The sequence below is a fragment of the Magnolia sinica genome, chromosome 1, assembly GCF_029962835.1.
Source record: "Magnolia sinica isolate HGM2019 chromosome 1, MsV1, whole genome shotgun sequence".
NCBI lineage: Eukaryota > Viridiplantae > Streptophyta > Magnoliopsida > Magnoliales > Magnoliaceae > Magnolia > Magnolia sinica.
In genome coordinates, this window is record NC_080573.1 from 1347658 (window position 1) to 1400614 (window position 52957).

The window sequence follows — 52957 nt, forward strand, 5'->3', positions numbered from 1 at the left end:
TGGGTCCCACAACGTGGGAAGATTGGATTGGGACCAATTCACTACGAAAGTGAGTAGGGTTGTCGATGTGCTGAGCTTGGATGGGCTGAGTCTACCGAGCCCAAACTATTTATTTTTGGGGGCCCGGTCTATCACCAACGTACGATTACCAACTTAGTTTGGGCTTGGGCCTGGCATCAACGAAATTGGGATCCGACCCGTTTAATACGGTGCTTAGAAATCAGGCCCACGAACTACACTCAAGGAAGATGACACCTTAGCCCAGATGGTGATGGTTGGCCACTTGGCCTATGTCGACGGCCCAGATCAAATTGTTGGTAAATGGGCCCCACCTTCGCATCACCCAAATCATCCTTCATAGGACAAACTTGTGATGTTCGGATGATCACAACCGTTCAAACTGAATCTTGCCTATTAAATATGAACTGTTGATGATTTTGGCTGTCCATTAATTATTTTTTTTCTAATGGTAAGGATCATCTGAATGTGGTCATTCGGCCCATTTATCATTAATTGTTGGTGGGTCCCAGGTAGGAATCAGAACCATTTTAAGGTGTCTAATGAATAAAGAATGAAATAACTAACCAGTAACAATATGTTTATATTTAGCTAGCTTTGAAAGAATGCCATGAATTATTAACTTTGACACAGCTCTTAAATCGAAACATATACTAGGGAGTACTGTTAAAAAGAAAAAAAAAATCTAAGAAAATTTAGGAAAAATAATTATAAACTCCTGGGAGGTTTGGAAACGAGTATGCAACTTAAATACAACTTTTCTTTTGTTTCAATTTTATGACAGACGCTCTAAGTACAACTATTTTAAGCTTTTGATCCTCGTTGGAAGGGAAGAGGATTGGGTGGTGACCCCAACACCCATATAAGTGGGGGCCTTTGCGATGTATCATGATGCATATTGTTTATCCATCTGTTTTTCTAATATATTTTACGGTATGAACCAAAAAATCAAGCAGTTTAAAAGCTCAAGTTGACCACAACACAGGAAATAGTAGTAGTGATTGAATGCCCATCAATAAAAACTTCTTCAGGGCTACCAAAGTTTTGGATCAAGCTTATATTTGTGTTTTCTACATTCAAGTCTGCTTGTTGGATGTCTAAAAAAACATTGTAGTGGCTTAAGAAGATTTCAACCATGAATGTCATTATCCCCGTTGTTTCTTGTGGTGCAGCTCAGTTGAGCTTCATGTTTGCTTCATTTTTTGGATCATGCCTTGAAATGAGCTGGAAAAATAGATGGACAACATGGATAAATAACATACATTACGGTGGGCCCCACAACACCCAACACCACTTAGCTGCGGTGTTGGGTTACTACCCAATCTGCTTCACATTGGAAGGCTCATGAGAGAGGGAACCGAATTAGTTAGGTGGTGTGTTGATGTGTTAGTCATTGTGGGGTTTAATCGTGATGTATGTGATTTATATCCACATTATCCATCTATTTTTCTAATTCATTTTAGGGCATGAACCCCAAAACAAAGCAGATCCAAAGCTTAAGTGAACCACACCACAAGAAACAATGGAGATAATAATATCCATTGTTTGAACATTTTTAGGACCCACTATGATGTTTATTTTTCTTCCAACCTATTGATATCGCCATTCAAACTTGGATAAAAAGGAAAACACAAATATCAGCCTAATTCAAAACTTCTATGGCGCCGATAAGTTTTTAATAGTGAGCATTCAATCACTCTTGTTTCATGTAGTGTGGTCAACTTAAGTTTTATATTTGCTTAATTTTTGGTTCATACCCTAAAATGAGCAGACAAAACAAATAAACAATGTGGATATAAAATACATACATTATGTTGGGCCCCACAACACCCAACAGATCAACACTCCTCGCTGGGGGTGGTGTTAGAATCCACGGCTATGAGAGAGAGAGAGAGGGGGAGAGAGAGAGCTCTTTTCTAATATCATAATATTGCCCTGCTGACATTTGACAAATGGGTCCAACAACAAATCTTGAAATTCAAAGATCAAATGACTAAGTGGGGACTTTATTCTAAGACTTGTGTCCTTTTCATCTTGGGAATTCAAAGATCAAATGATGGATCTAGGCTTCATGATACGTTCACACGTATGCCCTGCACATTCATTTTAAGTAATTGTATAATGCATGCTCTAAAGTCTATGGAAATGACAACGCCACCCATTTTTAAGAAGCCTAATAAAGTAGGGCCCTACGCATTCACCTATAGTCATCTTATAATGCATGTTCTAAAGTCTCCATGGCCCTGGTATGGTTTGCTACATTTAAAAGAAAATTGAGAAAATAATCAATTTTTGACCTTCGTGGATGCTCAATTGCAGAGTATCCTAAGGGAATAAATTTCTGGAGCCATTTTACATGCCACTGGAGCTTTTCTTTTAACCGTCCATCAATCTTCCAATTTCCTTGTATCCAATGGTCATAATTATCTAACCAAATGTAATTGTTGGGCTATAAGGTCAGACAATACATATCACTTAGGGGTTGTTTGGGGTCATAATTATCTAACCAAATGTAATTGTTGGGCTATAAGGTCATACAATACATATCACTTAGGGGTTGTTTGGATACCTAAAAAGAGCTTATGGTGTAATCAGTTTACATGCTATTCCGTTTAGCTTTGCATGTATCACATGCACCTTGTATATTTTCAAGTACCACACATGTTAAGTTAGAAGTGTGCACATATGTAGTACGCAATGGTTGTCTATTCAATCAACAACAATCTAGTTTTTTGGATCAGCTAACACAATAGCTTTAATCTAGGCAAAACCCTTTTTTAAAATCTTCTTCTTTTTAGAGAATGCCATGGGCCTACTCTACATCAGGCCAGTTGAGCCGCATTAAGAGAGTGATACAGTCCAGCTGAGATTCCAAGCTAGGTGGGAGCAAGCCACTCAGAGCTTTGCTTGCTTGCAAACATACCAATGTTGTCTACGGGACAAAAGAAAAAAAAAAAATTTAAAGAGAGAGAGAGAGAGAGAGAGAGAGAGAGAGAGAGAGAGAGAGAGGAAAAGGCCAGATTTGAGCCATCGGATAATCCACTGGCATCAAATGATTTATGGACTGCTAAATGCAGACAATTATTTGGCTTTTGATTAAAAATTATGATAGTACAAACTGACGTATACTTGTCAAAGGAAGCCAAAAACAGGGCCCTCCCACTAATTACAATCAATATCATTCATGATTGATGTGGATTGTCTCAACCGAATACTCCTCTCACAGCCTTCAAATGTTTCAGTGAAAGAGCCTAATTTTGATTTTCACTCCCGAGCACCGCATTTCATTGGTTGTAGATATCTAGGTCCAGGAATACCGGTTACTGTTAAAGTCCCTTGATATTTATATACATTGTGCACCATCTTCCAATGGTTCGAGCTTTTTAAGGAGAGTAGTTGTTTATCTTAATATCAGAGCAAAAAGTCTCGTGTTCAAATTTCAGTAGCAGCTAATATGCTTTTATAATATATTCTCCTATGAAAGCCGTTTATGGTATAAGTTGTGAATGTCTCTCTATCTTTGCCCATGTGCATATACGTGTAAGTTGATGTTAGGATGATTGGATCATTGTTATATGCTTGCATCAACGTTCCACAATGGATCCAGAATTGAACAATCCACATTCACCGTACATGTTTGATCAGCTGATAGTTAAATGGGCCTGATCGTTGAACTAGGACACAGGATACAGTTTGGCTGGTGACCCCAACACCAGCCAGCTAGCTGGTGACAAAGCTCTATGGACCCACCATGATGTATGTGGTTTATCCACGTGCATGGTGCATCCATTTTTCCATATATGACTTTTGTTATCTTCTTCATCCAGGTCGGTCTGTCTGACCCTATGGACAGATTGGATGGAAAGTAAAGGTCATGCTGGGACCTACGAATGGTTTAACTGTGAGAATCATTGTTCCCCACTGCCATTTGTGGTGTGGTCTAGTTGATCTTTAGATATGACTCGCTCCCGCTCTAAAATGATCTCATCAAATGGATGAACTGCATGGATTTATATAAATACACATTGTGGGGCATGTAACTTTGATCTCATTTGAACCATTACTACAACTTGAGAGCTCGAGGAGTGTCGATGCTTGTCTTCACACTATACCTACCCACACCAGCCAAGTCGGTGGTATGTGCTACACCAACTAATCCGCTTCCTTTTTCCAATACGAAAATGCTCCTCTACCAGCCGTCAAGGAGTGCAGTAGTAGCCTTTTTTGGAAGTTGAGAGAGCCTTTTGAGAATAGGACAGTCATAAACCCACGGTAAGATCATTTCAAAAATAATAATAATAATAATAGAGCTTTTATGGCGCACAACTGCATGAGCATTGTGCACTAATTTTCAATTATTTTTACTAGTTTAGTCCACCCTTGACGAGATTTTCCCTCAAATTTCGATAAATGGCATGAAACAAAAATCCCTTTCATGTGGACGGCTTAGATATTCTCCAAGACGATTTAGTGAGCTCCACATATGGTCTCATGTGGGTTCAAAATGTAGAGCCGACCCTTATGTGGGAATACCTTTTGACATTTTCTTATTTCTTTTTCATTTTTTTCCACAATAGGGGACCACACGAAGAGTTGAAGCCTCTTCGACGCTTAATAGTTGTATGGACAAACACTTCACTCCCCGACAACAACAAAAAACTCCAGCCAACTTTCTTCGAAGCTTCGGCAAAGCACTTAGAGTAGAAAAGAAATTTTTTATTAAATTATTCAACCACAATCTCCAACATAGAAGCTATAAAGGCCAAATGTGGGTTCTTGTATGTGTTGTGCTTATTTTTGTTGGTAGGTATCAATGATGGGAGTTTGAGACATGGTGGAGTGTGTGATTGTTCCCTTTGCAGTTTTTTAAATTTTACTTGATTGGATATGAATGGTGAGAGTTTTTAAAAGGGATGAGGGTGTGAAAAAATGTTATAATAGATAAATTTTTGCAATTGAAGAATGTTGTAATAGATAACTTTTGTAATGGAAGAATGTTATAATGGATGAATCTGATGAATGTTAGGATAGATTAATATTATAATGAAAAATAGTGTCCAAATGAGATGATTTTAAAGTCATTTAAAAGTTCATCAAGTTATCTTTTCAACGTATACAAAATTATTCAAATTGGACATGTAACGAGGAAGTTATGATCATTTTCATCAGATCGACGATTCATAGTGCGTACCAGCAATCCACTATCCTTAATGTACTTTGGGAGGGCAATAAAACTATGTTCACAAGAAGTAATTCTAAAGCCATTTAAAATTTCATCAATTATCTTTCCAACGAATATAAGATTAGTCAAATCGAACATGTAACAAGGGAGTTGTGACCATTTTTTAGGACTGACGATTCATAGTGTGTACCAGCAATTTATAGTCCTTGATGAATTTTAGGCCGACTTTTAAGCAATTAAATGGTGTATAAATGAGGTGATTCCAAATCTATTTGAAAGCTCATCAAATTATTTTTCCAATGAATATAAGATCACCCAAAACAGACATGTAACGAGGGAGTTTTGACCGTTTTCGTTAGATCGATGCTCCATAATGAGTATTGGCAATCCATAGTGATTATTGGTGACCTATAGTAACTTTCAAGTTACTTTTAGACAAGCAAATAGTGCAAAAATGAGATGATTCGAAAGTCATTTAAAAAATTATTAAATTATCTTTCTAATGAGTATAAGATTACCTAAATTAAGTATGTAACAAGAGAGTTATATAACCATTTTCATGGGATCTGTGATCCATAGGGAGTTATAACAGTTATGACCGTTCATCCATTTCAATATTCTTCCACTATAATATATATCCATTACAACATTAATTGATTACAACATTCTTCTATTTTAAAAATCATTTATTACAATATTCTGACATTATAATTTCATCTTTTTCACAAACTCACATCATTCAAACTCATAAAAAAAATTAAAAAATAATTATAAAGGGAACTACCCCACCCTCCATTTCATAAACTCTCACCATTGATACCCACTAATAAAGACAAAAAAAAAACACACAAAAAGTTATTATTATCTTAACATAAACTTACTTTTGGTCGTCCTATCTTTTACATTGGAAAGTGTGTCTGAAAATCTAGAAAAAAAAAAAAAAAACACTTATATGCTCACATGAATAGAGGAAATGATGTCAGATATACATTAGAAGCTTGTTGGAGTGGATTCCGCGGAAGTGGCAACAGTCCTAACAGCTAAATAGTCTCCTCCTGTAGAAATAAAAATAATTTTTTTTTTAAAAAAAAAAAAGAGAGAGAAGGAAAATGCTAAATGGCCTTTTTCATGCAAAGGATCCATATACTGAACACATCCCATGTCTTACGTGGGACCCATTGGATCATGCTGGAGCAGATCTAAGCCGTTCAAATGAAATAGATTTTTATTTCATGCCATCTGCTGAAGTTTGAAAGAAAAACTCATCAAGATGGATCAAATTAGTGGAAATACCCGAAATTGGCACATAATGCTCATGTAGTTGTGGGCCATAGATAGCTTTAAGCTTTTTTTAAATAGCCCTATTATAGGTTCATGACTGCCTAATTTAAGTGAACAGTTCAGATCAACCATGGGATAACCCTAATAATTGATTTAGTGGAGCCCACGCTCACGGTACCGAGGGACTAAAATAATAATGACTTCGTATACTAACGTCATTACATTTACATGTTAAAATTTAAAGTTATTTTAGTCAATAACCAGTGTTAGATCAACCACCAAATCAAGTCGAGATATGAAACGATTAGGTCCGGGCAATATCTCACCTAAGATGAAGCGACCTTCCATAGTGTACGTATTCTTCCATCCGTTTTTCTGAATCATTTCAGGGAATGAACCTAGAAATGAACCAAATCCAATATTAAGGTGAATCATACACTAAGAAACGATAGTGATTAAACATTAATTGGCTACATAAGTTTTGGATAAGCTGATTATTTTTTTATCTAGGTTTAGGTGACCTTATCAACATATTGGATTGTAAATAAAAATTACAGAAACATTACCAGGTCCTAGTAAGTTTTTAACGATAGGGTGTTCAATCACCACTATTTCTTATAATGTGGTCCACCTAAGATTTGGATCCTAATTAATTTTTTTTGGCTCATTCCTTAAAACGATCTTGAAAAACGGATGGACGGCGTGGATATAGAATATATACATCAAAGTGGGCTCCACGGTAAGAGCCGCACCGTCCTGTGAGAGGTCGTGACCTCACCTAATCCGCTCCCGTCCACACATGCGTTCTCGGCCGGCCTGAGGAACAAATTGGCTCGCGTAGGCTTGCCAAATTGGCATGTGTGGGTTCTTCCCATGGGCGCCCGGTGAGTATAAAAATGTTTTCAGTTATGAGAAACAGGACCCACTGATCGGTTATCAACTCCGTTGATTATACGTGTCCTAGAGCTTATGGACCATGCCTTGAAAATATTCCAGATTGGAATATCGGAACGACCGATCTTGGGATTTACATGTGGGTGGTTAGTATACGTTTTTCTCAGCCATCTATTTTTAGTCCACAAATCGACACGAAGGAAATATCATGTCTATAATATACTTTTTATATACACCATCCAAAGCTTTTCGAAACATAAGAATGGTCTTGATCATCGATTAGTGGCCACACATGTCAGAATTGGAAACCCTAGTATAATGTGGAAAGACAGAGAGTCGTGTATCAGGAGACGGATTGGCTACTCCCCCGGACACCAGCCCCGTGGCTGATGGTCAGTGCTCTGTGGGCGCACCATGATGTATGTGTTTCATCTATTCCGTTCATTCATTTTTAAAGATCATTTTAGGGATTTATACAAAATTATAGGGATAAAATCTTACGTGGACCACACCACAGGAAAACAATAATGATTGGATATCCACCATTAAAATCCTCCTAAGGTCTACCGTACTGTTTATTTGATCCAAAACTCTGAGGACCCAAAAACGTTTTTAACGGTAAACATTCATTCAACACTGTTTCCTGTTACCTCAATTTTTTTTTTTCCATGGTATAAAATGATCTATAAAAATAGATGGACGGAATCAATGAAGCACATGGGTCATGGTGGAGCCCACTGACCACCGACCACTAGCCAATGGCTGGCGGCAGGGGGAGTAGCCAATCCGTTACCCGTGTATCATATAACTCCGCTGCTCCCGTTGGACGCGGATTTACTGTTCGCATGAAGTTCCTGCCTCGGTATCTAGGTGGGGCCTTCCGTAATGTTTGTGAGAAATCCACCCCGTTCATCCATTTTTCGAGTTCATTTTAAGATATTTGACCAAAAATGGGCTGGATCAAAGACTCAAGTGAGACACACGAGTGGGCCACTGTTGAAACATTTGCGTGGACATAAAAGCCTTTTATTAGGCCAAAGAATTTTTGGTTTTCAGTTCATCGCAGTAGGAATGACCTTATAAACCGTTTGGATGGCATATAAACATCAAGGTGGATCCTAGGAAGGTTTCAACGCTAGGCATTTCTTTCCACGGTTTTCCATCTCGCGTGTCCCACTTGGGATTTTAATACAGATATTTTTTGTTATAATTTCATAAAATAATCTCTAAAAATGTATGGACGGAGTGGATTTCTTTCAAACATCACGGTGGACCCCATCAAATTCCCAGAAACAATGTTGGAAGCAGTGCCAAACAGCGAAGCGACGGAAGAAATCGGTCGTGCTGACGTGTCATGCAGAAGTCCGCGGGAGATGACGTCACCCACGTGCAAAAGTGGCACGGCCACTCAGGTGGCGACAGTTGGTGTCCACTGAATCTCTACCTTCACCGCCACGGTAGTCCTTCGACCCGCTTAGCGTAGCATACTCGTGTTTTCTTTTCTGACAGGTGGGACCCACAGATCATTGATCCAGGCCATTGACCTGTCCAAGTTCATCGTTTATAGATTGTACGATAGAATTTTTTGGATTGGATGGTCAGAAAATTTCTATGATTGTACTCAAAATAAGAGTACAGAAATGGTTCAGATCCAACTGAAGAAAGGCCCACCAAGATTATCGCATAGGATGATATTTTCAGGTGAACTTGTGGAAAATAGGGGATGCAACATAGGAACGGTCAGGATTACTGAATCATGACCCTGAAATCCCAATTACAAGTATACCGTTCAGCCTCGTTTGCAAGATCCAACAACCCTCTGTGTCGTCCACTTGACTTGGTTGACTTAAGAAGATAAAAGCAATTGGCCGAAAATGCCCTTTGAACTGGCATGCATGTACGTGAATCCGGGGATCAGCGACGAGCATGAGTGGATGACAGTCCACACAATTCCTATCGTCGAAGGTATTGATGTATGGTGAGGATTGTTCATCTTCCGGCTATGATTCATCCGGATCAGGCCCACCATTTAGTAGTCGGCACATCCATGCATTCCATGAGCATTTTTCATAGCACTTGTTTGGATCGGAATCTCTACAACACCACTTTTACCTAGCACGTGAATCACCCAAGCTATATGGGTAGGTGTGCCGATTGAAATAAAAAGGCAAACATGCATTGCAGCTTTTAAAAATTGTAACTTCTTAATCAGTATTTGTTTGTGTATGATGATATTGGTAGAAATTAATTATGTATTGATGGAAAATTATTGATAAGCTATATGATCGACATTACTAAAGTTCAATAGCGTAAAATAGCTTTATAAAATTCAATTATTTTACATGTCAAAATAAAATTTTAAATTAAAAATATGCTACTTTTAATAAGTTTTTTTTTTTATTTAGACTTTAGAGAGTTTCATTATGGTCTAGAGTATTTGTCTTTCTTTATCCACTTTCCAATGGCCCCGAAGGGCATGTTTGGCCAGGTGGATTGGAAGGGATTGAATGGTATTAGGGTGGATGGCATGGATTTCAAAGTAATGATGGTGTTGTCAGTGGATTGTCTTAAGATCCATGGGATTGCTATATTCCGGGATTGTTATATTGTGTCTGTTTGGCACGTACGCCAGGCCAATCTCGGGATTAAACTTTCACATCCCTTCCAATCCTGGAACCAAACACGTCCTCCCAAGCAAATTTGAACGAATTAGGGTGGATTGGATGGGATTTAAAGGTAATGATGGTGTTGTCAGTGGATTGTCTTAAGATGCATGGGATCGCTATATCTCGGGATCATATCACCTAGTTTGTTTAGCATGCCCGGCCAATCCCAAATTTAACTTCCAATCCCTTCCAATCTGCCCGGCCAAACAGGCCCTACTGGATTTGAGCTCACCTAAGTGCAATATGCTTACACCCACTTAGGTTGCACACCCTGATCCATTGATCAAGTGGTAGACTGAGTGAAGATACTTCGTTTCAACACTGAGGTCTTGGTATCGATCCCTAGTGGGGGTGGCTAACAGTGAAGTGTGAATTGACAGTGGAATGTACTTAACAAGCTAACCAAAAAAACAGGTTTGATGGAAGAATGTTTCTATCATATCTTTCCATTTTTATTAGCATTTGCTTTTACACACATGGAAGTAGAATGCGTCCTACTCCACCTACATGATAATATGTCTAAGCAAGACTATGTGGGGCCATGTGATATATAGTTTTTATCTATGCCATTCATCCATTTTACCAAATCATCTTAGGATATGAACTCAAAAATGAGAAAGATCTGAAGCTAAAATAGACCGCAATATAGGAAGCAACATTGATAATGACACCCATTGTTGAAACCTTCGCATGAGCCACTGTGATGTTTATTTGTCATTCAAATTGCTCATAAGGTTATATAAACCTAATGAAGGGAAAACGCAAATATTCGCTTGATCTAAAACTTTGACAACTCCTGAAATTTTTTTAATGGTAGCCATTACTGGTCCTCTTGAGCCTTATATCTGCCTAACTCTTAGACTCCTACTTTAAAATGATCTGAAAAAATAAATGGATAGGATGGATAAAAACTCATACATCACACTTGGACATATCACCATCGGCAGTGAAGGGATGCAATCCACTTTCCACACAAACACCCACACCACATGAGCACTTGAATCCATCATCTCATAGTTGAAATGCAGGTATACGGTTGAGCCATGGAGCCATGAAATCAAAACCCATGTTTCAGCTATACCTAGTCACAAAAAAGGTTCATAAAAAGAAAATGAAAGAAATAAATGCTTGCTACTTGCAGATTGAGTGTAAATGCCTAATGATACGCAGCATCCGAGCAGAGCACTAAAAGTTGGCTGGACAGAATACAGACAACTGTAAGTTGCGGTGTCCAATGCACCACACCCTCTCTGCATAAAATCAGAGAAAAACTTTAGTACTCTGGTAGAGTACAAAGGTTGACACACAGGACCAAATGAATTTTAAACATTGAATAAAGTTAACTCAAATCAAGCCGTTCATACAGCGAACCTTGACTTAGATGGATCATAAACTGAGAAATACAATAAGTTAATTACTTACCGGCGGACATTATAAGTACAGTTGAAAATTGGAAGTGAAAAAAATGCATGAATCAGAACACAACTACATACACGGTCGCATGCAATCTATAGTTTTCATATTTGAAGTTAGGTTCTGAGGTCAAAAATCAGCTAGGGCCCACAGTTGAAACAGACCAAACCACTTACAATAACAGATATGGAATGCATGGAGTTAGAAAAGATACAAAAGTCAGTATGACACAAAACCCAGTGGGGCCACACGGCGCGACTAATGACCCTTTTGGTTGCAATTCCCTGATGGAGTTTCCACGAAACCAGTTTGTAGGGTTTTTCCCTCTTCGCTCAAAATCAAACAAGCCCTAGGGCTTGATATTTTAGGGAAGCGGATTGGTCCACCCCACACCAGCTGTATAGGTGTAGATAAGTGCCGTGCCAAGACGAGCGCCGACTCTCCCAAGCTCCGAGTTGTACCGACGGTCAAAGGAAATCAAAGTTATATGGCCCCACAATGATGTATTTATTATAACATCCATTTTTCGAAATCATTTTAGAGCATTATACCAAAATTGAAACATAGCCGACGCTCAAATGAAAGACACAAAAATAGAAGCGGGGTTAATGATTTTCACCTTTAAAAAATTTGTTGGGCCTATCAGAACGTTTATTTTTCATCCAATCTGTTGATAAGGTCAAAAATATATGTATGAAGAGGGGAAAAAAAATTTCATATTGATGGGAAGCTCCTGTGACCTCAAAATGGTTTCAGTGGTAGACGTTCACTCCCCCACTGCTTTTTGCGTCTTGGTCCACTTACTCATTATATCTATCTTATTTTTCAGCTCAGGGGTTTAGACGAGCTCAACAAATGCATGGACACTTTCGATATAACACATGCCTCATAATGGGATCCACAGAACGTGCTAGCGCCAATAAACTAGCTATATAGCTGGTGTGTGGTACAGCCCATCGGCTACCATATTTTAGCCGATTTGAATGCAATAGGGCCACACGGTATAGACATGTGGCACTGGTATTTAATTTTTTTTTGTCCAAATACAGGTAAGGATTCCAATTATACCCTGGTCTTGTTTGATTTCAAGGACGTTGGTAAATATCCAGGAAGGAGGTAATAACCATTTCCCCGTGCATTTATAACATTTCACCTGTACTTTATTTTAGTACCTACTTTTTTAACACGAGATCATTGTAAAATATTTGTGTCCTACTGTGATACATTTTGCTTATTCACACCGTTCATCCATTATGCCAGCTGAATTTATAGCATGAACTTAAAAATAAGACATATCGAAAGCTCTAGTGGACCACGCCACAGAAAAAAGTAAATCATACATTTATTGTTAAAAACTTCAAAGGGCTTCTATTTCTTTTGGTGTGGGCCACTTAGGTATTGGATTTGCATAATTTTTTGATTTATATCTCAAAATGTTGTGGTAAAATGGATGGACGGAACAGATACGTCATATTCATCACCATGAGTTCCAAAAATTTTAACTAGCATTTGAACCGGTTTCAAGGCAAGAATTTTCAAAAATTTTCAAAGGGATGAAAGTTCCATAATTAGCCATTTACGAAGTATTTGCACTTGCATTGGAAAATCAAACAGCCCCTAATTAAAGTTTAATGGTGAATAATATATATTCAATTTACCTTGAAAATGAAATGAGTTACTCAGATTTGCGGTACTAGGTAAACTCTGTTGGGCCCACCCTGAATGTGTTGTTTATCCGTGCCGTCAATCTGTTTTTCGAGCTTATTTTTAGGGTTTGAACATAAAATTGAAGTATATCCAAAGCAAAGTGACCACACCACAGGAAACAGTGGGAATAATGATTTCCATAGTTGGAACCTTCTTAGGGCGCACAATGATGTTTTTTTACCAGAAGGAAAAACACAAATATTAGCATGATAAGATTTTTTCAATGGTCGATATTAAATTCACACCGTGTCATGTGGTGTGGTCCACTTGGGATCCAGATATGCTTCATTTTTGGGCCCAAACCTTAAAGTTATTTCGCAAAATGTATGGATGGAGCGGATAAAATACATGAATCACAGAGGGCCTAAATTTTGAGTTGGTATTTTAGCACCCATTTCGTTGAGTGGGTGGATAGTGAAAGCCATTAGTGGTTTTGGGAGCAATTTTACATTGTTCTCATTGGTATGGCTCATGTGAGCTTTTAATTAGGCCTATATTTTTCATGTACGGTGTAGATAGTGGTTATCACCTCATGAACGGAGTGGATTTTGCACATTATATATATATATATATATATATATATATATATATATATATATATATATATATATATATATAACATAGTGGGCCCGACATTTCTTGGATGTTTTCCGCACAGGTGTTTGTAGGGTCTTCCTGTCCGAAACTGTTTCTCTTCTTCGTTTGTTACACGAAAGCCCTTCTTGATTGATAAATACACTCATTCTTTCTATTTTCAGTGATAAAACAAATACAAAATTGTACTACTCTACCAACAAAAAAGTAGAAACAAGGGGGTTTATTTATCATTGCGTGTATGGGTAGTAATCCTCTCGATGCACATGCATCGAGATTTGCTATTTTTAATGGGAAAAATCTCAACGCAGGTTTCGGCTATTTCTGCGGGGCGGCAGTGATGGACGGTGAAGATTGAATCACCTACTCAAACTATCTCTTAAAGCTTTTAGCATGGAATACAAAAATAACAAAATAAATATAGAGTGATAGCGACGTTATTGTGCGCGGCCATGTGCCTTCACCCCGCCATTTGGAGAAAGAGAAACCCGATGCTCTGCGCAGCGCGTGAGACTTTTAAGATGCGCCGTGCGCCGCATGTGCCTACGTTGGTACATGTGTGAAGGATATTGACCAGTCACCATGTGTGTGGTCTAAACGCCTCCGAGGATTCCAGCAGGAAAAGATACGTGAAGCCCACGGTAATGTTTTGTGTGACATCCCATCCGTCCATCACTTCCGCCAAATCAGGCTACACGTATGCCTGTTGAAAACTCAAGTGGGACACGCCAACGGGAAAAGTGGGGATGGGGATACGTCCATCGCCTCGCTGTTTCTGCCCCACTAGTTTTGATCCATACCGTTCATCAAGAAGGAACCATTGTAGACGGGCTACAGGGAAAAATCCCACCCATCAGAGACAGTCTCCTTTCCACGCGAAGGTGAGTTAGAAAAATGAACGGCCTGGATGATCACATGGTGGACCAGGAGAGGAGAGTAGTTTGGACGTGTGCGGGAGACCGGCTTCGATCAATGCCATTTGCAGCGGTAAAGAGATTGAGATGTTCATCAGGTGCGCCCCAAGGCGAATGGATCAAATCTAAAAGTTAGGCTGGCCCACTTATGTACATTTGATGTGGACCCTTTGTAGTCACTGTTTAACCGTCAATTTTCCATACCCATATGGCCATCTGATGAGTAGACAAGCCAGGTAATATAAACGATAATCTTGTGGCCCGCCCGATGAACGGTCTGGATATATCACACGTACGCCAGGTCATCATACCTGTGGCGCTTGGGTACGTGCGGCTGCAAGTATAGTATTCCTATTAACCCGATTACGGTCGACGTCAGACGGTCGTTGGATCATCCTTTCCTTCTGTCACGTTTGGAGGCGGTTCTCGGGGTCATACGCAGAGAGTGACGTTACGATTCCAACAGTCACGGGAACTGACACGTAACGGCGTTAACGTTATCTTAGGGTTCTAGCTTCGTTTGTGCTCTTTTCCAAGGCTGGCATCCTACGTACGAGGTAATTCTTGGGTGTGTGTTTGTTACCATCTATGAAATAGTAGCACTCTATGTAAAGTGCACGCGGCTTAAATATACATGAATCCACACCATCCAATTCGTGGACCACTTTGTGGATGGAGCATCACCTCATGATCTCACCTTGTGAATTGAACCGATAATTATTTTCTTTTGACCACACATTCACTGGTCACACCAATTGAACGGTGAGGATCATTTGAAAAGAGGCCCATGGTTTGGATGGTCTGTATTGATGTACATGCTGGCCATACGTGCTTATCGGGTTGCAGTTGCGTCCGTCGGATCTTTTGAGTTTGGTCCGATTTAGAACTAACCGAGAAGTGATCACATGCAACCACATCTTTCCAGCTAAAGATGCACTTGTGTAGGACGGAAACGGATTGGCTACGCCCCCTGCCACCAGCCATGTGGCTGGTGGTCGGTGCTCTGTGGGCCCCACCATGATGTATGTGTTTCATCCATTCTGTTCATCCATTTTTAAAGATCATTTTAGGCCTTTTTCCCAAAACTGAGATGGCTATAAATCTCAGGTGGACCACACAACAGGAAAACAATAATGATTGGATATCCACCATTTAAATCCTCCTAAGGCCCGGTGTACTGTTTATTTGAAATCCAATATGTTGATTAGGTCATACAGACCCAGATGAAGGGGAAAAACAAAGATGAGCTTGATCCAAAACTTTCATGGCCTCCAAAAAGCTTTTAATGGTCGACCTTCATTGAACACTGTTTCCTGTAATGTGGTCCACCTGAGCTTTTATATAACTCATTTTTGGTCTTATAATATAAAATTATCTACAAAAATAGATGGACGGTATGGATGAAAAAAATACATCTTTGTCGGGCCCACAGAGCACCGACCACCGGCCATTGGCCGGTGGCATGGGGAGTAGCCAATCCGTTTCCGTGTAAGACTTCCCCAACCTACAAACAGTGGGCCCTACCATGAATATTACCTGGAGCCAAAATCAGGCCGGTTCAGTCATCAGTCGGGTCTGACTCAGTGTGGCCCGCTTAATGGGTGAATTGGGTAATCAGCTATTTTTAACAAGATTGGCTAATCTATCAATCAATCTAAACCATCCAATTGACATTAGTACTTTTGGCATATAACCCAAATTAAAGTTTCAATAGACTGTCGATCACGACTAGATGAACATCCAAACAATAATCCAAGCGGCGGTGCACATACGATCAATAAAGCACAATATAGAATGGCCACATTCGCTATCAATCAACATTTCGAGTAATCAGGTTTCAGTCGTTGTATCCTCTTCCATTCATCTTATGTGAGTTTTAAGTTTTAAAAAGTTTTGAATGGTCCGTTAAAACATGTCTTTAATTTGTATGGACCGAGGTGCTCAACCAGTCGAGGGACTGACTCGACTAATCGAAGCCCATTCGATTCGAAGTCTAGTGACAATATATTTGGGATTCCCAGGACGCTCGACCAGTCGAGGGATAGGCCTGACCAATCGAGGGTTACTCAGATGGCGCACAATTTATGCGCGAACTGTGTAAATTTGAGGCAATTTTTAGGGAGGTGCGTAAGTGGAGTTTCCCCATCTATAAATAGGAGTCCCTAGGGTCATTCTTACGTATTCTGAGGCTTTTTAAAGGAGTTCCAAGGGTTCCTAAAAAGGTTTTAGAGTTTCTAAAGGGTGTAGTAAGGGTGAAATTCGAGGTTGTTCGAATCGGGTAAATCGTTTCTCTTTGTAATTTCTATTTTCATAGTGGAATTCCATCGCTTTGTATCGTGGTTTTTTCCGTAAGGGTTTTCCACATAAAATCGTTGTGTTTTCTTGTGTTCACCTGGTGCTATTGGATTGTTATCTTAGATCCATATCTGTGTGATTCCGCAGCCCAAATCCCAACATAGTCTTACCATAGTCTGCTTATAGCATTCAACTTGTCTGGCACGGTTACCCCACAAGTAGAATAGACCACGTCAAAACCAGGGCTAGTCCAATCTTCAGGTGGATGAAGGTTATAAGATATTTATTTATTTTTCCATATTGTGGTTGGATTCATTCTCCTAATTTTTATAGCGTCCCACTTTCATAATAACACAAGTTTACTAAACAGATAAGATAGTATATATTGCGAGGGTGTTGTTGCACCTAATATGGTGATATTTGATGATTAGTCAGCCTAACTTGTGCAAAATTTAATGAGATTTCAACAATAGCTAACTTTGAAAGTCGGAGGAGAGAGAAAGTGGCAATCATGCCATCCGCATGCAAGTATATAAGGGCTTGTTTGGCTGGGCGTATTGGATGGGATTGGAAGGGATTAGGGTGGATAGGTTTTTTGAATCCAACAGCATCCGTATTGAGGTATGTTTGGGCGGCGCAGGAGTGAAGAAGGATAGGATTGGAGGGTGGATTTGGATGGATTCCTTGCAGGATTTGGGATTTCCTTGTTGGATTTCTCGTGGGATTGGTGGTATTTCTCGTGGAGATGCGCACCAGTTTCCTGCCTGATGATATAAAACCCATGTGGAGCCCACTATGTATATGTATGTAAATCCACTCCGTTTATCAGGTGTAAACCCGTATTTAAATCATAAATACTAAACATAGATCTGATCAAAGATTCCTATTGGTCACACCAATGGCAACGATTCTGGTGTATCATATAGAATATGTTGCAATCCCATGCCCGTTCAAACACGACAGGGGCTGGAGAGGGCAAATCTCGTCCGCCCGTCCAAACATCCTAGCAGGTGACTCGTTGGATTTTGAATACCATGGGATTGCAAGCAATCCACTAACGCAATCAGTAATTTCTTGAAAATGGTGTAATCTACCGTAATACAATCCAATCTCATGGGATTTGCCTGTCCAAACACGCCCTAAAAGCATTATATATATATATATATATATATATATATATATATATATATATATATATATATAGGGAAAAGGTTCTATATGGTCAAGCTGATGGGAACTTTCCATGAGGTCGAGCTGTGTGGGCCCCACTGTGATGCGTGTTGAACATCCTACCCCATCAGTCAGATGCACCATTCCATGGTGGGCATAAGGCTCAAAAATCAAGTCAATGCGTGACTTTTGTGGGCCACACCACATGCAAAAATTGGGAGGGGTTACCCTCCATTAAAACATTCATAATCATTTGTTGGGCCCACCGAGATGTGGTTCACAAATCCAGGCCATCCATTATGTGTGTCCCACTTGGATGAGGGGTCAGACTAAGTTTCAGACGCATCCAAATTTCAGGTGGGCCCCACCAAGTGCTTTTATTTGTTTAGGCATGTCTTCACATGATTTTAGATGGTATGGCCCACCTGAGTTCCGTATATGGCTGATTTTTGGGATATCTCATAATTTAAAGGGCACCCATCAAATGCACAGTGTTGATGGTCGACACGCATCACAGTGTGGCCCACATAGGTCGACCTCATGGGAAGTTCCCATGAGCTCGATCGCATAGAACCTTTTCCTACATATATATATATATATATATATATATATATATATATATAACTCCATGAGCATTGTTGGTGTACGGTAGCTTTCACACTTATAATAATGCACTTGTCAGCCAATTTCAAATTTATGTTTACCTGTCAAATTATCAAACTTGATCCTCTGAATCTAATCACAGTCTAAAAAAACACAATAGCCACGTAATGAAAATGATCATGTTCAAGAAAAATGCAAACTAGATAGAACTACACGGCAGGTATACTTTTTGCTAGACTTTTCACAAACCAAGAGCCATGTGAGAGGAACTTTCAAGAATTTATTGGGCCCAAAATTCATGATAATTCAAAACCTAGGTGGACCACACCATAGAACTAGTTAGGATGGAACGCTCATGATTGTTTTTCCATAGGGTCCACCGGGTCCGGTATTCATATTTATGCATCACCCACGAAATTTATCTCTTTTTTAACTCTTCGTATTTGTTTATTTTACACATTTACATGCACACACACAAATAACGCGGGCACTTGAGCTCACGACCTAAGTGTTGAAACACATACCCTCTGTTTACCACTGAGCTTTGCAAACCGAGAGCCATGTGAGAGGAACTTTCAAGAATTCATTGAGCACAAAATTCAAAATGATCCAAAACATAGGCACGCCACACCATATAAAATAGTTAGGATGGAACATTCATGATTGTTTTCCCATGGGGTCCACATTTTCAAAAAAGTGCATGGAAACCTTCCCACGTACCTAGTAGTCTTTGGACATGGCCAACCCTTGTAATAGATCTCGACTGTTCATTTTCCTAGACCCATTTTTTATAGATGCCTTAAAAATTTTATTTTTTTTTTTTTAAAAAAAAAAACCCTATTTGTAGGCTATCAAAACCATAGCCAGTGTCATGCAAAAATTAATGGATAAGTTATGGTTCGCAATGGCCAAAGCCATGCAATTGCTGTGATTTTCAAAGGGTAGCAAAAGAAGAATGGACCAGACCTAAGGGAAGATCCAGATAAGCAATGTGGATATAAACGAACCCATGTGCAAGAACGATCATGCGAAGGTTTTCATACACCTAACTCACCAGATCATTTCTCTTTTCAAAATAGTGACCATTATCTTCATATGCTTAGCCCATTGGATATATAATTTCTCTTTTCAAAATAGTGACCAACATTTTCATATGCCTAGCCCACTAGATTATTTCTCTTTTCAAAGGAGTGACCATTATTTTCTTAATAACACCAGTTGCGAATGGCCTCCGTGCTTACGATGTGCTTAACCATACTAAACATTTAAAGTCTTGTTTGGTTTTCCATTTTCATATGAAATATGAAGTCATTGTTATCATTTCTCTGTGTTTGTTTAATTAGAAATCATGATTTGTAAATCAAAAGTCAAATGCACCAAGTATTTATTACATTTTCACATTATAGACTTACCATTTTTAATGAGATTTCTTGGTGAAACAAATAATATAATAGAATCTTCGTGACAGTCGAATGTAAGCAATGTCACCATATTTTTACAAGAGTAAACAATCATTACTCATTTGGCCAACCATTTACCATATATTAATTAGAAAACCAAACAGGCCTCTAATAGGGAGGGACTTGAGAAGGGTTTATAAGTTATTACACACCATTGCTGCGAAATATACTAATAGTAGTTGCGGACAATTTTTCCCAAACAATTAGTTTTCAATAGAGTTCTAAGCTTTAAGATTTACAAGGACATTAAAGGAATTTTAGTTCATGGGTACTCGGATCTTTTAAAATTTTGAAGCTTACAATGGAAGGCTTGGTGACTAACTCTCATCGGTGTCAATAGTTTGGATTTTGCATTTCAAAGAACACATTTTTGTCAAGTAATCCTTTGTAGGAGTGGCCCACTTCCATTTTACTCCTTGAATGCAGTGATAAAGGCCACATCCATTTAAAGAGCGATAAAGGCCCTGTAAGGCCTATCATGATGACTTTGTAAAATTTATTATAGATATTTATTGTACCATCTTATTTCAAGATAAGTTCGAAATGAAGCAAATATAAAATGCGAGTAGGCCACAACATTGTGAAGCATGGAGATAGGTTATTCCGTTGAAACCATTCTAACAGCCTTCTCTTTTTCTCCGTGTTTCATTGGTTAACTGCACCCTTTTCCTTTGTCACTCCCCTACTCTCTCTGTGCCATACCCTCTAGTTTTGATCATTTACAATGAAGCTGCTGTCATTTACACTTGTAAGAATCCAGTGGGCCAAGTGTATATGAACCTTCCCATACATTTAGTTGCATTTGATCATGAGAATAGACCATATCATCAATCTAAAGCAGCCATAGTCTCAACCCAATTTTTACAGCCTCGCTTGAAAAGGTCATACTAGCCCAATTAAGAAATTCATCCACTTAATGAATGTAATAAAATTGGATGAAGCTAATCTGGACAAGGTTAGAACAGTCTCGGATGTTAGAACCACTCAATTGCTGTACCTTATGCACGGTACCAATAGAATACTCCAATGAACCTACTAAACTGTCCAATAGACATGTAAATGCTAACCAGTGACATATAAATGTAGAAGTAGAGAGTACACATCGTTTTATAGTTCAGGTGGTAGACTGAGTGAAGATAAGGCATTGATTCACGGTAAAATTCAAAAAATCATGTAGTGCAGCCCTCCTTGTCTACACATGACCTTTGACAGCCATATGGTTGTGCGGTTGAAGGCATTAATGATGCTTTGGGGAAGTGACCTGAGAACAAGTCCATCCTGTCTGACTGAACCGTCTCAAAAGTCAATGAATGAAAAGATGTTTAACCGTTTCTATCATTTACTTAAAGAGAACCCAGTTGGCCTCATCATCAACTGTTAGCTGGATTAGTCGGTCCCAACAAGGATGAACTCTATCAGGCAATCTTCCTGCCATCCGTCTATGGTAAATGTGTGGGATGGCCAATAATTCTGTTGATGCAGTTTTCCTGAAGATCCAAGATACGAGACTTTCCTGAACCTGTAGAAGTAATAAAGAGGGACAAAGGAGGCCTTAAAGTACCTCTATTTATTAGAGACCCAGAATTCCGTTTTGGGTTGGATTCCTCTCAGATTTCTTGGCCGTAATCCAGGATTTCTGTGAGATGAGGGATTCCCGAGAATGTCGGGATCCGGTATTATCCCCTAGAGATCTTGCGAGATCTTCTGGGACGTTAGAAGATTATCTGAATCTTTTTGGTCGGTCTAGGGTTGGGACCCAAGGTGGCATTGATTTTATCAACGAATTAGCCCTTGCTATTTGTGAGCCAATTGAGAGCGTTGTTGACCTGTGGTCATGTAGCTCCCGACTTATAGTCGATCCATGATCAACTTATGACTGATCTATAGCCGATCCGTAATCGACTGATGGCCGATCTATAGCCGATCCATAATCGACTATCGGTTGAGACATGGTCCATCCATAATCGACCTATTGCAGACCTATGGGCTAGGTCGGTAGTACTTGGTTGGCAGGCTCTTTGAGTGTCCTTAAAGTTGCATCATCCTCCTTAGAGGTTACGCTCTCTGGATACAAAGGCTTCACTGGGCTCAGCGCTTGATGGGCCTGAACCAATTCAGTAGAATTGGTACATTCCATAAGTCGACTTATCGACTTGTCCATTTTTTCGTCCTAACAAATCCAAAATATTATTTATTTTTATTTCGAGAAAATTAGCAGAAATTTATTACTTCCAATATACAAAAGCCTGAAAAAATAAAAGCAAGCATTGAAAATAGTTACAAATACAGAAACATCATCGGCCTTCAAATAAATGGTTAGCAAACATAAGAGAGTGAAAAAATGAAATGATGGGTACGGTTGTTTACTATGGATGTAACAAACATTTCATGCTAAATACCAACTAGAGTTAGTTTTAAGACTAAGGGCCCATTTGGATACCACCAGATAAGCTAACTTTTTCTACTTACAATAATAGATAAGTAACTTATTTGAAATAAATTTGGTTTATAATTAATTATAAAAATTTTTTTTTTAAAATTTAAAGTTACTTAATCATTTTAATTTCATTAAAAAAAATAAAAATCAAAATAAGCTATTTAAGGCATAAATAGCTTAAGTAACTTAAGATCTAAACGTGGGCCTTACACCCCACGTCGGTAGTCATAATGTTGAAACGTACTGTGGTGTATGTATAGGGTAGGAACTCCACACACTGTGGTGTATGTATAGGGTAGGAACTCCACACAGGAGCATACTGACAAGGGTGGAGGGACACTCACACTATAAATTGGCCGAGTTTGATTTCCAAGGTCTGGGAGCCGGACCTGATTTTCCTAGTCCCATATTTGTTATTCTCGAGATTCGAACACAGGACCTTCTGCTCTTATAGTATGTCAAAAACCATTTACTCTAAAATCTTAAGCGGTTAAGGTGTGGTGTATCAATGTATATCAAGGGACTTTATCACTTCAACAGTGGGTTGGAACCCAAGTTTCTGTAGGCCTTTTGTTTGTTGAGCCCGGTTGGCCAAAACTTACAAGGTGAGGCCTACAACGGATAGCCAAAGGTTTTAGGTATGATATATTTTTGTAGCTCATCTAAGGGCTGAATCAACATTGTTTTGGGACGAAGAAAGAAAGGGTGTTGTACCTAACGGACGGTGTGGATTTCAATTACCTCAAGTCCTTTCAGCCAAGCATGAGAAAGTAACACGGTAAGTACCCATGTGAGAGACGATTTTTTTCATCAACCAACAAAAGGGAATGCCGTTTGTGTGGTAAACCTAAGGCCACCTAGCTAGTTAAGCAGTGTACGAAGCATGTGGGTCCACTGTGATGTATGTATTTCATTCTCGCTTTCCATCCATTTTTCCAGCTCATTTTAAGGCAAGAGCCCAAACTCAAAATACTCACGGATCATACTATAGAAAACAATAAGAATAATGATGTACACCATTGAAACCTGTTGGCCTTTTAAGGTCCAAATGGTGACAGGTGCAGCTCACATACAAGGGAGAGAGAGAGAAATGCATTATATTATGTTCTCAAACAAAGCTACTGCTGCAGGAGAGACTGCTACTGTTGTAAAGAGAATTTCTTAAACAAAGCTACTGGTGTGAAAAGAATGACTAGCTGTTTTTTCTTTTTTGATTTTCCTACAACATTACTGCCCCTGTCTAGTACATTTACCGAGAGTAAATGGCATTGGGAATCCAAACAGTTCTCATGGAGAAACCAACAGTCTGGATGATTCTGAGTGAAATAGGAAGGATGCATCTGTTGAACGAATATGCAAAGGCAGGGAAGATGCATCCGTTGAATGAATTTGCAAAGGCAGGAAGGATGCATCTGGTCTGCACGTTCCAACAAAACCTTCCTAGATCAACGGAAATGTTTATTCGTCATTTAACCTGTTCGTAAGGTCACACAGACCTGAAAAACATACATATCAGCTTGATTCAAAACTTCTTTTGTCAACAAGTTTTCAATGGTAAGTGTTCAATCTCAATTGTTTGCTTGGTCTGATCCACTTCAACTTTGGATATTCTTCAATTTTAAGGTCATTTCCTAAAATGAATTGGAAACAAGGATGAACGGTCTGAATAAAAAACACACATCATGGTGGGCCCCACAGAGTACTTACGCCACGTGGTGGCTAGGTGGTATTGGGTTCTCAGCCCGGAAACCGGCTGCGTCCAACAAAAGATGCCTGTGAACTAGCTAAGCAGTCAGTAAGGTCAGGAGAGTAAGATCAAGTGTGCCACAAAACCCTCAGACAGCTGCTAAATTTCTCCCAGCCGTTCGTTTCATTGATGCATGTGCCACCAGCAAAATCATCACATCAGGGCACTTCCACGGATGGCACCAATCCACACCTGCATGGAGCCGATTACGTGCGTCCCCGACAGTGGGGCTCACCTTGATGTATTTATTGTATATCCATTCCATCCATCTATTTTTTCCAGATCATTTTAGGGCATTGCCCAAACAAATCCAAATCTCATAGGACCACACTGTAAGAAACTGTGGTGATTGATATTAGAAACATTTTGTGGGACACATAAATGTTGGATCAAGCTTATATTTATTTTTCCCCAACAAGGTGGATGGCAAATAAACATTACGACCGGCCTTAACCTTAGGAAGATTTTAACGACGGACGTTAAACCACCGTCGTCTCTCATGGTATGGTCTGCATGAGATTTGAAACTCTTTCATTGTTGGGCTCCTGCCTTATAATGAGTTGGTAAAAGGGAAGAACTTATTCATTGTTGAGCTCCTACCTTAAAATTAGTGAGTCGGTGAAATGGTCAAAGTAGGCCCATGGACGGATTATGTTGGGGTGAAGCCTAACCAAACTAACATCCAAGCTGTTTGGAGTTGAAAGAAGATTTGATTGTTTCACGTGCCGCTATCAAAGATAGAAAAATATGATAACAATAGCTTTCAAACACACCCTTATGTGGCCAAATCAAATCCTAATATGTCAAGTCACTATGCAATTTGGTTACAATAAAGCACAGACCTCATGGCGGCATATTGCCTATTGAGTTATCCTGTGTAGCCCACTAAGTAAACTTTGTGGAGCCCATGCGTGGGACTAATTTGATATGCAGTAAACTTTGTGGAGCCCATGTGTGGGACTAATTTGATATGCAGAATTGGCGCACAGACCTAGCTATGTATAGAACATGATCAAGATGAGAAATAGGGTGTATTTGTCTGAGACACCATGAATAAAAAAATAGAATTCCAAAAAACCAGAGATATAATGCTTAGATCTTCCTTTCCTTAATACCCCTATAATAGAAGAATCGATGAGACTTTGCCTTTTGTGTTGTGGCGTAGGATTAGGGACCTAGCCTTCTTTTATAAATTGGATGGGGTGTAGAGAGTTTGAATCTCATCAAAACTCTCTCCCACGGCTCCACATGTTATTATCCTAGTAGTCTTCAAACAACCGCTACGTATTGTGGTTATAGCATTCCACCCCATACGCATACTTATGCAAATACACTACGCTGTGCAACTCATACTGAAGTAGGGTCTATTGGTTTACCCAATCATACAGTCCAATCCATAGGATAATCAAGACAGTTGATCAATAAAGCTCACCTTATAGAGTTCTTACACGACGATGATATATGTGTCTTATTCATGTCATCTATCCTTTATATCATATCAAAATTGAAGCACATCCAAAGGCCAAGTGAAGTGCATAGCATGAAATGATATGAAACGAATGCCTAGCATTGAAACTTCTAGCAGCAAAATGAGTATTGGATAACTTGAGACATATTTGGAACATGCACTAAGGTGGGATTAAGTGTTTAGTATCAATAGGAATAATTGAATTAATCTAGATATCATATCATTCAGTCCCTGCTATAAATATCATGAGATTTTGAGAAATTCACAAAATAAGTGAGCCTTTTATTAATGCATGTGTTTTATACCGCTCATATGTTCATGTATATGCATCCTTAACATGTGATATTCGAGTTATATATATATATATATATATATATATATATATATATTGGTGACAAACATCTCTTGTGAATTGGGTTATTTAATTATAATTTATAGTCCACCAAATATAGGTTTATGTTGATCTAATTTTTTTTTTCTTAAAGAAAGAATTTGATTTAAACATGACATGAAATTGGACTATCAAATTACAATAATATTTTCAATCGTACTATCATTATGCAATAATAATATTAATTCTATCTAAATACAATTCCATACCATGGCTTATGTTTTCCCTTCATCCATGCCTTTGCGATCTTATGAACTGGTTGGAAGGCAAATCAGCATCACCATGGCTCAGGAAGGTTTCAACGTTGGACATTGATTCCCACTATTTACTGTTGTGTGGTCCACTTAAGTTTTGGATATACTTCAATTTTGGGCTCATGCCTTAAAATGATTAGGAAAAAATGGATGGATGGCGTGGATATTCCGGGACCAGATTTATGCAGGCGTGGGAACACACTAAAAAATGAAATTTCACACTGCGGGCTCGCCTGATGAGAGGCTCCAAACAGTCACACGCGTGCGTCGTTTTCGCATGCGAGCCGAAACAGCTTCGCATTACTCCACCAACAATCCATATATAACGCCGTTACACGATCGTTAGAGCCAGAACAACGAACTAACAGACACATGTCCCGTTTCCTCTCCTTCACTAACGCCGTTACTTCCAGTTTCCCGTTATTCCAAACCCGCGTATAAGGATGGCCCGTCTGGGACCGTTGGTCCCTTCCCATTCTCTCTTCTCATTATAAAATCCCAAAAAAAGGACGAAAAAGAAAAGAAAAGAAAAGAAAAATAGAAAGGCTCAGTTGCAGAGCTCTAATGGCGGTTTCTGTTATTTAAATCTAAAGCCGTTTCAATCTACCTGGATCGAAATAAAATCGTGAAATCTTCTAGAGAAGCTGGTGGTCGTCGAATTTCAATCTCTTTTTTTTGGTGACGTGGGTCGTTTGCTTTAATGACAGCGTAGTTGGTTAGCTGGAAAGAGCTGTTTGAGTTGCAGAGGGGAAAAAAAAGCTTCAACGGCTACTTTTCATGGCGGCATTTGGTTGGGATTCTTCTCTGGTTGGTCGAGTTCGCTGAGAGAGGTACCGATTGCTGAAAAAGATCTAATCTTTTTCGTTTTCTTTGACTTGCATCTTTGTTGGGTTTTCTCAGTTGTTGGGTTTCAGAAAATATTCGGCTGTTTCTGTTGTTTTGTATTGTATCAGAGGTGAGTGTTGGGAATTAATATGTAAGGTCTGAGTTTTTTAGGATTTGGGATTTTGTTTTTGGGGGCTTTCTGGGGGTTCAGATGTAGGGTTTTGGAAGTTGAGCATTTGAGGATTTGGGTCTTGGGATTTTATTTTTTCTGTGCGCTGGGGTTTTCAGATATTGGGTTCTTGGAGCGGGGCATTCTGAGGATTTGGGGTCTTGAGAGTTTGGATTTTTTAAGTGGAGCAGTTTCGGTTCTGGGCTTTTCAAAATCAGAGTTTTCTTGTGATTTGGATTCTGTAAGCTCGGATTTGGGTGTTTTTTTTTTTAAAAAAAAAAAATTATTATTTTGGTTATAGAAATTGGGCAGATTAGGATTTGGGTTTTCGAGACTTTTGGGTTGTTGAGTGGAGAAAGATGGAGATGAAGATGGTGAATTGGGTTCCTTTGCTTTCTTGTCTGCTTATCTTTGGTTTCCTGGCTAATGATTGTTCCGCTGCATTTACCCCCATCGACAATTACTTGATTGCCTGTGGATCTTCTCAAAATGTCTCTATTGAAGGTCAGATTTTCGTTCCTGATTCACACCAACCTTCTTTTCTGTTAAAAAGCCAGGGAGATACTGTTGTGGGTGTCTCTAATTCCTCTGTTGTCTCCCCAATCTATCAGTCCTTGCGTGTTTTCACCACACCATCTTCTTACAGATTCAATATCCGACAAACAGGCCGGCATTGGGTTCGCCTCTATTTCCATCCACTTCCTAATTCTGTCCATGACCTCAATTCCGCTTCGATCACAGCAATTACGGATAAGTTCGTCCTCTTGAGTAACTTCACTTTCAAGAACCAGAAGGATCCGTATCTGTTCAAGGAGTATATTGTCAACATGACATCAGATACTTTTATAGTCAATTTTGTTCCCTCAAACAATTCGGTCGCCTTTGTGAATGGGATCGAAGTTGTTTCGGTCCCAGATGATTTGATTCTCGATCAGGCATTGGTCTTGCCGCCTTCTGCTCCTTTCAATGGCCTCTCCGACTGTGCGCTTGAGACCGTTTATCGGTTGAATGTGGGAGGACCTTTGCTCACTCCTAAGAATGACACGCTTGGGAGAACTTGGAAAAACGACTGGAGCTACCTCCATGTTAATGGCTCTGCCGTGAATGTGTCCGTGAGTCCAGGGACGATAAATTATCATGTTGGGGTGACCCCCGAAACAGCACCCAATTTGGTTTACGCGACAGCAGAAGCAATGGGAAATGCAAATGTTCTGAATTTGAACTTCAACATCACATGGGTCTTGCCTGTTGATCCGAGCTCCATTTACTTCATCCGTCTACACTTCTGTGATATCATCAGTAGTGCTATGAATGAGCTTGTTTTCAATGTCTATATCAATTCAAGTATCGCGATCGCAAGTCTGGATCTCTCAACAAAAACTGGTGACGTGAAAGTACCCTACTACAAGGATTTCATTTCCAATTCCTCGTCTGATTCAGACACAATTTCCATTAGTGTGGGCCCAGATATGTTGGCTGAGATTACGAATGCGAGTTTGAATGGGTTGGAGATTATGAAGATCATGTCTTCTGTTGACCATCTTCTTCCTAGTTTGCATTCGAAGAAGAGCAAAATGGTAATTATAATTGGAGCAGCTGTCGGAAGTTTGACAGCCTTTGGATTGATAACTTTATGTTACTGTTGCTTTGTGGCCCGTAGATCTAAGGCTAGTCACCACGGTCATCTCTGGTTGCCATTACCCCTACATGGAAATTCCCACACCATGACCAAAGTTTCCACTGTCTCTCAAAAGAGTGGAACGGCAAGCTGCATATCCTTGGCGTCTTCGAGCCACGGACGGGTCTTCACATTTCAAGAGATCATGGATTCAACAAACAAGTTTGATGAGAGCTTGCTTCTTGGAGTAGGCGGGTTTGGTAAAGTCTATAAGGGAACACTAGAAGATGGTACTGGGGTGGCTGTCAAGAGGGGGAACCCCAGATCGGAGCAAGGCCTTGCTGAATTCCACACTGAGATCGAGATGCTCTCCAAGCTCCGCCATCGCCATCTGGTCTCTTTGATTGGCTACTGTGATGAACGGTCTGAGATGATTCTGGTTTATGAGTACATGGCAAATGGACCACTGAGAAGCCATCTTTATGGGACAGATCTCCCACCCCTCTCTTGGAAACAAAGGCTTGAGATTTGCATTGGAGCTGCAAGGGGGCTGCATTATCTTCACACAGGAGCCACCCAGAGTATAATCCACCGAGATGTGAAGACCACCAACATTCTCTTGGATGAGAATTACGTAGCTAAGGTTGCAGATTTCGGGCTATCAAAGACAGGGCCGGCTTTGGATCAAACCCATGTCAGTACCGCAGTGAAAGGAAGTTTTGGCTACCTCGACCCTGAATATTTTCGAAGGCAGCAGCTGACCGAGAAATCGGATGTCTACTCATTTGGGGTGGTTCTAATGGAAGTCCTGTGCTCAAGGCCAGCTCTCAATCCCATCCTCCCAAGGGAGCAAGTCAATATAGCAGAATGGGCAATGAGCTGGCAGAAGAAGGGTATGTTGGATCACATCATGGATCAGTATTTGGTGGGGAAAGTGATTCCAGCATCCCTAAGGAAGTTTGGAGAAACTGCTGAGAAATGCTTGGCAGAGCAAGGCGTCGACAGGCCGACTATGGGTGATGTCTTGTGGAATCTTGAATACGCTCTGCAGCTTGAGGAGACGTCCGCACTCACCGACGTGGATGAGAACAGCACAAATCACATTGCTGATATCCCATTAACACCACTCGAACCTTTCAATAATAGCATGAGCATGATTGGTGGGGTGAACTCTAGTACCGATGATGATGCTGAGGATGCCGCCACGAGTGCAGTCTTCTCTCAGCTGGTAAATCCTCGAGGAAGGTGAAAGGAATGGATTGTTCTGGACTGAAAGACGTTGATGGGCCCGCACGAGACTGCGTTCACATCAAAAATTTGGCATCCTGGATCGACCAGGTCTTTTCTCTTTATATTTCATATTGCATCCTGATTTCTTGACATATATGTTGAGGCCGTATGTTTTGGTTTTGTAATATAATCAGTTGTGGAGAATCCATCAAAAATATTGCGTCCAAGTTACGCCCAGATGGGTTTTTACCTGCTCTATTATTGCATACTAGATATGAATTGTATTAGATATGAAATTCATAGATTCCTCTACTTATAAGTTGATAAGGAAATCAAGAACTGCATATGATCTTTTGTTGTTACGGTATCTTGCCTGAATTTCAGTGGGATTGTTGGTTTCTAAATGTGTATATGGTATCTGATAATATAAACTCTCGTGCATGCCTGATCCAAGGGGTTAGGATCTCTCCAGATCCAGGAGTTCTTTGGACCATCCCAATCTGCATTGGGGCGATCAACAGTCTGGATTACTGGATCATGGGCTTCACATGCATTGAATTGAAAGCATCTGTACACTATGAATTTGCTTAGGTAGGACCCTTTGATTCCTCTTCAAGTACTAGAGTTGTTATTGCTATTTTTAAGGAATTGTAAGTTACACGCTTTCTATATGCACATACATGCACCTCCTCTAGCCACATTGTAAAAATGCACTTGCATTCCATAAGCAATGGATAGAAGCTGACTTGGGTCAGTTGTAACAGATCAGGAAAGGTTGTTTGTCACCCGAGAACTGACATTGGCCTGTGGTGAAGTGCATCCAGGCCATCCAACTAATGGGTCCTGTCCATAGATGGCTGCCAGTTGAATCTCAAGCCAAATGGATGATCCTACTCCTGTTGAATTTATTTTCATCCTGAATGGGTATTCGAAGGCAACCGATATCCTTCAGTTATGTTATTCAACAGCTAGCAATTTGTGGAGAGGGCCAACTAGATGGATACTCTTGAATCCATGACCCCAACTTTCGTGCAGCAGGTATTGGATGATCGAGGCAGCTATTGTGCCGGCTCCTTGATGACCCCAAGTGACTAATGTAGATGATAATCATATTTAATTCAGGGGAAATATAACCCAAAGCACAGGGCACCAGTTTCCATTTCTGGTCTTCCCTGAAATTCGACACAGTGAAACGGTTCATATCATGGACCATTTGTTGTTAGATGGCCCCACCGTCAACAGACCACTTAGCACGAATCACACAGATTGGTGGGTCTTTCCATGTTCAATGCTACCTACTGCAAATATTCTTCTCTACCAGCCATTTGTACTTCACTGGTTAGATGATTTAGATCATCTTATTGGTAGGATTTTCCTACCGTGGCCAATCATTATTTGGAATATCCCCGATACTATCCATTTCTCTAGCTCAGCGATTCAGAAATTTCAGGTATCGGTGATATATCGCCAATGTATCGAATGTGTAAATTCCAGGTGTCGCTTGTATTGCTAACGTATCGGTGATATTCTGATAATATCGTCTATGTATTAATATCGCCAAAAATCTGTTTATTAAAAAATAATCCATTTCAATTTATTTTTTATTTTTTATGGGTGCATGGTTGTGTGGTGAAATAAATGATTTGAATGTGTACATGTATGCATGCATAGATGGATGGAGGATTAGATGGATGGGTGGATGTGTGATATATATTTTGTAGATGCGTGATTGTATATATAATGTAATTTGCATGTGTATATGTATTCATTGATGGATGGTTGTATGTTTAGATGATTGGATGGATGGTTGTATGGTTGGATGTAATGGATGGATAGGATGGATAGTTGGTTGGATGTTCCGAGGATGGATACATGGTTGGATGGTTGGATGTGATGGATGGGCGGATGGATGGGATGGATGGTTGATTGGATGTTCCAAGGATGGATGGTATGGATAGATGGTTAGACATCCATAAAGCACCATCCATGACCGCCATGAGAGAAGTAGCTTGTGGCTTTCACTCGGTTGCATATCTATGATGTCTTTGATCTCTATGGGGTTGAATGTGATGGATGGTTGGATGGATGTTTGGATGAATGGAATAGATAGATGGTTGGATTGATGGATAGATGGGATATATGGATGGATATTTGATGTTTGGATGGTTGGTTGGATGGATGGGATGGTTGAAAGGTTGGGTATTTGGATGGTTGGATGGATGAGATGGTTGAATAGTTGGATGTTTGGATGGTTGGATGGATGAATGGTTGGATTGATGGATAGATGGGATGGATGGATGGTTGGATTGGTGGATTGATGGAATGGATGAATGGGACAGAGGGATGGTTGGATTGATGAATGGCTAGATTGGTATGTTTTTTAGTTCATTTACTTTTACCTGTATATGTATTATATAAACTCATTTTTATTTCTATTGGCCCGATTTCTTACAACAACACATGATTTTGATGGATGGATGGATGTTTGATTGGATGGTTGGGATGGTTGAATTGATGAATGGCTAGATAGGTATGTTTTTTAGTTCATTTACTTTTACCTATATATGTATTATATAAACTCATTTTTTATTTCTATTGGCCCGATTTCTTACAACAACACATGATTTTGATGGATGGATGGATGGATGGATGGATGTAATGGATGGATATTTGATGTTTGGATGGATGGTTGGATGGATGGGATGGTTGGATTGATGGATGGGATGGTTGGATTGATGGATGGATGAATGTTTAGATGATTTGATGGATAGATGAGTTAGATGAATGGTTGGATTGATGGATGGATGAATGTTTAGATGATTTGATGGATAGATGAGTTAGATGAATGGTTGGATTGGTGGATAGATGGAATGGATGGTTGGATTGATGAATGGCTAGATAGGTATGTTTTTTAGTTCATTCAAGTTTACCTGTTTTATTTATTGTTTGGTACCTGCATATGTGTTATATAAACTCATTTTTATTACTATTGGCCTGATTTCTTATGGCAACACATGATTTTAGGCCACATTAAATGAAAACTTATTATGTGTGCATTCTTTCTTTCCGTAATTTATTTTTTATTTTTTTATTTTTTTATTTGTTTTTTTTATTTTTTTTATTTTTTTTAATACCGAACATGCAAATGCGCCATGTTCCCCAAATGTATCCTCACATTTTCAAATTTTGGTGATATCGATACTTAAATTGGTGATATTGATACTTCTTTTTGTATTCCCAGCTAGTGAAACTTGAAATGATTCGAATACTTTGTACACTGGACTAATGCAACCATGACTAAAATAAGTGACCATTTACAAGTTTCATCACGACCCTAAAGTAAAAAACCAAGTCCTTTATGGCAAGTAGATCTCTATCACAGCCTTGAAGTTTTGCCATGGCTAGGCTAATTTTTCACTTTCTTGTACAGACACTTGTACGTAAGTTATATTCTAGGAGGTAGTAGAGCTGTAGAGATTCCTAAAAAGTTCTAGAAATCTTTAGGAGTGTCTTAAGCTAGATTTATGTGGAATTCTCTATAACCTTTTTAGAGACTTCATGACCATTTTAAATGCTCCACTTGGCACAATCTTGGCTTAGATTAGTACTTTTAGGTTTCTCTCAGGCCTGCATAAGACAGGAAACCACCCTCATTTGTAACACACGAATTATAAGCCTTGTTCTCTCTACTATATTATAATTTACAAGTTCCTCTTTATTCTCTCTCGCACTCATCTCTTGCATTCTCATTTTCTAATGATGCAAGTGGTAGGAGGGCTGACTCAAGTAGCCGTTGGAGAGTTTCGCTCGCGCCGCTTGGGCGTTGGAGCTAAGGTGTTAGCCAGAAGCAATTACACAATCCTAGTTTTATGATCAATGGCCTTTTGCCCATTGAATGTAGTTCTTTGGTTAGACTTCTTTTTTTTTTTCGACTGTCAAGAATCGTCCAAGGGTATGGCCTACCAAATGGATGGTACCATCTCATACCTGAGATCCCCTGCTTAATATTATGAAAAGAAGTGTCAGACACAGGATCTCCTTTCCAGTTTGGCCTAATAACCCATGGATGCAAGTTATCAGGAAAGCTGTATATATAGAAGAAGAAAAACTCCCAAATGAAAACCAAACCACGTAATTCATTTATTCCTAACAAACAGATACCGCTAAGGATCCTGCCATGGCAGTTTTATTCTACTTAGGCGCCTAACTTGGATCGTTAAGATAGCTATACAGAGCTAATTTAATGCACAAACTTGAAGAGTCTAGCAATTGCAAGATTGCGAAATGAGAAAGTACAATAAGCCAGAGATGCGGAAACTATGCACTGCATAGTGCTTCAACTGCTAGACTTTTCAGTACTCCAACGCAAGGGTCCCCGAAGTTGAGTGTCGAGACAGCCATTGCACAGCTCTCATGGCCAATGCATGCCTGCAGATCCATCCAAAGCGTGTAGGTAAATGAACAGTTAAGAAAAGAAACACAACAATGGTTTACATTCAACTGAGAAGGCCAAAGATTGGATGGATGACTAAGATCGATCTTCCCATGTGGGAAGCTTTTTAGCACATCAGATCAATGATCTGGATGTCTGAGTTTTGATTGGTTTGTTTATGCTTATGGTCTGAATTAGATCATTGATATTAAGTCAATATCACCTGAACCCAATTGCAGATTCAATCAACCCTAATCAGTATCAGAACCAAGATTTCTTCTCAACAAGTCCTCTCAGGCCAGCTGCTTAGGCTGCGTTTGGATGCACCATTGAATTGAAGTACAATAATTTTTTAAAGAAAGTGGAAATGCCCCAGCTACAGTTACCTTCCTCAATATTCACATTGGAGGACAAAACTCCAAATGGTAATTGGGTTGGACCCAAAAGGAATGTAACTGCAATTTGAACTAAGGTAGGTACTACAATTTGCTGTTTCCATTATGTCACACTAAATATCAGAATTCAATTCAATGGTGCATCCAAACGCAGCCAATTTTGTCATTGCAAATCAAAAGAGTGTTCAGCTATTCAAAGGTAAAGATGAGAGGGGGAAGGTATTCTGTACCTTCTGAAAAACCGGAAGAACATTTTCAGCACTGCAACTTCCATGGCTAAACTCTCCACATTGTCCTTTAGGAGTTCCGAAGCTTGCGAAGTTAATTGAAGTGATTTTCCATCCTCGCTCGCAGTCGAGTCTGACTTCTGGGCTTGTGTGCTTGAATTCAGAGTTTGGCTTCCAAGAATTGACTGGTAGAGGATCTGATTCTGATATAAGTGCACATATCTCTTGGCCTGTTCTAGTTGATACAGTTATCTTAGAAGGATCACCACCCAGTTCTTCATGGAGTACCAATAGATTTTCTCCTGGATGAACCCAAGACCGTGGAATATGGTACCTGAAACAAGATTTCAATAGTCAAATTGTTGAAATAAAATATTTTGATATTCCCAAAGATATCGATTTTTCATATGTTCTAAACTAAAGAAAAAGAAACTAAAGGAAAACTTCTGCAAGAATCATCATAAACAGCTTTTAAATAATAACATTGCGGGCATCTGCATCTGAAAATATGCAAACTGCAAAGTGTGCTAGGTGTGTATTAGCACGGCAGTTCCCAGAGTAGATGGGGCACATGGCTAGGATTTCACTGTTCGAGTGGTCCACAAGTCAGCGTGTTGAACTTTTCAATGTAGAATGTGGAACTGCACTGTTTCTAATTGTTTGGTGTTAATCAGAAACGCAAATTGTCTGGCTGATGCATTTCTTTCCAGGTCGTCTACTGTGTCGAGATGAAACATGGACAGCCCAGATGACAATCCACATGGTCACATGGCTTGATGTTGGTGGCAACCATTGCAGTTGTGCACATCATATAATGACTCTCATATGCATTTGTTCCCTAACATGGAAAATTGTATAGGTAACTGATGAAGATTGTGTTTAAATCATTTCAAAATCCAAAAAAGTAATAAAAAAAAGGGATGCCATCAAAGGTTAGTCTTGTTAGTAATTGTAGAGAGAGAGAGAGAGAGAGAGAGAGAGAGAGAGAGCAACATCATCACTTTAATATGTAACATAGCTAAAGTTCATAACTTGTGTAGTATTAGAGAAATCAAAACTGAAAAACAACTTTCTTAGTGTAATCTTACAGTATTTGAGCAGGTTGACCACAGTTCTTTAGGCACTTCGATGCATCATATGATCCTCTGTAGTCACAAGGTTCGGAGCAGCCTGTTGTTGGTGCGAGATAAGCAGGCCAGTATCTCCCTATACCCTCTCCATTAATCCATGCTTGACCCTTACCCATGCTTGCAAGATTTAAAGACAATGGACCATTCCCTTCAGGCGCTATGAATGTCGTCTAGAATATGAGAACAAAACCATTGAGCAAAACATCCATCAGTTGGGCAGAAAATCGTGACTTATGATAGAAATAGAGAGCCAGTTTTTTTTTTTTTTTTGGTCCAGTCCAGCAACAGTATAGGTGGAACACACCTCTTGGTAACCTGAGCCATTGATTTGGTGGGTCCCATCATGGAACGGGCCAGGCCCTGATATCTCCCTTATCACATGATCCTCTAGCTATTCAAGGAAAATGGACAATTACAACCAATGATCCACATTTAATGGGGGAGTAATCAGGCATGTAGGATCATCTAGTGGGGGAGACCTTGGGATCTCTCCCATTTACTGCCTGCTCACAATCTGAACATTTTGTGGGGCCAAAGAAAAACATCAATCAAGCATTGTATATTTCCTCAAAATATCCTACTCATTGAACATTTCAACATATGATTCCTCCCACAAACAAGAGAGCCTGATTATGGTCTCAATTTTTATGGACAATGTGCTAGATTTTGCCCCAAGAAGATAGATGGGATAATTTCGTATCATGCCTGCAATTCATCTGCTCTCCTTAAAAACTTCAGCTACACGAAAAGATCCTTACGACCATGAGCGAATTCAAACACTTGGATATGATCGTTTCACTATCAGGGAACAAAATAACTAGTTCAATATAGGTTATGGAACACAGCAGCCTCAAGATGATCAATATGCAAACATGTAAATTCAACTGTATAAGAACATAAAACTATATATATATATATATATATATATATATATATATATATATAAAGGAAAAGAAAATAAATATATTTGGACAAAACCCTTGAGCCACATCCAATTGATGCACTTGTCTATGTTGACTGTTGATAATGAATGTTGACGTAGCTGAAAGATCAAAAAGTGTTGTGTTCTTGTAACGTAGCATGTCTGTAATATACAAATAGGTGCCTGATGAACTTACAGTGAACAGAAATTTATTTCCAAAATACCAAAATATGAATTCTCTGGAGCTTTAGGCTCATACCTTGTACCATATCAGAGTCTGATTAACTGGAGGATAATTGCCCATAGTCCATAGCGAGCTATTTGCCAGACTTGTTTGATCAAGACCAAGATATTCACCTTCCATTCCTACCTGAAAATGAGGTAACTCATGTCAGCGTCTGTTTCACCTTCTTTAGCAGCCTCTAAGGGCCTGTTGGTTTCCCCTTAAATGTGAGTTCATTTCATTTTATTTAATCATACTTATGTATGAGATCAGTTTATGTGGTAGGGATTAAGGATATAAAATTAAAAATTACGTAAATTATGATTGTTATAAATAATTGACACTAACCTAAAAAATGGGAATAACTCATTTTTAAGTGGCAACCTAACAGGTCTTCAAGTCTTCAAAATTAAATTCATCAGTTGCAATATGTAGTAAATTACAATATGTGGAAGCTCTCAATTCCCCCCAAGTAGGCTGGTGGGTAGGAAGAAAATCCTTACAGTAGACAATCTCAGAAAAAGCGGCATGACTTTGGTGAATGTATGCCTGTGTTGCCTGAAACAAGAAGAAACGGTGGACCATTTGCTCATTCACTGTTCTTTTATCAGCCTCATTTGGACAGATTTCCTCTCTCGGTTCAGTATAAGCTGGTGTTTCTCAAGAGTCAGTTGATCTCCTGTTAAAAGCTTGGCATGGGATCAGATTTGATAAACAGAGAACGTGGATTTGGAGAATAGCCATAATTGCTATTTGGTGGCGTGTTTGGGAAGAAAGGAATGAAAGATGTTTTCAGGATGGGGAGCACTCAGCTGAGAGTGTAGCTAGTAAGGCCAAGCGCACTATCATTGAATGGGCTTCTTTTGTAGACAGTGTTAAGGCCGGTAATCTTTTGTTTCTAGGAGTTTAGTTGGGCTTGCTTTCTCAGCTTCCCTTCTTCTCCTTTGTTTCCTTGTTTTCTTTAATATAATTCAGTGATCTTTCCATATATATATATATATATATATATATATATATATATATATAGAGTAAAGTACAAGCATCTGCATATGCATACTATCCTATGAAGCACCATTTTAAACAGCTTACATTATGTAGCCTGTAGCTTATGCTATGTATCGAAGCCTAGCCTTAATGCCATGTAGCCTATGGTACACACTAATTTGCATACTCACATGCTACATAACTTAGACTGCACACTACTTAGCTTACACTAATAGTTATTTTCACTAAAACATTTAATGTTTTCAATGATTTCTTACAATTTTTTTTTCAATAAAAATTAGTTAATCTTTTCAATGATTTTAGTAAAATAATACAAGTAACAATGTTAAATCAGTGCCATTGCCCCTTTTCTTATCTCTATACCTAATCTTTGCGCTATCTTTCATAATTAGTTTTTAGATGGTGTTTGGTTGAATATCATGAAATTTCATGATATTTTGCACCAAAGAAATTTCACAATATTTGATGCAACCAAGTGTGACCTTAATTAAAGATCTATAATCTACATGCTATGTAGCTTATGCCTCACGCTTCAAAGGAGTGAACTCTATGCTACACGCTATTCTCTATTTAAAACATTGCTATGAAGTTATATATACATTTATAGTTTTTGAATTGCAGTTAGCTCTACATGTGTGCTTGTGTGTGCACATGTGTGTGTGTGTGTGTGTGTGTGTGTGTGAAACCACAACTACACAAATTTGAACCTCAGATGAACTTCAGGTTATATTTATCGTTTGAATAAAATAATGGTAATCATATATTGGTGTGATATATTCCATCGGAGTAATTCTGTAAACTGTTTCAATTAATCGAGAATTGAATCTAGACAGAGAAATATTAAACTTAAATAAGCGCAAGATCATATAATGGAGTAAGGATGGACTAAAACCTGATAGGACCATGCTTTGAAAGAAAGATCTTCCTTGGCATTCATCAAATCAACAAGGGCGACTGAAAAAATTCCTGCACCAGCTATATCGAACCATGGCCCGTAGTTCTTGCAATAGAAATAACAAACATAAGTTACTGAAGTTATTATAACTTCTACATTAGATTAAACTAGAATAAGTTAGGAAATACATCATTAAAATTAATAAGAAGTAATGTATATATGAATGTCTATTGAAATTATGATGAATGCATACGAAAGAGCTGACACTATATATTATTATTTAAAACTGAATATGGTGTCTAGGTGATACTTCCCATTGGGAACTGCCAAACCGATTAATAAGTAGCAACCCAACATAAATGCTAAGTATATGGTCAAGATATTGCTGGGAAGTGTCGGTTTTTTTTTTTTTTTTTTCAAATTGAAAGGCAGAAGTATGGAAATAATGTGTACCTGTATTCCAATTATCATACTCAACATGTCCAGTGTATTTTTTCCTTGATTCAACATAATTTTTTGGGTTACTGTAAAGCTCGCATCTTCGTGATTACCATATCCAAATCCTGCAAAGAATTTCAACAGTGGTACAAATTTAAATATGTTAATTGAGAAAGGATATAATGATCAAAGTGTTCTTCATAGATTTGAAAGTCATTTACTGATTAAACTGGTTGAATCTTATGACTTCCTGACTTGGGTTGGGAGAAAAGAAAAAAGACCAAAAGTTGAGGGTTCCTCTCTGAGCTATAGAACAGCATGCTTTACCCGGCCACAAAGGCATTAGAATTCAGAAATTAGAAGACAAAAGAAAAGAAAATTTTACCAAATCCATATTGGTATGCCACACACACACCCTTTCACCCCAAAAGTGGAGAGAGAGAGAGAGAGAGAGAGAGAGTCCACAACTCATTATTGACTTCATAATTACCTACAAATCTTTTATTTACAAAGACCATTGCTGCATGGCCCAAACTGGCGACATTTAGATATACTTCCTTCTCGTTCTCAGTCACATCAATGCTGTCAAAATAAAGAAGCAAAACCAATATGAGGTCCTCAGTGTAATATCCATCCATGGAAATTACTTCACCGAAGAAACGAATATTATGCAAGTTCTGATTATCTTGGAAGGCTTCATGTATCTTGATATATTGCATTCTTCAACAAATATATTAAGAGTTATATTTTGATCATCTCATGGTAGAGTATGATAATCCATGCGCCTGGAAACAGCCATTTATTCTACATGTGGCATACATTACCTCAATCCAAAACATCCAAATCATAGGCCACATTGTGGATTGGACCTCCAAAAATTATACAAGTGGTTAATCCTTACTCTCCAATTGGTAGCTCTCAGATGAGCAATTAACATGAAAATAGTAAATATCCAAATGAAAATGATTTTGGGTCTATTTCTCATCTTAAGTGGGGCACAGAACTTGGATTGTTCAGATTGATGTACATTTTGGCCACATCTACAGTGACTTCATGCATATGTCTGAAAGACATATAAGCATAACATGGAACTCCAGACCAGATAGAGAAGGCACATATTACTTAAGAAATCTGCCTTAAAAAATCACACGTATGGCCCATCTGATTAATGGACCAATCTGGTTTTGGGACAAAAGCATTGACCCCACCTAATAAATCTCCTCAACATTACATTGACCATCAGAAGGGAGCAATTCAATTGAAATATTTGGAATCAGTCTTCTACCTGGCCGTATACCACAGATAATCACTAACATCCCTTGTCGTATTTATCTGTTCCAGCAGACCGGAGGAAGTAAATGAGTTGTTGCTCCAAATACCCACTTGTTCTTTATACCAACCCCATTTTGATGTTGCCAGTATAGTCTCCTTCACAGAACTTGTTTGGCGATGTGAAAAATCTCCGAGACTTCTTTGTGAAACAACCTGTTAGTCGATGTACAAGACAGTCTTAGATTCTTTGGTTATTAGATAATTGCAAATTAAGCGTCTAGAGTCTAGACGGTTTCAAATTTTGGAATGAAATCCAATGCATTATTAAAATCATAAAACAAACATATCATTGGAGTGATACCTTTGCAGTGTTAAAAATGACATTCTTGCAGTCTGGAAGAATGCTTACGGACCAAGCAGGAAGGCTGTAAAAATTTCCGTTAAATGACACATTTGCATCTACATTTTGGTCGATATTAGCAAGAAATGCTGCACAACCATCAGGTTTTTTATAGTAGACGTGCGCCTAGCATGCCAAAGTAAGAAACATGTCAGATTGTTGAAGAAAATAAGAAGAAGAAGCAGACAATAACAAATAGAAGATGTTCCTATCCATATGAACCAATATAAGAGTCTTGTTCTTGTGCCTTAGTAGCATTGATATCTTATGCATTTAGTTCTAAGAAATTTAGTTAGTTAATGCTCTTTTCTTGAATATCCTATCTATGAATTGAAATTTGTATAATAAAATATTCTATACATGATGTATCTGTATGGATGTGTCAGCATGTTGGGTTTGCAGGCTCCCTGTATAAAATCTTATTTGACGTCCCATGTCCATGCCTGAAAATCAGGTGGACCACGTGCATGGAAAAATGCCTGGTTAGAAAAATTGACCAGATGTCCACATTCAATGTACATTTCTGGCCCACTTAATCATTAGACCAACCTGATTTTTAGGCCATGGCACACAAGTGACATGACCCATCTGATCAATAATCCGGGTCTCACAATCACCTGCCACATTGATGTATGTGGGTGAGTAGCATTTGGAATCCAACTCCTATGAGTGGCCATATCAAAATGAAATTTAGGGGAACCTTTTATATGATGATGATGGTGTTTCTATAAATGTTTGGTCTGCTTGTACCTCTAAATTTGGTCCGAGCGGTATATAAGTCGGATCTGAATTGACCAAATATGTTTCACATTGTTTTATTGCCATGTGTAGGTCGCGTAAGTGGCCCCATTTTGGTTGCCTAATGAAACCTGCATACAATATTGATTGTCAGGGAAAAATATTTTGGAGAAAATTTGCAATTCTTCATGATAGAGTCAGTAATCAAAGAACCATTGCCTTCTATGGTTCATGAAATGCAAAGTATGTAAAAATGACATCGGGAAATTGTCAGCCTATCTTCTAATGGATATTCAGACAGTACCATATTCATCAATTGGAGCATCATAATCATAGCTTGTCGCAATCAGAGGACCTCCAGCTGTCCTTCCAAAATTAGTGCCACCAAAATACTGCAACAGGATATTACTTTAGGGAATTGTTTGGCTGTATCCCAAATCACAATAAACACAAGGAATTGAAGATTATCCATTACTGTGAATTTGGGTTGGCCAAGTGAATTCTCAAGAATAGAAGGGTCATAATTTAGTCAGGGTTTACCATGTAATAGTTTTGAAGAGTACCACCCATTTCGAAAAACCTTGCAACAGAAAAGGCGAGGTCCTCCACAGGCCTGAAAGGAATTGCATTTCCAAATGCTAGGAACCTGTAATTTCCAAACAGGTTAGAAAACTATAACCAGCTTCTTCAAAGTACTACTTACTATATATTATTGGCAATTTTTCTTTGAAATGTCTGTTAAGTAGACTACTTGACTTTGTATATTGTTAGTTACCATCCGCTATAACTCTCTGTCCACATCTTGGGCTTGGAAGGAGAGTTTGGGGTGAATTGATCACAGTAGAACCCATTGCATGTGTTTATCTGCATTGTGCATAGATTTGCTTAGATTATAATATAATGCAACGCAACCCCATCAATCCAATTTTCATGTATGACATTCTAAAACTCATAGTGAAAAGCGCTGCTCCATAAATCCAAAACAAACTTACAATTGGATCAGGTGCATCTTCTTGTTGGCACATTACCCACGGAACAGAAGTATTAAGGCCGATAGCAGCTTCTGCAGCCCATTGCACATATAATTCTCCACCTACCCCATATGCCCATTCGACGTTTCCATATTCATTTTCGACCTGCAAAAGACTCAAATGAGATCTCTAAGTGAAAAAGAAAAGTAGTTTATCAACAACCTGTGTTACAAGGGAATCACCTGTGCAAGAATGATGGGTCCACCTTGGGATGCGAACAGCTTTCCCTCCTTCATAATGCGTACTATCTTCGCAAGGAATCTCTTCATCTCATTCTGAAAGTCCAAAGGTTACATATAATGTGAATGAAAATAAAGCTGTGTTTGGATGCTCTCTTGAATTGAATTGCAATTATTAGTTCAATGAAGTGGAAATAGACAAACTGCACTTACTTAGTACTCATGTTGATGTAGTTGGCTCCAAATTGCGATCATGTTTCTTTTATTTTGAACATGAAAGGACATAAATGCAATCTAGTTCCTCAATATGAATACTGAGGTAATTACAAGTAGGTCATTTTATCTCTATTGAACTAAATATGCAATTCATTTCAATAAATCATCCAACCCGGACCTAAAAACTAAAACTATGTAAGTTGAGCTTAAAAAAAAGGCAAGGAACCTTAAAAGGTGTATTCGTCGTCCGAAACTGAATTCCAGGAATGAAATGCAACCAGAGAGGGAAACCTCTGCAATAAGTGATCGTGCTAGCTTAACCATCTATATATCATGGAAGCAATGTTTTTGTTCAAAAATTACAATGTAGAAGTAAACACCCACAATGATATACAAATGGGGATACCTTCTAAGCATCTGGACCAATATACATGGTCATTTTCTTTATGGTCAAAATCAAAAGTTAGAACAAGATGTAAATTGATCACAAACATCAAGAGACAAACTAAACAGTACATGAATTTATATTTGCTCAGGTTGCCAACCTCACAATCAAGGTTTTAAGACTCGAATGAATCTGTCGGACCCAATTCGGTCCAATGCCAATAGTCATAATTGAAAATAGGGGGTGACTTGGCCCACCCAAGTCACGACTTGACTCACTACCAAAAAACGAGTCAGTCTGAGTCATATGAGTCTTGATATCATGCTAGCAATTGCAGCAGGGGCCTACTAATGTTACTCACCAGAGTAGGATCTCAAATCCTACTCTTACCAATATGCTTGTGCGTGCACGAGATCCAGTCCATTCATCAGGTTGGTCCACTGAGAAGGTGCCAACGACCAGAAATTAGTCTGGTCTTATTATCAGGCGGGCAACATGTACATTGGATTTGGACCATTCGTCAATTCATTTTAACAGTCCTTTTTTACATGGCTTTTCTAATGATCAAACTGGCCTGATTTTTCTAGCAATGACACATAAAAGGGAGAGTAAGATTTAGGACTAGAATGTCATCAGTAGCCTTTGCATTTCTCTTACAAAAAATGAAAGATCTGTCTCCACACTTTCTTTGGAAAGGAGAAGCAGAGAAGCTTAATATGTTGCATTGCCCAAGGAAGGAAATAGAGACAAACCCATAGTTCCATTCAGCGCATGCATATGGGCCAATCCTTAAATGCACGAAAAGGCCTGCCTCCTGCACCGTCTTCACGAACTTCACCAGATCGAACCTCCCTTCGAAGTAGTACTGCAAGCATTTTGGGTGCATTTGGTAGCACCAAATATCATGAAATTTCATGATATTTTTCACCAAAGTAGACTGAATAATCATGAAATATTTGTGGCAACCACACCTGTCCTTTTACAGGTTCATGGTAGTTCCAAAAAACATAAGTCTCAATCACGTCCAGTCCGCCTTCTTTGGATTTCCTAATAAGCTCTGGCCAGACCTGCAGACACCACTTCGTAAGCAATACACAAGCTACATTGTCGAATAGCATAAAGGTTAGAGGAAATATATAATTCTTAGACCAAATTAAAAACCATTTTCCACCAATCATACAGCAGCCCTCCCCTTCTGTGATCCAAGTTGTTCATTTGCTGGGATCGATAGTGAATGGATAAGGACATAAAGGCCAGCCCATAAGAAGATTTATAGTGGGTCTTTTATTTTATTTTTTTAATCAGCTGAATATGGATATTGTTGGCCAGACAGTTGATTCACATTCCACCATTAGAAGGTTTATATCGTCTTATGGAGGAGATTTCCAGGACATGGGCCCATCTGTACAGTTGCTGAGCCAAATGAAAGAACCCGATTTGTTTGGTTAAGCATCATATGTCCTCATGATAGACATTGTTGAAACACAACGAAATAGAGATTACATCTTCTGTGCTTCGAGGGTAATGGATGGAGCCTGAAAGCAGAACTCGCCTCTGCCCATTGATAACCAGAGCTTTGTGATCATATGTCACTGTGCCTGCATATCCTCTCCCACAGAAGTACCCTTCAAATACTAAAACAGCAATAAAAACCAGAACCACAGAATCCTTCCTTTCCATAATCCAACTCCCAAACACAAAAAATAAAGAATGTAAAATCCCTTCGAAATTAAACCACTATTAATACCGAAATGCCTGAAATGAACCAAAACCCACAAAAACGTGTAAAAAAAATTCAACAGCAAAACTTTAAATAAAAAAAAGTCTTATCTGGGTAGTGGAAATGCTAATTCATCTCCGATACTGTCCAAACACTAAAATACAAACTTACAAAGATAATAAAAAGGAAAAAAAAAAAAAAAAAAAACAAATATATCCGCTTCCAATAAGCAAATTCCAACTATGAAAACTATTCCATCAATGAAGCATCCTCCATGAAACAATAGAATCAGATCCGAAAATGAGAAGAGTAAAAATCCAGAAGTAAAAAAATCAAGAAAACAATAAAAGAACCATCAATCAGCCAAATTGAGAGATTGAAGCTAATCCAGGAGAGCACAGAAAGGTATTACATGCCTTCTAAAGAAGGCCGAGCAATCGACGAACATTCCAAGTATAAACCAAAAAAGAGAATCCATTTCTCCACGTGAAATGTGCTTCTTTTTTTGTTTTATTCGATTGGTAGATTGCATGAAAATACAAGGACTTGTAGTAGATCATCCGACGTCGATTTTTTCAAGGCTTGTTTTTTATAGAGATTCTTCTGGCGTGAAGACAATTGAGAAGATGGGTGTTTGGAGGGTGCAGACAGACGGGAAGAGACAGAGGAATGGAGAAATTGAGAGGCGTTTGAGGTTGGAGAGGTGATAGTGATGGAGACGGGTTTTATAGAAATTTCTTCGCGCCTTTTTTTAAAATCTTAAATAAAAGAAGAGAAAAACTTTGATACTCTGGCGGAGTGTGATGGATGATAAGCAGGCACTTAGAAATTGCATACATGGCATATAAGTAGTCAAATTAAACAGTCCAAATTATGGAAACCAGTATAGATTTATCACGAACCAAAAATTATACTTATTTGATTATCTGAGTATCGGATTCATGGACATTTAATGGACGGTTGAAAATGGAAAATATCAAATAATAGTATTTACACAAACAAGTGTCCGCGAATCAGAGGTCAGGATTGTTCAACCAATCTAATCATGGGAATTTGAGTTTGTGACATTTTTATCAACAATCTAGTCAGCTTTATTTGAGTTAATATGTGCCACGTGTCCAATCTCTGAGTGCCTGCGTATCAAGCATCACACGCAGCCAGAGTATCACATAACTCCTCGTAAAAGAAGATGATGAGCCTTCCGACAAAACCCACCTAGGTGGCGGCCCCGGACAAAACCGCGTTAAGACAAATAAAATAAAAAATAAAAAATTCATAAAAATAAATAAATAATATTTATTTCCTTTTAAATAATAATCCAGCCCTTTCAGATTTTCCTACCGAAGTTGTGGGGCCATTGCAATGTGAGAAAGCCACACTATTCATTAGTTTCTCCAACTCAAGTTAGGACTAAGCCCAAAAAGCAGCAGATCCGGACAATAAACAGTGGAGATGGAACTCCGCCATCCCACCTTTGAAACTTGTCCAGAGCTCACGGCGACGTTCGTGTGCTATTCAAACCGTTGGTAAGATCATTCCCACTACCATGAACTGAAAACACAAATATTAGCCTGACCCAAAACTTATGTGGCCCCCACAAAGGTTTCAATATCAGCCATTCAATTTCCATTGTGGCATGCTCCACTTGAGCTTCTTATCCACTTCTTTTAATGGACACAGGTAATTTGCATCCATCCAAATCTTTAAATAGCCAGCAAAACTAATGGACGGAGTGGATTTCACACAATAGGCCCACATGGCTTTTGCATGCAGGAATTTACTGTAAATAGGGGCATGGGTAATTTACAACCATGGGAATTAATTCCTTCCCTGCATATAAGTTTTATAATTAGTGATTCTTTTTATATATACAGAACATAATATTGAAGCCATTTATAACATTAGTTTTGTCATAGCTGTATTAAAACACCTAAATTGGAGAATGCACTGTGCTGTGTGTAAATCTATAGGAAATCATATGCTACAAGTAAAACAATTAGCACAATAAAATACTTTGATGGACATTATCACCAATATGGACAATGTAAAAATATTTCTCTTAAAACCTATAAGCTCATGCTATATGGTCTGCATGAGTTTTTGGCCATATACAAGTTTCTAATTTTGCTTTAACGGAATGATTTACACTTGATTAATGGGTTTCATGAAAGATGCACACAATGGTGGACCCACGTACAAACCTCTGATTGGCATCACATCCCCGTTGTGCCCCTTGGTGTGACCCACGTGAGTTGTGGATGTGGCTGATTTATATTCCCATGGCCTAAAATTGAGGTAAAACCTGATGGATGGAGTGAAGTTGACATATATTGGGTACCCGACATAAAACAGGGTAAAACAGGTGTTGCAAGAAGATTCTGGTTATTATGGGTCCACCATGTTGTACATGTGAAATCCACTCCATGGGCCCCTGTTTTATATTTAAAATTCGTTCCATCCATCAAATGAGAGTTGTTATTAAGTGTCTGCTCATTAATAAACTTACATGGGCTGATGATGGGCCATACCATTGGGAACAGGAACAATGAAAAATTGCCCCTAGAACTTCCATGTTCTTTTACGTATCATGTATGAGGTTTGGATCAAGTAGTTTTTTTTTTTTTTTTTTAAATGTATATTTTCTTTCACCACAATGAATTAAATAACACCTTATTAACAGGTTTGATGAAAGATAAACACTATGATTAACATCCAATCCTCATTGTTATTATCTGAGTTGTGGATTTGGCTCTCTTATTTTATTTATTTATTTTGGCTACATGAGAAAGAGCGGATGTTAGAGTTTTTTATTATGTACTAATGTGAAAAAGCACTCTAAGGAGATGGGAGAGAAACCAGGTGAGGCAGAAGAAATGTGAATGAGAGCGGAAAAATAAAAGATATTTTTAATATTTATCTTTGTCGGTTTTAACTGTTTGAAACTACTTCAATCGGAAACTTATTAATAGGCGACCAAAGCTCGAGCCTACGTCAGACAACTTCAAACATAAAAATGAAAGAAAACCAAAAAGAAAAGGGAAAGCTTAGGAGAATTAGCAAAGAGCCATGGAAAAGGGTTGCCATGTAGGCAAGCTTTGTCCAAAACCCCTCACCCTCTTTTACATGAGACGTCACGGTTCAAAACTAACTTGACCCATCATCATCATTATTATTTTTATTTTATACACTAGCATGGTTTACAAGGTAAAAGAGTGCTGTCAATGGGTTGGTTTCAGGTCGAGTCTTATAGCACACCGGCCCATATTTGGGCTATTCGGATTCAGGTCTTGTGCAGTCTCTGTCCCTTCAGGTATGGCCTAGTTCCTGAGTAGTGGGATTCAAATCCAATTGAGTTAAGTCTTGAGTTATATTCAAGAAATAAGAGCATTCTATATGATTGGTCATATGATTATTTTATTTTTACCATTCAACTTGGGAACAACTTTCCCTATAGCCTACGTATGAATTTTATTTTCCATTGAATAGATGTTATGTAAATGAGCTCTCTTACATGTGTGTGGCTCGAGGAAATCTCTCTCTCTCTCTCTCTCTCTCTCTCTCTCTAAAATCATTAACATATATTAAATATATAAAATTGTAACATTAAAAACTGAATCAAACTTTATTTGGGTCCATCACATGGACCTGAGCTGAACCCAACGACACCCCATTTTTAACTGGGTCTAAAAGGGGAGACAAAACTAACCAGATTTCTTAAGGGATCCGAACCCATTGAAATCTGGTAGGGTTTGTTGGGTACCCCATGGGTCCAAGTAACTATTGATATGCCTAGGCAAGACAGCCAGTGATCAAATCCTGGTTCACTCAAAACTATCATTAGCTTGATTTCTAGTGTTAAAAAAATAAAATGACTATGAAATCGATGGAAATTATACGTATAGTACGACTTGATAACCAATCTCTCTCTCTCTCTCTCTCTCTCTCTCTCTCTCTCTCTCATGGGCAACCAACCGTGGGTCCCGCTTGTAATACATGTGAGAAAGGGGAGAGGATTAGGTGCGCCACGGCCTCGCCCAACCCAGTGCGGTCCTGACCGTAGGGCCCACCTTTATGTATGTACTGGATATCCACGCCCTCCATCCGTTTTGGAAACTCATTTTACGTCATGGAGCCAAAAACGGAGAAGATCCAAGTCTCACGTCATCGACACCACAGGAAACAGTGGTGATTGAGCATTAAAAACTCCTTGTGGACACAAGTTCTGGATCAATCTGATATTTATTTTATTCCTTTCATTCAGATCTGTGTAACCTTATCAACAGGTTGGATGGAAAATAAAAAACTAGGGTGGGCCCTAGGAAATTTTTAATGTTGAGCATTCAATCAACAATGTTTCCTCTGGTGTGGTCGACCTGAGACTTGGATCTGCTATATTTTTGGTCACATGTCCTAAAATGATCTGGAAAATGTATAGAGGGCGTGGATATACAATACATAGATCAAGGTGGGCCCAACAGTCATGGCCGCGAACCGTGTCAGGTGAGGCCGAGCCACACCTAATCGACTCCCGCGAGAAAGAGACGTTGAGTAAAACGGTTCCGACCGTTTATATTTGGGAGCCAGGCCTGCTATTTGTGTACTCGGGGGAGTACACGTTTTCCGTCACTCGCTTCATCCAATGCCGATGTTCCATACGATTGAACTGCTGTGTGTTTGCCTCGTCCGCTTCTCATCGTGTGGTCGATACTTGTTCGGAAGAAATGGACGCTTGAAGAGATTGACAATGGTCCACATTCATTTTACACCTAAGGTATTGTTTGTTTTTATGATATCGATAATCTGTGCTGTGGGTCCCACTTTGTGAGCGGCTTTGATCATATGATTGGGTGGGTGCGGATTCGGTGAGTCCTTGACCGTGTGGCCCACCTCCATGTATGGCCTGGAAAGCAATTAAAATTTACCGTGGGCCCTACCAAGTTTTTAACGGTGGGCGTTCAATGACCACTGTTTCCTGTGATGTAGTCTACCTGAGATTTGTATCTGCTTTATTCTTTGGTCCTATGTCGTAACATCCCTAAAATGAGCTGGTACAACGGATGTAAGGAGTGAATAGACAACACATACATCAAGGTGGGCCACGGTCGAGCTGTTACTCGAAGAGTATGATTATCCGTACTCATGCATATAGATATGATATACGTGACTTATATGCATATCCATCCAAACCGTTCAGATATTGGGCCAGAGAAGGTGGAGTATAACCTGAAAATCCTTTGGTTTTTATTTTCTGATTGATGGCCACAAAACGAGAATTGTCCATGATCCACTTAAAAAATTCCATTAGTTGGAGGCCACCGTCCCTTCCATGTGATTTTTCTTCTACGCCCTTCAAAAGAAGGCCATAGAATGACAATGGCAGTACGAATGCTTATCGATATTCACCCTTTGTCAGCCTCTGGTGCCATTCCAATAACCGTTAAAGTGAATGCCTTCAACATGCGTGGGAGATCAGAACCGCTCATCAAGCGGCCCACTGGGTAAGATGCCAACACGTGTGCAAAATAAATGAACAGTGAACAGAGATTGATCAAAGCTCCACATTCAACGTACATGTCTAGCCAACCTGATGCTCAGATTGACCTGACAAGGCTTCTACAGTGACCACCGCCTGATGAGCTGCTGCCAACTTGCACATTTGTTCGTATGAGGCGATTGCACCGGAGCCAGCGCTCTTGCACTTTTGTTCCTACTTTGAGTTCTTCCATGTATTTTACCATTACCGTCTAAAACATGGCAGTCAGTCATCCCCCGTACAATTGGCCTGGTCGGACTGAAATCCATACCATCCAAATGGTTGACCCGATCGCCGATGGTGCATAAGCCAATAACCACGCTGTGTAAATGGCAGGAACTATCACTTTTATTTTACTTTCAACCATGCTTTTGATAGACACCAAATGGATGTTCCGCCAGCTAGATGAATGTGATTTTTGAGCAATGTTCTAAAATAATGTGGCCCAATTAGTGGATGCTCCGGATGAATTTCTCTCACAAAAAAAAAAAGATAAGGTTGAGTAAACATTTGTGTACAGCCGCCTGTCATCCAATTAAATCAAGCCTGATAGTATAAATCCACATCCCTTGTTGTCAAGGAATGATTTATTCATGGACATGCACTTATAACTAATTGTTTTGTTTTGGGTGGCCAGTTGGCTTGTCCTTTGTTTGTTAACAGTTAAAAAGTCTTTATTTCCATGAAAGCGGATCGTGGTACATGTTGTGATATGAATGATGGTATATTGACATGTGTCTGTTGACTGTCTGTATTTGTCGGTGTTTGAAGATTGACAGCAACATGTGCACATATGGAAGCTTGAACTTGAATAGTAGTCCAGATGACACGTTAAAACATATCATGCATGCATATGGCTATAGAATTCCTCATGTACATCAAATCATTCAATAGCATGCAATTCCACCCCCTTCAACAGAAACAATCAACAACTAATCGGTCATGTCTGCTTAGACTATTAGTCAAAAAGTACATAGGTTTGAATTATTTATCCAAAAGTATCTAAGCTAGTGAAGGCTGATAAATTGCAAACATGTAATTTTTACAGTTAACTGCTTATCAATGGACACAACTTACACAAATCCAAACAGCCCAATGGATTAAAAACATGAAAACACCATGCAAATCCAGTACACCTAGTGAGTTTCTTGGAAACTCCTTATGAGCTTCTTTTTTTTTGCTATTGTTTCTAGTCAGTTGAATTGCACCGCACCGAGTTGAGGCAAGGTTTTTGACGAGTTTTGACAAGTTTCTTCCTTCAGTCATTCCAGTTTTTCTCAAGTTTTGACTAGCAGTGAGTCGGGACCTGATCGACCGTTTCCTGCTACTACCCATATGTGCCAATTACACATCATCTATCCTGTGTGTAGACCATAACCCAAATACGAGTCATTAGTGTTCTTGAGACCGCCTGATTACTGTTCGACTCTGTTACGGAATGAGATATTGTACAGATACAGTGCAGTTGTTTACAGTTCTG

General features: G+C 39.0%; 2 protein-coding genes across 3 annotated transcripts; one reads left to right on the forward strand and one right to left on the reverse strand.

The window, feature by feature from the left end:
* The first annotated feature begins 26919 nt into the window (after positions 1-26919).
* On the forward strand, positions 26920-30703 carry LOC131232837 (receptor-like protein kinase THESEUS 1). Its single transcript, XM_058229363.1, has one exon. The coding sequence runs from the start codon at positions 27848-27850 to the stop codon at positions 30353-30355; it is 2508 nt and encodes an 835-aa protein (XP_058085346.1). The 5' UTR covers positions 26920-27847; the 3' UTR covers positions 30356-30703.
* Positions 30704-34450: 3747 nt separating this feature from the next.
* LOC131232913 (beta-galactosidase 6-like) lies at positions 34451-46646 on the reverse strand. 2 transcript variants are annotated; one of them, XM_058229474.1, is made up of 19 exons: positions 45728-46646; positions 45196-45291; positions 44977-45089; positions 44066-44132; positions 43627-43719; positions 43406-43549; positions 43189-43277; positions 42954-43059; positions 42718-42805; positions 42426-42544; positions 41637-41801; positions 41289-41488; positions 40494-40585; positions 40019-40128; positions 39563-39670; positions 37702-37812; positions 36479-36690; positions 35394-35724; positions 34451-34764 (listed from the first exon to the last, which is right to left on the reverse strand). In XM_058229474.1, exons 1-19 carry the CDS (start codon positions 45902-45904, stop codon positions 34654-34656), a joined length of 2532 nt encoding a protein of 843 aa, XP_058085457.1. In that variant the 5' UTR covers positions 45905-46646; the 3' UTR covers positions 34451-34653. The 2 variants fall into 2 exon arrangements, with proteins under 2 accessions (XP_058085457.1, XP_058085526.1); XM_058229543.1 differs by lacking the exons at positions 44066-44132; positions 45728-46646.
* Positions 46647-52957: the final 6311 nt, after the last annotated feature.

Excerpts from the sequence above, each read along its gene's own strand:
- LOC131232837 (XM_058229363.1), top strand. The coding sequence starts at position 27,848 with ATGGAGATGAAGATGGTGAATTGGGTTCCTTTGCTTTCTTGTCTGCTT.
- LOC131232913 (XM_058229474.1), bottom strand. The coding sequence starts at position 45,904 with ATGGAAAGGAAGGATTCTGTGGTTCTGGTTTTTATTGCTGTTTTAGTA. Across the intron at positions 43,060-43,188 it reads ACAGAGAGTTATAGCGGATG|GTTCCTAGCATTTGGAAATG; the intron begins GTAACTAACAAT and ends TGGAAATTACAG. Across the intron at positions 37,813-39,562 it reads TCAAAGCATGGTCCTATCAG|GTAGGAATGGAAGGTGAATA; the intron begins GTTTTAGTCCAT and ends CCTCATTTTCAG.